Source organism: Adiantum capillus-veneris, chromosome 18, assembly GCF_014529385.1.
Source record: "Adiantum capillus-veneris isolate H3 chromosome 18, ASM1452938v2, whole genome shotgun sequence".
Lineage (NCBI taxonomy): Eukaryota > Viridiplantae > Streptophyta > Polypodiopsida > Polypodiales > Pteridaceae > Adiantum > Adiantum capillus-veneris.
The window spans coordinates 88,168,241-88,240,329 of NC_140948.1; the positions used below are offsets into that span (position 1 = coordinate 88,168,241).

The following is a 72,089-nucleotide window of genomic DNA, read 5'->3' on the forward strand; positions in this document are numbered from 1 at the left end:
AGATGCTATATGCACATAAACACCTCCAAATTCATAAACCTGATCGTTCAACAGGCATTGAACCACCATCCAGTGACCCTGCGAATCATTGAACAAGAGAGCTGGCTGAACCTCATGCCCGAATCAGCATCAATAAACCTCAATAATCTTGCAAACCAGCATATGCATTCCAATAACCAACAAAATAAGAACATTGGCTATTAAAGTCATGCTGATTGTGTTCTTGCAAAACAACTATATCTTCCCTACATGTATGTACATAGTGCCAGGTCAATCGCCATTTTTCAAGGTTACATAACCCATGCACATTGTATGTAATGCATTTAATGCAACTATCATCGAAAAATCATATGTACAATGGCAAGAAACACATGGATCAAGTCGAGATGCCCATATGGACACCTCCATCCACCACATCCATAGAGAACCCATCCGCTGAGTGAAAGCAGTAGACTTGTCCATAGAGTCTGCCTGAGAGGTGGAAGCCTCACCCAAAAGCACATCCTTATAAGAGTGCATCGCTTTTCCCAGGCATCAATCAACATGTGATTGTCATTGCAGGGAAGATGCTTAAACGATACATTCCTATTGGCGTTAATCAGAGGAACATAATTACAGGAGGAAGGTGGAGTACGAATTTTCACTGTCTTTTTAGGCACCACCCATGAGCTAACATCACTCGACCCAACATTTTTGCCTTTCCCTGCATTTATATTCCCAACATCTACAGACAACGGATTTTTGCTTTTCCCTTTATCTACATTGGGAATCACCTTCATAGTAGAAACTCCATTCAATCTAGCTTCACTAGCAGATTTGCCTATAGGGGTAGGGACAGAAGAAGGAATATCCAAAAGAGGGGGTTGTAAAACTGGTTCAGGACATTCAGATTGCATGTGACCGAATCTACCATCTCGGAAACACGCAAATTTGCCCTCTTTGAGTTTAAAAGGACGCTTGCCAACCCATGGATCCCTTGAATCCACCGGGGTATGCTTGTTCGTATCCCAAAGAATGCAAAACCTATTGGTATTCGCATCCAATTTCGGGGGGCAAATTACCTTGCCAAGCTGAGCATCCAACAACGTAAGAAAATGCCTCCACGTGCAAGGGAAATCAACAATTTCCACCCACACATGACATTTGTGACGAATAAGGCTTAGATAGTCCTTCGCAAGTGCCCACGACAGAACATGAGTCATCTGCATGCCAAAAAAGAGGGGAGACATCTCCAACAAAAGGTTTCTAGCTTCAGTGTCTGCCCAATAAAACCTCATAGAAACCCCGAGCACCAAAATAAACGCCTCGGACAGCCTGGCGTTTGAGAAGGAAATCAACCCATTGTCCGACATCCTGCGCAATTGGCATTTTGCCTGGAAAAAATATGATGACTGCATCCATGGCATATTGCGCTACCGAATCCATAAGGTCCTATACTGGAATTCGCACCTCAAGAACAGGTGCCTGACCATTACAAGCTTTTCGGGCCTCTTTGAAGTCTTCATACTGACAGTTTTTGATTTCAAAAGCACTCTCCGAAACATTGTCCATGGCTTTATGACGCTTGAAAACACACGGAACTCTAACATACAACAACCGGACCACGATCGAAAACCAAAGCAAAGACTTTGTTTCTATTTTGTGTTATTTCATCTATTCACAGAGACATCTGCCACAGAAGACATACATCTTGCAAAATATTAGAGCCTAGAAAACTGTAAACTTTCACGAACTGTAAATTGCCTGGCGTTGTTGATGCAGCAGGTCGCATAGAAGGCTTACAGGGGGCGAGCAAGCTCAAGGTAGCGAGGGCGGAACACTTGCAAGGGTTGGGACACTCGCGCAGAACAGCTAGAAGACTCGCGTGCAAACGTTAGCTTAGGCACGATGCACAAAGGACGCGCAGGGCAGAATCGCTCGACAGAAGACTCAACAACGTTCACGTGACCACACTCTCTCTCTCTCTCTCTCACACACACACACACACACACACACACACACACACACACACACACACTGTGATACTATTAAGGCTTTAGTTTTTCCCTCCTCCTATATATTTCCCTCCCCCTCCCCCTCCCCCCCCCCACCTTGAAGCACTTATGGGATACTAACTTATTACATTCAACTTATGGGACTATGCCCTTACATAACAAATCTCTCCTAGAATTGGGCGTGAGTAAAACTCTGAGCTCTCATTGTAAATGGTAGGCGGCCTGCGCATCTTGGGTATGGATCTCCCTGGCAAGGCTTTCTGTGCATCTCTTGAAGACGCTACATAGCAGGGCGGCTTGCCTCTCTCATCCATCACGCTCAGGGAAATGCAACTCAAAACTCTATAAATAAGGTGAGGGCGCACCTTGCCCCTCACTTAGCCTGTGTATGTTTTTGTTGTTCTGACTAAAGGCAATAGACTGTCTGCTTCACTGTCCGAGCTATGGAGCTCGCCGCTCAAAACACTCAGGTTTTTCTCTAAGCTTTTTTTAGAAAAAAATCTTTTAGTTATCTGTTGCTTCAAAAAGATTTAGTTAATACTACTTGCAGTAGTTCTCATAGCATAACACAGAACTGAATGACATTCATTAAGGCTTTTTTCTTAACGAAGTGGTTTGGGCAATACTCTGCGTAGACTGGTTTTTTTCATAAAAACTGCTATAGCCCTTAAAAATGGTAGCAATGTATACTAATGGGATTTAGTAGAAGGATCGGGGGATTTGCTGACTGATCTTGTTGAGAAAAATATGCATCATTGGGTATCTTGGCTTGGCTTAAGCCGCTGCAGGTCCTGCCGTTTACCAACCTAACTAAAGTTTGTTCAAAAAAATGGCTCTGTTTTTTAGCCGATACAGGCTTTTTTGCTAGGCGTTGTTTTTGCTGACACTGGTTTTTTTGGGGCTTTGTTTTAAGTCGACTCTGGTCTTTTTTTCTCTGTTCAAGCTTGACAGTAACCGAACATTACAATGTTCTCGATGATGACTAATCACTTGGATTTTGTTAAGAAAAGGAGGGGTAAGTATATAGCTAATGCACTTTTGCTCTGGCCTATAGCTAAAGCGAGTGACCGCATGAGAAGTGAATGGAACCTTGAGTTTTCGGAAAGATTATGATTGTTTTGGTAATAAAACTCTGTCTAAACACCAACAAGGAGACGTCTGGCTCTTCTGTGTTAAGAAATATGGCAACTCTTGGACTTTGGCATAATACCTTCCCTCATGATTTCATATGGGGAGAAGGTGTTAAGGTTATCTAGCACCCAGGACAATGGAGGTATCTTGGAGAAAAACAGGGCTGAAATCTGCTGAACTGTATTGAATACTTAAAACTTGAAGTTTTTGAAGGTAAGTATATACTCTCAGCAAAAAAAACTGGCCTTTGGCTCATGACATAAAGTTCCACTTGATTGGTAAGTATATGGTTGCTACTGTATAGCTACCAAGCTATGAAGAAATCTTTGGAGATTGAAGGTAAGTATATGGCTGGTACCCTCAAAACTTGGCATAAATACCGAGATATGGCTCGAGAAATGATGTTCCACTGGTAAAAAATGGTGTTTTTTACTTTAGTGCTTAGTAAGTAGATGGTTGTTATTATGGGCTCAAGCATAGCTACCAAGCTATGGCTTAACAAGTAAACCTCACTATTCTTAAAAACTTTTTTTGATGATGGACTTCACCACTCATATTAGAAAGTATATTATACCACTGATTTTGGAAGGAAATGTAAAGAGTGCTAAAAACTAAAAAGCTTGTCTAAAGTAAGTAAATTCTGTAAGATGGACATGGATAACAATTGATATAGTCCATTGATACTTGTAAAACACATCCAAAGCTAACTGAATTGTTGTCTTGCTTGGATGGATGTAGGTAAGGACTCTATCTTATCTTGGAGGGTTTTCTTTTCTTTGGCAAGCAACATTACTATGATGAAATACCCACTGAGGAACGGGGAAGTCTTTTTTACTTCCAACCCTACTGAAAGAGGACCTCTTTCCTACAATCATTGTACCTAAATAATTCTGATACTGTGTTATTTTTGTACATATCAGTTCATTGTTCCTTGGCCAACTGTCTTTTGAATGTTAAAATTCAATTATGTCTTATTAGTTAAGATTTAAACAGCTACACACACACACACACACACACGCTGGTGCAGGTGCAGAGAACTAGCAGTAAGCAAGAATCCACGAGACAGAGGAGCGCGCGTGCACACACACACACACACACGCAAGAAAACACACACACACACACACACAAATACAAAATCAATTTCTAATAAGCCTAAAAAAAAGCTTACCTTTTTGTTGCAAGAGGGTGTGTGAGTGGAAATCCAAAGTTAGGTAAGCCCTAATGTTGCAGATAAGCACTATGGCAGAGATTGGCAGCAAAGGAGCAAGGGTGAAAATGCGAAAATGAACCCACGGGTTTTGTTTTACAGGTAGACGTCGGTATAGGCGTCAGAATGCTCGTCCGTATACGCATCAGAATGCACGTCTGTATACGCGGCGTCGGTAGGAGCATCTAATAAACATCAAAATTTTTAAATTTGAGTTTTTTTAAAACATTGGATCTCCCTCCAGTTTTAGCAATGCATATACCGATGCCTAATAATCAAGCGTCGGTAATTAATTGATCTCTTGTAGTGAAGGTTGCAAAGAGACAAAGAGAGATGTATTGTGCATGTGAAGACATTCATTGTTATATTGAAAAGCTACTATGGTAGTCAGGGAGAACTACAATTATGGCATTTGAGGGAAAATCGCGTGTACTTTGGCAATGTTTGTAAGAGAGCCTCTTTGGGGTAGCCGAATTTGTCACACAAGGGTTAGAGGTTCTCCTGTAATGGAAAGGAAGAGACCTTAAGTCCTATTAGTTGTGGTTTTTTGAGTGTTTACAAGAGGCTTGAGATGGATGAGGGGTTTAGAGCATGTTCTCATGAGGGAAGAGATTCTCTTCGAATGCAAAGGAACATGCCTTGAGTCCTATCAATTGTGCTTTTTTGAGTGTTTACAAGAGGCATGAGATGGATGAGGGGTTTAGAGCACCTTCCCATAAAGCCTCTACAAATCACACCTGTGAAAAAAGCCTCTTAGCTACGTGCATGGATGACTATACTAGAGGTGCAACAATAAGAGTAAGCAGATATGTCGGGTTTTTGCTCCATTGTCCTGGTCCATTACTCAATGCAGGTGCTTACTTATCGGTTATAAGTTTGAAGGCAATTTATGAGTCTGAAAGGTGGCCCCCAATTCACTGAAGAATTCATTCTCTGACGTCTGTTTTGCGGTTCTAAGAGAAGCTCCACCTACCTGTATAAAAGAAAGTATTAAGAATATTACAATTTTTAAGGGCTTTGTCTCCTTGATACTCTTAAATAAAAAGTAACCCTTGTGTGACTAAGGATTTGTAGTTTAACATCACCGATACTATGTGGGACTCGGCAGTTATTGAAAGCCCGAAGCGAAGCAATAAACCAATTTCAACTGAACTTTTTCAACTGAACAAGCCACAGCAGCCATGGCACAAGAGGAGAAAGAGCCGTATTGCCGGCTGGAACGCAGAGGTAACTTCTTCGTTCTCACTCTGATTGGCGATGGCGAGCACCGCATCAACCCTCCTCTCGTCGATGCCATACTCGCCTGCCTCCAAACTCTTCGCTCTTTATCTTCTCCGTCGACCTGCACAGCCCTCATCACCACGGGCCACGGCAAGTTCTTCTCAAATGGACTCGATCTTGCCTTCCCCTCCCGAGATGCTGTTCGCAGAAAATTTGCAGAGCTTCTTTCTGCATACATCAATCTCCCTATGCCCACCATAGCAGCTGTATGTGGGCACGCTGCAGCTGCAGGGTTTATCTTAGCACTTGCCCATGACTATGTATACATGCGCAAAGATCGTGGATTCCTGTACATGAGCGAGATTGATGTGCGCATTCTCATTCCACCAGGCCCAATGAACATCATCAGGAGCAAGTTGACTCCGAGGGCTTTTCGAGACGCTGTGCTTTGTGGCATTAAGCATACAGCAGGAATGGCATTAGAAGCTGGGATTGTAGACTCGATGCATGGGAATGCAGAAAGCACTCGTGAAGCTGCATTCAGCAAGGCGGAGGAGCTTGTGGCAAGGAAATGGAATCCTGATTTCTACAGAGAAATGCGTGCTGCAATGTACCCGGAAGTGTTTGCTGCAATTAGTAAAACATTAGAAGATTCAGATGTATCTGCTATGTCCAAGCTTTAGAAGGAATTGAATGTGACGGACCTATATTGGTCTAATTCAAATTGTAAGCAAGCCCTTTCATTTAATTGTATCTTGATGTTTATTAGCTCAACTTACTGCAATTTTTGAAACTGCCGTTTGAAATTAAGGTGAACTCATCATTTTTAACAAAAATCTCTTAGCAAGTTTATCATTTTTTCTTATCTTTCCCTCAACCTTACAAGTAAAAAATTATTTATGATTTTGCAGATGAAGTAATCAGTACAGAAGGTACAAATGATTGCTTGAGAAGTGTACATTTTGGGAACTTTCGGTATTTGACTAATCTGACAGGTTTTTCAAATGCCAAGAAAAATATTTAGAAGGTAACTTTCTAGAACTTTGTGACATATTTTGGTGTTACTAGTAAACGTGCAACTGTTAGCTTCTAATTTTGCTTATTGTGCTTTATCATCAATTGCTGGATCTTGGGTATTTTTTTTCCGTTGTGTTGGGGATTTTTTTTTTTTTTTTTTTTTTGGGGGGGGGGGGGGGTGAGGGTAAATAAAGGAAATTGAGGAAAAGTATAGTTTTCTTAAGGAAGGGATACTTTCTTTGTAGGTTGTCACCTAGAGGAAAAGCGGTTTTTAATTATGTCTTGATTGCACATGATATCTAACATTATAGGAGTGCACTATCTCAACATTGGTTATTGCTATGATCATACCTTGATCCAACTTGCTTTCATAATTATTTGTACTGTTGCTTTGGCACTTTTTCCCTAAGGAATCAAGTTGTGCCTTTCTCCTTTTGTGCACAGGTGTTAAGATAGAGATTGTAGCTGGTTTGTCCTATTGTAGGCATGCTTGCAACACTCAATTTGGTTAATTGATTGTTTTAAAGGTTCCTTTTTGGTTTGCCATGGTGCCGTATGCATGCATGGCTTTGTGTACATGGGTTTTGTGCTACTATGACCATAAAGAATGTGTGTTTGGCACACATAGCTAGTGTGCGTGTGACGGGTTGTTTCCTGCATTTGGCTGCTCCTTGAGAGATAGAAGCTACCTTATCCATTCAATTTTCCGAAAGTATTCCTCCCTTTCTCTTGGTTAATAAATTTGGCTTTTCTAAAGACTTATCTCTGGCTCTATTCCAGTCTCTCTCTCTCTCTCTCTCTCTCTCTCTCTCTCTCTCACACACACACACACACACACACACACACAGAGGTACTGCCATAACTAATTAAACCTAGGCCCTCAGACTTTCCCTTGCAAAAACACTGTCCCTAACACCCTATGGTTTCCCTTTACTAAGTTGATACTTTCATAAACACCTAAACTGAAGAGGTGTCTTTCTCCCCGTGGGATGGCTTGTGTCTCTCTATCTTGCAACGGGTTCCACACTTAATGGTTGCTTAAAGGCCTTGTCCCTTGTGGGAAGGCACCCTTAGTGGAGCGTGACAATCCTAAAATCCTTGAACGTGGCACTTGAATATGGTTTGAACATTACGAGGTGCATTCACATCCATTACTGCCTCCCTTCCCTCTTCCCCTGTCGCATAAAACTGTCTACCGTGTGCAGGCAAATCTGCTTGGCTAAGCATACTCCTACCCCCCGTCTTTTTCGAAACCCTCATAAACACCTAAACTAAAGAGGGGTCTTTTTTCCCCCTGGGATGGCTTGTGTCTCTCTATCTTGCAGGGGTTCCACACTTAATGGTTGCTTATAGGCCTTGTCCCTTGTGGGAAGGCACCCTTAGTGGAGCGTGACAATCCTAAAATCCCTAAACGTGGCACTTAAATATGGTTTGAACATTACGAGGTGCATTCACATCCATTGCTGCCTTCCTTCCCTCTTCCCCTGTTGTGTAAAATTGTCTACCGCCTATGTACAAGAATAATTCAAAGACTAGTTGTTTTTGTGCTACCCCTTGTCACTTGTCTAAAGCCAGTTGTCTTTTAAACTATTATGCTCTTTTGTGTTTATGTATTAATTTAAAACAGCAACACACACATACACACACACACACACACACACACACATAGCAACACTTTTTTTTGTAATTCCTTGGGATTAATCTATAAGTGGGAAACCTCAAGGTGAGGAAAACCCACAGAAAGGATCATACATAAAAGAAAGAAACAGAGAAGTGTTTAGCTATGATTTGTGAAAGAGGGCTAAAAGCATTCATAGCAAAGCTGATGTATCTCTGGGGTGATATCACCAACTTCGAAGGCAAAGTGTAAAGATTGTCTAAGAGAAAGCTTGAAAAACTGAAAAGGATCCGCACTAGAGCGATGGAACATACAGCCATTGCATTGATGCCACATAAGCCCAAAATTTGACCCACATAAATAAGACTGCAAATCACTGTAAGGAAGGCGGGAGAATGCCAAAAGCTCAAAACTGTTTGTGGAAGACCATGGAGGGGAAACGGAGCTGCACCCAAGCTGATATGCGGCAAAGAAAAACTCTAGTAATGCAACAATTCCAAAGCAGATGACTGTCTCTTTTGAAGTCAAATAGCAGACACAACGAGAAGAACAGATATGGTGTGCACTGAGAAAAGTGTCCATTGGGAGAATCCCAAGCATGCATCGCTAGAGAAACAATTGCTCCCTCAGAGGTATATAGCTGTTCCAGAGGATAGAGAGTGGCTTCCTCCACTAGGTATCAGACTTGTGCATTGATCATAAGGCATTACATTGGTCAGCAAGCCAAGGTTGCGGTAGAAGAAGAGCATAAACCTGACTGGCAGAAATGGCCTCAAAAGGCGTTCCCTGGAAATTTCAATCAGACATGCGGGTATCATCAGCTGCTGCAGGTGGAATGGATGAAGAGTCAACCACCATGTGTTGAAGCTCTCTCTAGATCTGCTGGTAATGCATACCTAATCTGAAATCGTGAGCGGCAAGGGAAGCTGAAAAGTGTAGCCCACCTCATCAACCACATCACCAACTACACAAAGGCCCGACAAGAGAGAGAGTATGCCTGGCGAGGCACACGGTCAACCAAAGTAAGAGGAAATGCATGACTTCAATGAAGACTCTCCAAATGAAGCGAATCCCCTTTCCATGATAAATGAATTGTAACACCTTTCCAAGCAGAAATCAGATTGAGAAGTACATTGTGGGTCTACCTTTTCCATTGTGAGATTATTGTATAGGGAAAGTGGTCTCAAATATGCGTCAACTTATGTCACATGCAAGAGTGGGTTATCACATTATGAAGAAAGAACTAGTATTTATTGACATTACTACGCCTTCTCTGAAGAGAAACCCAAGTTCAGGATCCTCCGTCCAAGATACCTCACAACTGCGAACTAGTACAGTCTCCAGCACTTCTATTCGACGGCTGATGACACAATACCGATCAGAAGGAAGGTGTTACAAATGTGGCCTTTGCGGTCATATTTCCTTGGATTGTCTGAAAAATCCCAATAGCCAAAGATCACTCCCATATGAAAGCACAAAAAACAAGAAATCCCTGATCCTCAGTTGGATTGATTTCTGATTTCATAGGAGTTCCTACCGCCAACATTTCCAATGAACCATGCACAGCCATGGGAAAAGTTAAAGATCACGTTTTCCTTATCCTCTTCGATTCATGTTCCATGCAAAATTTAATCTTCCTTGAATTAGCTGCAAGATTAGGTATTGAGGAATATGCCAAGGGGATGTACATTGAAGCACAAATGGCTAATGGGACTTACACATCATTGACACCATTGACTGGATCACTTGGACTGCAAGTTCAGACATTTGCAGATCTAGTTGACTTCTACATTATGGATTTGGGAAGATGTGATGTTCCACTGGGCATGCCTTGGTTTTACAAGTATCATGGCCGATGTGACGCAAGAGAATGAACGATCCAATCGAAGCACAAGGACAAAGAGTTAGTGTTGGGACTTCAATATTCCAGCTACTCAAGCGATGGCAAGCTAAAAATCACAAATTGAAGGAAAGAAATATGAGTTTGGAAATTTGTTTGAATTTATTATAAATAGAGATTATGATTATGACTAAGATTAAGATTATGATCTTGGGTGTGTGCATGACATCCAAGCAAGATCCAATGATCTATTATAGGCATTGGCTAAGACTATGATCTTGGGTGTGTGAATGACATCCAAGCAAGATCCAATGACCTTTTATAGGCCTTGGCTAAGAAAATGGCCATAAGACAGATTTCGAGACGCACCTGAGGTGTCTACAACTAGCTTTTATGTGTGCACGGCCATCATGACACAAGAATGCATGATTGAATGATCAATTGTGAGATTTTAAGTTGCATGAATGTTAGAAGTGTAGACATTTTCTTGTATCTTGCAATCGAGGACGATTGCTTTCATTTTAGAAGGTGATATGTGATGGGTTTTAGGGTTAGGGTTTTTGCTTCAAGGTCATAGACGCTTGCGTTGGTTTGGCTTGCCTTAGGACTCACTTTCGCTAGAAAGGTGGTCCATGCCAATCTCTTTGTCAAAGTTAGAATCCTTTGTGTCGTGAAGAGTTCTCTCTATGTGGTATCAGTGTCGGATGATCATTTTGCATGGTACTAGGAAATCTGTGTGACCTTTGGATCCTAGGCTTGATTGTGTTTTGTAGGAACCGGCAGAAGGGTCTAAAACTTAGAAGAAGAAGAAGAAACAGAAGGAATCACGTCTTGTGAAGACTTGCCAAGTGGCCCAAAAAGGGTTAGGATATGATTTTAATCCTAATCCCACCCAACTATCGAGGGGCCAAAATTAAAGACACACACACACACACACACCCAGGAATTGTGTGAAATACTGATGATGTGGCAGCTGTATGGACGTTCGCAATTTCCGTTGATTGCCATGTGGCATCCACTGTATGGATTTCCACGTTTTTGGTTGGCTGATGAGGGTAGAATTTTACGTGAGCTTTTTGATGCAGATGCTTTTGGGATTAGGCGCTTTTGGATCTGAAGCTTTTGGGGCTCTGCTCTTGGGCAACCCTTGTAAGTTTATAAGTGCCCAAAAAGCCACTTCTTAGGGAGCATCTGGACGCAGAGTCTCGGAGAGAGGGACCTCGGGAGTTGTACTTTGTGAAAAGTAATAATAAAGAAATACCGAAAGGGACGCTAGCCTTTGGTTCTAGTACAGGTATCTCCTATCGCGTCAGTCCCCGTAGACTGACCAGTTTTGACATTGGCCGATGGTGGGATATCTTTGACTACAACTTCACCCGATTCCTCGACGACCTATCTTTTGACCTTGAGGTAGCTTGTTGTACATGTTCTCTTTCTAGCTACCAGAGGCATCGAGGCTTTGGATTCAACAGTAGGCTTTTCCTTCCTGTTGTGTGGCAGGGATATACAAAGTGGACTTTGCACACATTCCTTGATTGGCTTCAGGTGCAGGCTTTGGAGTTCTCACACCACACAGGGGACCTGGGGGTGACAGATTTGATACAGATAGGTTGGCCGCTAGCCAAGTTCAATGTGATGCAATCGAATGCAGTTGGATGTAGGCACACTGTGGTTCACTTCTTTGCCGCCACTCAGAGTGTCCCTTGCTATGTATTTGTACATGAGGATTCTTGGACAGAGGATGTAGCCTTACGGACTGCACGTTCTTCTTGGGCTTGGGTAGGACAGTCACTACAAACACGCCTATCTCGGGGTTGCTGGGATGTGGATTACTCGCCATCCAAGCCGGCCTCAAAAATAGCGAGGTTGGCTACTGTTCCAGCGTCGATCTTTTCACTGATTCCATGAGGACCGACTCATGGAATGTGCGGGGTTTAGGTGGACACGAGTTTCAACATCAAAGGGTCGCTTGCGTTAGGAGCTTTAGAGATGCCTTGTGGGTGGTATGATTGATATGCTTTAGAAGCACCATCTTTGTGAGAGCCACCTTCGGCCTTGTGGTTAGATTTTGCATGGCCACAGAGACCTTTTGGCCTACTGCTCTTGGGCCTGGAGGCATCCAGGGGTATGTATGTATGTCCATTGCGGACTCATGGCAGCATGCTATTGTGGGCATAGGCATCATTGTGCCAGGTAGGGCCTAGTCGGTTACTATGCAGGTTCATGATAGCCTCATGGGCTTCGTGAACATCTATGCGCCCAACCATGCGAGTGCATGAGCTGACTTTTGGTCACACATTGTGGAGTCTTTGCCTCATGCAGAGCAATGGTGTGTTGGGGGGGACTTCAACATGTTGGAGGACCCCTTGGATAGGATTGGAGATAGCCATGCTATTGTGCACGGGGCTGAGAGCTGGTAGCTTGGAAGCGCTTATGTATGACCTTGATGATTTCAGATGTTAGCATGCAGGCTTTGTGCGCCCCACAGACATCCTCTCTTTCTCTCGATCCGATCACAGAGCAGAGGGCGTGAATCTATCTTGTATAGATCGTTTTTACGCCAGTGACCGCATCTGTGACATGGATCTGTACGCATTTTGGTAGGGACTACCTTTTCTGATCATGCGCCAATGCTTCTTACTCTGGAACAAGGTTGCATCTGTACAACGGACGGATAGGATCCGTACAGTACAGCCATTCAGTACGGATCCGTACGTATAGATAAGAATCCGTACGGATGTTTTAAAAAAATTAAAATAAATCGTGCAGTGTGCAGTTTTATGAGACCATGACATCAGACATCTGACATCTGACACTGTTTGGCTGTAGACATTGATCAACTTTGTGTTTTCATTGTTCAGTTAGAGTTGTGGACTCTAGTCTTTATTTGAAGTCTTGGTGAATGCATAAGTAAATGTATGAAGTACTCTCAATTTAAGGCTTTGTGAAAAAAAGGACTAAATTTTACATACCTAAAAACTCAATCCCTTCTGTAGTACATACCTCACGTACTGAATTTGTATCGAACACTACGTACCTAACTGCCTTGCTGTGGGAGACAAACAGAGGAGTGGGAATGCCATGCTGCACATCAGCGAGAGGATTCTCTTGGATATAGAGCTCAGAGAGCCCTACTAGTAGAGTGGCCATTGGACTTGCTAAGCTTAGTTGCTTCTTCCTCCAGGATTCTGCAGCTCGCTTGGCTGCAACCAAGAAGAGGAGAAGCGTCTCGACTCTCCGACAAGGCATTACTTCCCTATAGCAGACCACCTTGATAGTCCTTGGTTGGAGGAGAAGATGCAGCAGGCTCGTCAGGAGGTGATCACCATTGAGGAGCGACGCCATGAGTTTGCCTTCATCGTCAGGCATCGCAGTGGACCCAGGTGGGAGACAAATTTACTAGTGACTTCTTTGAGACTGTGGGTCCTCGTCATGCATGCACCAGTGTTGGTCAGTTGAGGAGACCCGATGGCTACAGAGCTTGACGATATGCGTGCAATTGCTACTAATTTTTACCGTGAGTTGATTCTGAGCCACAGTCAAAGCACCAGGATGCATTCAGAGAGCAGGTTTGGACGCAGATGCCTTGCCTAGTTATTGAGGAGATGCGTGAGAGACTAGAGACGCCTCTTTAGTTGGAGGAGCTCCACGAGGCCCTCAACACACTCACCCAGGGTAGCTACCTAGGGGAGGATGGTTTGACTCAAAGCTTCTTCTTGGAGTACTAGGAGCTGCTTGGTCTTGATCCTTGTTGTGCTTACTAGCACATTCTGTACATTGGAGAGATTCTTGACAGCATGAGTGAGGATCTGATATACCTTATCCCCAAGGAGGGATGCTCCTTGGATGAGATTCGGCAGCGGTGGTCCATCACCATTCTCAAGTCAGCCTACAAAATCTTAGCAAAGGCTCTGAGTCTGAGAATTCAGTCACTACTCGAGAGCATTATACATCAGACCCAGACAGGTTTTGTTAAGGAGCGCACTATTCTTGACAACATCTTCACCTATTGGGAGGTGTCTGCCCTCGCATGTCATCGAGGAGAGGATCTTGTGATACTCCTCGATTTTGGGAAGGCATACAACAAAGTTGATTGGGATTTCTTGGAGGGCACTCTGCGCAGGATGGGGTTCTCATATACTTGGATGAAAGGAGTGTCAGCTCTCTACAGATGTGCGCATAACCAGGTGCTCTTGGCAGGGGGAAGAGGGGAACGCTTCATGCTCATGCGCTTGGTTAGATAGGGTTGCCCTGTTGCCCCTTTCCTGTGTCTCTTCTATGTTGAGGCAATGAGCAGATTTTTGGCTTCACAGGAGGTTGGTTTGCGTTAGAGCTCCCTATTAGTGCAAATGAGTTGTCGGGCATTGATTTTGCTGACAACTCAGGTTTGTACTTGGAGGGCCAGGAGGCCAATCTCATAGGTGTGAGCAGGCTCTTGAGGTGTTTTGTTGTGCATCTGGAGGAAGACAATGGTTTTCTGGGTTGGCAATGCTCCTACGTCCGATTGGTCGCCTGGAGAGGGCTTCGGGTGGATCCCCCCAGGTGCTCCTTTACGTTACTTGGGCTGTCAGGTTGGTTTGGATCTGTCTCCTAAACAATAGACTGCTCCTCTCCTCCTTTCCATTAGGAGGAAATTGCTACATTGGAGCTCGACACGGCTCTCTTTGGCTAGCAGGGTGGTAGTGATCAACGAGGTTCTTTTGGCTACTATGTGGTACAACACGTCTTATTGGATCTTCTCATGTCTTGCGTTAGTGAGCTGGAGAGGTTGATCAAGAACATTAGGCGTGACACCCAGTCAGCCCGGGCCAAAGTGTTCTGGCAGGTCATCACTCTTAGCTTGTTCTCATAGGGAAGGCTAGGGATCATCGATCCCGCATGGCATAGTAGAGCCCTCCTTGGGAAGCTTGTGGTCAAAGGACTTCTTTCAGGGAAGGAGCCTTGGAAGAAGTTGTTGCTACACTGAATTCGTCCCGAGTCCCTTATACGGGCAGCCCTTGGAGCTCGTCCATCAGGTGGATCTTCACAGAGATGTGTAGAGTTGGACTCAGCAGGAGTTGGGAGGACTGCTTTGCTGCTAGCTTGCTTAGGTCCTGGGATCAACTGCAGAGTGGCCTTGACTAGCACCAGCCCACGTGCAGCGAGGAGCGCTAGAGGCAGCCTCTTGTTTGGAACCCCATGGTCAGCACACAACGAGGCCACTTGGTTGGTAGCAGGCCTCATGTTTCTTGGGTTCCCATGGTAGAGGATCCAGCCCGTACTTTTGGTGACTAGCTACAGTTTTGAGGCCTTCCCTAGGAGATTCAAAGCACCTATTTACGAGGCATGAGGGGGGTGCAGAGCATGTGTCAGGATATTACAGGGGCTATACCTGCTGAGTGGCATACCCCTCTTGAGACAGCAACTCCCGGTTGGATGGGGTCTTTCACGATTGGAGGTCCTCATTGCAGTTAGGGCTTGCTCAGAGTTAGGACCCCGCATGTTTTTCAAGGTTCAGGGAGAGGGTCGTCTTCACAGAGTCTCAATAGAGGCACCACAGGTTGCAGAGTGCTGTTTTCAGAGGATCCGAGTCGTGGGCATCTGTGGAGGACTTGTCATAGATTTGGACCCAGTAGATCTTGTGTCGGTTGCAGCAGAATTGAAATGGTGAAGATCTTTAGTGTTGGGTGCATTCATTGTGTGATTACATGATATGGAATGCCTTCATCCAAACTCCAATTTATATATATATATATATATATATATATATATATATAGAGAGAGAGAGAGAGAGAGAGAGAGAGAGAGAGAGAGAGAGAGAGAGAGGGAAGAAGAAGAAGAAGAAGAGAATTTTAACGTCGTAGGAAACTATCCCAAGAGACCTTAATGATCTATCCGACGAGGAGAGTTGAACTTAAGACATGTTATTCAAGAGGGAAATGGCATAACCAATTTACCACACTTGGGTGATAGAAAGGTTATACCAATTTCCTCTTCTTATTAGCACGCGTGCACACACACACACACCCGAGAGAATTTTAACGTCGTAGGAAACCATCCCAAGAGACCTTAAAGATCTATTCGACGAGGAGAGTTGAACTCAAGATATGTTATTCAAGAGGGAAATGGCACAAAATGGTGAATCTAATACCATGTCTGGGTACAAAAGAACTAGAACAAAGATACTACTACTAGAATCCATCCTCATCTGCACTCTTGATGTCGAGAGAGTATGGCTCGAATCCTCTGTTGTAGTCTCCGTCGATGCTGTGTAGCACCTTTCCTCAATCATGGCCGTCTTGATCTCCGTAGATCCAGTGCTCGGTCGATGAGCGTGCTAGTAGTGGTCGAATAAGTGTGGGCCGAGATCTTCAATGATGGCTGCTCCTCTGGCTGTTCCATATCTAGTGAAAAGAAATCTGTAATCTGTCTCTGGGATTGTCTCTCTCTATCTCTGCCCAGTAAAGTGTCTCTATATCTGTGTAACTCAAGTAGATATAGCCCAAGACATCTCTGATCCTCATAACTCATGACCCTAGAGGAAGGACCGAAACCCTCTCTGAATAAGCAGTGGAAACCTTCCACGGCCCCGTATCTCATAGTACACCGTGCCATGCCATATGTAATGTCGCTCTGTCTCTTGCTCTAACTGGCATAAGCGGCATATCCTGCTGTCTGCTGGTATCCCTCTAAATCTACCAGTCTCAATCTCCAGCTGATGTGAGGATGTGCGTATCTGACCAATGGCACACCACAAACCATGAGACATGTCCATGTAGCTGGGCCGAATCACAAACCCATCTCCTGTGAGGTGAAGAAGATGCTCTCTATAGATAGCCATCTTCGTGCCCAACCTTTATGGCTGCTCTATCCATGTCCTCCTGGTTTCCAGCTGGATCAGGTCCTGATGAATGAGTCTAGTAATCTCCACATGTGTAAGAGACATCGAGGGTGCCTGAAGAGAGTACTAGAAAGGGGGCAGCCTGTCCATGGTGAAGCCATGCGTCTGAAACCATGATGTCATCTGTGCATATCAGCATGAAGCGTCCGCCTGAAGAATTAACTGTCTGGAAGACTCAAGGGCCAGTCTAGCATATCTGTCTCTAGTAGTATCCCGCAAGCTGTGCACAAAGGAGACTGATTTGGTAAGCGCCTCAATCTCCGTAGGAGGGGCAGCTAGCTCTGTTCGAATGATAGCGTGGGGTACGGAAGCCTTGGCTTTGATCAGTCGAGAGATCATAGATACTAAGGGCCTCTCCATACGTCTCCAACGATCCTGGCCTACAGAAGGTCCCCATGTCTGCACCCATACAACATAGCTGAGGCTACTAAAGTATCAAAGAGCCATAACCTTGTCCGAGGTTCCTGGAACTGAACCTACGAACACATCCGCTCCAAGCCTCCCAAGGCCGCAAAAGCTCTAGTCAGTCTAGTCTCTGCTGCTCTCCCCAAAGAAAACCTCGGCCTAGTGAAGACAACCCCAAGGTAAGTGTATGCATCTGTATACTCTACAATCTCTTGACCATATGTGAAAGTCGGTGCTGATCTCCTGATCCACTGTGGTGTGGTGTTAAACACCATAACCTTGGTTTTACCAAGTGTTACAGACAATCCACTATCTCTGCAAAACTGTGTAATGCAACTAACTGTTGCTGCATACCCTCTGGTGAGTCAAAGATCAACACAATATTATCAGCATATAACAACAATGGGATCCATGCCCCTGCCAGTTGGGCACCTCTATCACCCTCTCTGTCAATGTAATTAGACACCTCATGAACATACATACCAAATAGAGTAGGAGACAATGGGCAACCCTGTTTCACCCCAATGGTGGAGTGAACTAAATCAGATATTCCCTTTGGCATAATCCCCCAAATCAACACTATGGGCACCCCCATCTCCTGCAGTCTGCGCATCAATGGAGCTCTCGGTACCATGTCAAATGCCTTGTGGAAATCCACAAAGCTACAATAAATTCGTCTCCCATGTGACCTGCCCTCCTCAATGATGGCTCTGAGTGTCAGAATATGATCAAGAGTGGAGAAACCCCTCTTGAAACCGGCCTGGCCCTTTGCTCGTATACCCTCACCCTCTGCCCAATTACTCAACTGCTGCTCAAGAATGGATGCATACGACCGTGCTAATGTGTGCCCAACCATAATAGTGCGGTAATTTCCAAGCTCTGTAGGATCACCTGCTTTTAAGATAGGCACAATAGTAGACAACCTCCAAGTTCTCACACATGGCATGATTGAACAACACTGCAAGAACCTCTACCAGCATATCTCTAGCATGTGTACAGTGCTCTGCTACTAGACCATCATGATCATATGCCTTGCTGGTCCTCATCCTGTCAATGGCTCTCTTTACCATCTCAGTGGTAAAGAAGGTGGTGGTAGGTGGGCATGACTCTGTAGGATATGGAAGGGGGTCTTGTCCAAGAACCGTATATAACGATGAGGCATACTGGCTCCACACATTAATCACTGGGGGAGGGGAGTGCTCATGAAAGAATCGCCATGCCTCTCCTGAGTCTCTACTCAAGAACAACTGATACAAGTCTCGCTCCATCTGGCCAAGTAAGCTCGTTTCTTCCGTCGCACAAGCTCCATCTGGGCCAAGTAAGCTCGTTTCTTCTGTTGCACAAGGCGTCGGGAAGCAATCCGAGATTGTGTGTAAGTGATGACTCCCTAAAGAAGATCCCTCTGAAGCTGGGCTCTCATCTCTTTGCACTCCTCATCATACTAACTACTCTGGGGCATGCTCCCAGAATATCGCCTCCGACCTGGCTGAGTGTGTGGGTATGCCTCTGATGCTGCACCATGCAGTGTCTTAGTCAGTAAAGTGGTGCACTCCCCCACTGAGAGGCCAGGACCAGCTGTGCATAGACGGCTATAGATCTCCTCTGTATAAAGTTCGTCTCTGGTGTAAATGTATAGCGGGTATGTGACCTGCCTCCTGATGTCTGGGCTGTACTATACTGAAATGAAACAGAAAATGTCAAAAGTGCACGATCCACTGCTACGCCCACTGGTCTGGCTCCCACTATGAAATCCTGAATACAAGGAATAAAGCTAGGCTGTGCCATAACATAGTCCTCTGTACTGGCCCCGTGTCTGTGTGGAAAGCATGTGAAACCAGCTGCTCCAGGAAATTGCTGTAAGCCATTAAGTATGGTTAACCCATGTGCAGTCGTCATGTCCGTGAGGTATCTCCCATACTCCGTCTGCTCTATGTCATGTGAGCATCTGTTAAGCCCCAACTCACCCACATCCAGCTCTCTAAGCATCTCATCTGAAGTGTCATAGAAGACTGTCTGAGAGTTACCTGTTCGGGCATTTAAGTCCCCTAGGAGGATTATGTCACCATCCCTAGAAAACTCCCATATATCATCATCTAGTATAAAAGAGAGAGAGATGCCCCCTAGTTAGTGCCTCTCTAAAATATTCCATCAAAAGTAGGGACAAACATTGACTTTGCCATGTGACCCTATTTAATAAGCTGAATCTAATGGTCCACAATTGTTGGCAGCGAGACTCTACTAAAGCTTCATGTAGGCCAAAAACACCCCATGAAAACCTCGTTGTGTCTTCACACTGGCATTCCTGAAATGTTATTGGTTGATGCTTCTTGGTAAGCGTAATTTCTGAAGCTTTTGTGCTCTTTTTAATGTACATGCATGCAGGCTGCTGCCACAAATCTTTGAGATGCAGTAGCGTATATTGGGTTGGAGAGAGTACCACTAGAGCGATAAAAGGCTGTGAAAGATCTGCATAATCTGTCATTGCTGTAATACGGATTGTTCATTGTGGATGCTATTTAAAATGTTACTTCATGGCAATTTTTTTGTGGATTTTGGGATTCATAATCCTTGGTAATTTTTTATGCTATTTAAAATGTTGCTCCATTATTTTTTTTGAAAAAAAAATTGCGTCATTTTTTGATGTTTCTATGAAGGCTTTATGAAATTTTTTTCCTAGAGCAGGAGCCAGTAGGTTGGAGACCAAGTATAACAAGATACTTGGGTTTTGGGCCATCATTTAAATCTGCATTTTATCGACCTCAACATATAGTCAATAGTATCTAGCTACCAAAAATTTGAGAGTAAAGCTTAGGAAGTATTTGTAGCCTTTTGAAAGAAGATCGATTTTTGAACTTAACAAACAGAATCTAGTTAGCTTCAATTCAGTTGAGCTTGTGTTATTGCTCCTGTTATGTTTTAAGATAATGCACCGAGGAATTTAGAACAAGTAGTAACAATGTGTTTCTTCATGCTGAAGGCAACTTTTACAAATTAGAGATTCGCACAGTTTTGTTTCATGCAAAAAAAAAAAAAGTGTTAATGTTCATGGAGATGGTGTTGATGGTAGTTCATTGTTTTTTCCCCCGACACACCAGGGGGCCCACAGGGGAGGTGCTTATCCCTTCCAAAAATTAGCCATGTTACATGGTCGGGCAAGAGCCACGCGTAGGCATCACCATCGCCACCTAATTGATGCACCACGTGCTGGGAACAACGGAGAGAACTCGTAGCAACCAACTAGGAACCTCCTCCTCGGGTGACCCACCCCAAGAGGAGGATGCACTCGAGTGTCCCAAGGGCAAGAGCCCTAGCAACGTGAACACCAGTCGAGCACAAGGCATCCCTCTAGAGTGTGACCCAACAGGGGATTTGAACCCACAACCCAAAGGTTGAGAGGCCAAAGCCTTACTGTTAGACCAACACTTTGGGATGATGGTAGTTAATTGTAATCAAATGGATAAACAAAATAAACCATGGCATCGATACAATTTCTTGAAGGAGTCAGTTCCAATGCCACAATTTGGGAACAATATCTATCAAGACAATCAAGGTAGTAAAAGAACTATGTATTTACACTAGTAAATGTCATTTGCATAGTCTCTTAGGAATGCAAGTGAAATTGAAAAGTGACAATTTTTTCTCATGAATCTTAATAATTTATGGGTGCACACGATTTGAATCCGCAACCTATATAGGTTGTAGCCGTTTTTCCTTTTGTAACTTCTAACACCATCTACATTGATCCGACAAAGCAACATGATTTCTTAGCTTTAGCGCTTAAAAATATCAATGTTGGAATATGAGTGAGAGAGAGAGAGAGAGAGAGAGAGAGAGAGAGAGAGAGAGAGAGAGAGAGTCTGATTACTGTTTTTGGTCAAAGATATGTCTATGATATACTTATTTGGAATTGACATTTAATATCGGTACATTGTAAACAATATACACCTTGTTTTGAGCTATGGAAATGCATGGCAATGTTTTGATACTTGATGGTATAAACTAAATTTCTTTCGATTTGAAAGTCATGCAATTTGGTAGATGAATGTGAATTTGAAGGATGAAATATGTCTATAGTAGTAAAATTTACATTTAGGTTTCCCTATGCTCATATTGGGAGTTTTGTAAGCAATGCTGATACCATTAACGCTAATTTGGTAGTGAAAAAGACATAGGTTTCCTTTTTTTTTCTCTCAATTTCAAATAAAATGCCATGTGACATCACCTAAAACCGTTTAGCAAGTTTATAATATGTTATTGGAAAATAATACATAAAATTGTTTTGCAAGCTTACAATATGTCAGCCAAAGTGTCTAAAAAAATTATAATCTTTCACTCCAACACAAACTCATGTGGGACTATAGTCATGAAAAGTACTTGCACAAAATAGTAAAAATGTGTCCCGTACTCTTAGAAAAAGATGGGTTGCATGCAATAATCAATGTTCATTATTTATGTATGTCCTTTGCGATTTGTGCGAGTTTCATATAAAATAAAATTCTTTTTTAACTACAGTTAAATATGTTAAGTTGTGTGGGTTCGCTATGCAACTTTTTTGGACTTGATTGTTAACAAAGTAAACTATGTCTTTCATAGCTTCACATTTTTTAATGATACATATATACTCATTCTACCAAATTAGTACTAGAAGTAATAAGATTTGATATTTGTCCAAGTTGTCTTTGGTGAATTGTGTCCAATCCTTAAGACTATGCATGTTGAAATTCTCTCTTTAAGTTCATGAAAGATTTTAATGTACGAGGCTAATTGGTGTAGCCCCCTTAACAAATTATGGAAGAGGCACTGGATGGAAAAACGGTGGGAGAGAGTCATGGAGGACATCTGGAAGCCAAGCTGGCCTCAGTATATGAAGATATTTCTGTGGAAAGTGATGTGGGGTGCTCTGTCGACGGGCGTAAAGTCACAAGAAAGAGGAATCGGGTCCGATCGATGCTCGGGGTGCAGAATAGCTAGTGAAGACCTAGCCCACCTTTTCATGGGATGCCAGGCAATCAGTGGCATGGCTGGGAAAATATGCAAGTGGATTCAAAGGACATGGCAAATTAAGTTCTTCAAGATTGATTTGTTCTTTGGTAGTAACAGGTTGGGAAGTCCTGCTTTGCTTGTCTGCATACAAATAATTAGGGACTACTTCTTTCACCATATTTGGCAAGCAAGGAACCGTTGGGTGTTTGAGGGGGATTTGGTTGTGGCAAGCTTTTGTGAAATCATACAAGAGAGCAGAGTGACGATCCACATGATCGGAGGTAAACAAGCCTCAAAGGACTGGTCTAGAACATTACATATTATGATGACATCTTGTAATAAGTAAAGCCTAGGAGTAGTTGTGGTTTCTCTATCAAGCAGAGAACTTGTAATCCTTTGACCCTCAAGGCTCGGTCTGAGCTCGAGGTTGGTGTATATTTCTGATGTTCTTAATACTATCCACTCACAATTTTGAGTTTTGCCAAAAAAAAAAAAGTTCATGAAAGATTAAGTTTAGAATTGAGTTTAAGTTTGGAACTCTTAACTTATAGAGTGTATGTACATAAATATTTCATGTGGCTACAATCAGGGAATATATGATCACATTTTCATGGTTTTTTATCAGAATGTTGGCTTTGAAAAAAATTTATAGCACTAATTTTCTACATTGACCTTGATTTACAAGTTGTGTGTGAGTTTGAGCCCTTGACATGTTGTTTTTGACCTATAGATCAAATTTGGACTTTGAATTTTACAATATGATTTATCGTGTTCGCAAGAGAAACTTCAAAATGCCAAAATTTGTATGTTTCTTAGCCTTTTTAACATTTGACCATTTTTCTTTCTGGTTTATAGTGCATATCTAAAATAAGAACTAAGTTGTGAAGCTTAATGTCTAGTTGTAAGAAATGTATTTCTATCCATAAAACTTTATAACAATGTGTCACATTATTTTGATAAGAAAAATTAAGTATTTTATAGATTTTTTTGACAAAACAATACTAAATTTTTGTAAAATGTAAGAAATGAGAAACATTATTTTGATAAGAAGAAATAAGTATTTTATACGTATCTTGACAAAACAATACCAGATTTTTGTAAAATGTAAGAAATGTAGATCTATCCATAAAGCTTCATAGATCTACCCAAATGTTTCTTAGCCTTTTTAACATTTGACCATTTTTCTTTCTATCCATAAAACTTTATAACAATGCGTCACATTATTTTGATAAGAAAAATTAAGTATTTTATAGATTTTTTTGACAAAACAATACTAAATTTTTGTAAAATGTAAGAAATGAGAAACATTATTTTGATAAGAAGAAATAAGTATTTTATACGTATCTTGACAAAACAATACCAGATTTTTGTAAAATGTAAGAAATGTAGATCTATCCATAAAGCTTCATAGATCTATCCAAATGTTTCTTAGCCTTTTTAACATTTGACCATTTTTCTTTCTGGTTTATAGTGCATATCTAAAATAAGAACTAAGTTGTGAAGCTTAATGTCTAGTTGTAAGAAATGTATTTCTATCCATAAAACTTTATAACAATGTGTCACATTATTTTGATAAGAAAAATTAAGTATTTTGTAGATTTTTTTGACAAAACAATACTAAATTTTTGTAAAATGTAAGAAATGAGAAACATTATTTTGATAAGAAGAAATAAGTATTTTATACGTATCTTGACAAAACAATACCAGATTTTTGTAAAATGTAAGAAATGTAGATCTATCCATAAAGCTTCATAGATCTATCCAAATGTTTCTTAGCCTTTTTAACATTTGACCATTTTTCTTTCTGGTTTATAGTGCATATTTAAAATAAGAACTAAGTTGTGAAGCTTAATGTCTAGTTGTAAGAAATGTATTTCTATCCATAAAACTTTATAACAATGTGTCACATTATTTTGATAAGAAACATTAAGTATTTTATAGATTTTTTTGACAAAACAATACTAAATTTTTGTAAAATGTAAGAAATGAGAAACATTATTTTGATAAGAAGAAATAAGTATTTTATACGTATCTTGACAAAACAATACCAGATTTTTGTAATGTAAGAAATGTAGATCTATCCATAAAGCTTCATAACAACGTGAAACGTTATTTTAATAATAAAAAATAAGTATTTTATAACAATTTTGACAAAGCAATACTAAATTTTTGACCCAAAGTATAAGAATGACTTATAAATTTGATTTCTAGCTTCGCTAATTACTTGCAATAAGTTGGCAGAAAAACAAAACACTTTAATGTCTCGGCACACTTCACAAACAACTATAGTGCATAGGCCAACATTGGCATGGGACCATGGTGCATGCCACAAGTACAAACAATGGTGCAAATAACGTGGAGGTAAGGAGCAACAAAAAATAGTTATAGTGCATAGGCCTCTCTTTCTCTCACCCACCCACACACACAATCTATTAAGTATGGAGCATGATTTATCCTTTGTAAAAAACGCACAGTTGTAAGGCCCCCGTTATGAGGAGAAGCCATCGTGCATGAATAAAAAAGACTCGTCTGAAACCAAAATTTTTATGGCCATCGAAATATTATGGTCGGACGATGGTCAGAAAATGGTTGAAAAACGGTCCCTCGTTTGGCCGGTTGGCAAGTGGTCGGTAGTCAATGGCAGGTGGTTAATTTCAAAGGCAGACTTGTCTTCTCAAGCGCGGCCATACATGGGCTAATTGGAGAGTCCAATTTGGATGTCTACAGAAGGGCGGCTACACATGGCTGCCTTTCATGAGAGAGGACAACCCTTTTGGCTTATGAAAGGAGGCTATTTCTACACACATTTTGTAGTATGAAGTTGATGCAACAAGGTGGGTGTGAGGTGGTGAGAGTGAAGCAAGGCGGTAGCTCTATTAAAGTTATAATCCCTTTGTAACCTACTTCTTGTTTGAAGTACTAAAGCCATTGAGTGGTTGCTTTCTCGTGGATGTAGCGCACACATTGGGTGAACCGTGCTCTCTCTCTCTCTCTCTCTCTCTCTCTCTCTCTCTCTCTCTCTCTCTCTACTCTATAATTTCTCGTGTGTGAAAATTTGTCTCTCTCCATTAAGTAAGCTACTCAAATATCTATTTAGCTACGTCCTATTTTCTAACAACGGGTATTAGAGCAAGGTTTGCTTGTAGCTAAAGTATCTTAAGGAAAGGATTCCTTGAACTGAGTGGGTGTAATGGCTGAGGAAGGGAAGCTTAAGATCGAGGTCAACGGCAAAAAGTACCAACATTGGAAGATTCAGATTGAAAACTGCCTCTACCAGAAAGACCTTTATTTGCCACTAGGCGGTCTTGCAAAGAAGCCCGCAACAATGGCAGATGAAGCATGGATTTTCCTTGACCAAAAGGCATTAGGAATAATGCGGCTAATCTTGGCGTCAACGATGCCCTTCAACGTTTCGAAAACGAAGACCACAGAGGACTTGATGAAGTCACTTGATGACCTCTACGAGAAACCATCGGCATCCAATAAGATATATCTCATGAAGCGCTTGTTTAATCTAAAGATGACAGAGAATGGTTCACCAACATAAGTAAACTTCGATCGATGAAAATCAATTTTGATGATGAAGTGTGAGCTCTCCTTATACTATCGTCTTTAACGGATAGTTGGGACAACCTTGTAATGGTTGTAAGTAACTCTATCTCTGGCACAAATAATCTTAAGTTTGATGACGTTGTGGGTGTCCTCCTAAGCGAGGAAATGCGAAGGAGAAGCACATGTGAATCATCAAGTGCTACACTGTCAGTGAAAATAAGAGGAACGCCTAAGAAGAGGTTCAAAAATCAAAAGGGCTGTGATCGCTCAAGGTGGAGCAAGTCACACACAAAGTCAGTTCTTGAATGTTGGAACTGCGGCAAGAAGGGGCCACGTCAAAAGGATTGCTAGTCCAAGAAGAAAGAGAGTCAGAGTCTCAAGCCAACAAGCCAACATCGGAGGCCAATGTGGTAGGTAAAGTAGATCAAGGCACTCTAATTCTTTCATTAGACAATGTGTCTAATTCCTGGATAGTAGATTTCGGGGTTCATTCCATGCAACACCACACAAGCAGTATTTCCAAGATTACACTAAAGGTAAGTTTGGGTATGTATACTTGGGAGATGATGAAGCTTGTGAAATTGTCGGTAAAGATACAATTTGTGTCAAAAATGCTAACGAAAATGAATGGAAGCTTAAAGATGTTAGGCATGTTCCTTCTCTTTGCAAAAATTTAATCACTACAAGATAATTGGACGATGAAGGTCACAACATTGCATTCGGAAACAAACGATGGAAGATCTCAAAGGGATCTTTGGTGGTTGCCAAAGGAAAAAAGGTTGGTACACTTTACTTGTGTACTGTCAACACACAATCTTCAACTTGTGCAATAGCTACAGCAGTCGACAGTGCGGTGTGGCACTACCGGCTTAGGCATATGAGTGCCAAAGGAATACAAATCCTTCAATCAGAGAAGCTTCTACCAGGTTTGAAAGAAGTGGCCTTAGAGTTCTGTGAAGATTGTGTTTACAGTAAACAAAAGAGGGTAAAATTTTAAAAATCAAGAAATGAAAGAAAAAACAAAAAACTTGAGTTGGTTTATTCTGATGTTTGGGGTCCTGCAAATAAGTACACCATCACTTGGTGGCTCATTGTACTATGTAACATTCATAGACGATACGATTAGGAAAACATGGATTTATGTAATGAAGAATAAATATGATGTGTTTTTCATATTTCAAAGGTGGAAAACTTTTGTGGAGAATGAAACAGGTACCGAGCCTCATATCCAACGAGCCTCATATCCGACAATGGAGGCGAATATTGCAGCCAAGCTTTTGAAAGCATTTGTGCTAGCAATGATATTCGGAGGCAAAAGACAACGCCAAGGACACCTCAACAAAATGGGATTTCAGAAAGGATGAACATGACAATCATGGAGCGAGCACGAAGCATGCGGCTACATGCAGGCCTACCGCTTGAGCTTTGGACGGAAGCTGTAAGTACGACTGTGTACTTAATCAACTGGTCAAACTCAACGGCATTGGATGGGGGAGTTCCAAAAGAGGCATGGGCAGGTAAACCGGTGACTTTTGCATTTCTCAAAGTGTTTGGGTGTGAGGCTTTCATGCACATAGATAGAAGCTTAAGGTCAAAGCTAGATGCAAAGTCCAAAAAGTGTTTCTGTGTTGGCTATGGAGAAGGTGAGTTTGGGTATCGTCTATGGAATTCTGAAGATAGTAAAATCTTTAGAAGTAGGATGTAATTTTCAACGAATAAAATATGTACAAAGATTACTTGAAAAGAAAACACACAAAAGAAACAGGTGATGAGTACATGGAACTTGAGGACGGTGAAAAGGAGTGAAAACGGTTGCAACAACGTCAACCAAATGAGGAGCCCCAACCTATTTTCCGAAGATCCATAAGAGTAAGTAGACCTCGAGAAAGCTTTGTTCCTTCCTTCAACCATCTCTTGATCTCAAATTCTGGAGAGTAAGAATTATACAAAGATATTATGCATCAGGAATCCAAAGAAGAATGGATGAAGAGCATGCAAGTGGAGATGGAATCATTACATCGCAACCAAACATGAGAATTGGTTGAGATTCCTAAAGGTAAGTGAGCACTACAAAACAAATGGGTGTATAAGCTGAAGGAAAAAGAAGGTGGGAAGAAAAGAAACAAGTCCAGGCTTGTGGTATAATAGTTTTCTCAAAAGATTGTAAAAATGAACTCAATTAGGCTTCTCTTAAACTTTGTGACTGCTCATGATTTAAATCTTGAGCAAATGGATGTAAATACGGTATTCTCTCACGCTGACTTAGAGAAGGAAATTTACATGCTTCAACCAAAGGGATATGAAGTAAAAACTAAGGAGAAAATGGTTTGCAGATTAAAGAAGAGCTTGTATGGCTTAAAGCAAGCATAAAGACAATGGTACTTGAAGTTCGATCGATAGATATTGGATCATAGATTCAGAAGGTGCAACTCAGATCACTGCATTTACACAAAGAATTTGGGAGATGGGAAGTTCATCATCCTAATGTTGTATGTTGATGACATGATGATTGCAAGTGCTAACATGCAGGACATCAAAGACATAAAAGAAAAGCTGTCTATATCTTTTTCAATGAAATATTTAGGTGCTGCAGAGAGGATACTTGGTATGAAGATATCAAGGGACAGGACAAAGAAGACACTAAAGCTATCTCAAGAGGATTACATCAAGAAGGTACTAGAAAGGTTTGCAATGCAAGATGCAAAATTTGTTTCTACACCTTTGGCTAATCACTTTAAACTAACCAAGGATATATGTCCAAAGGCAAAAGAGGAGATAGCCTATATGTCTAAAGTTCCATATGCTGCAGATAGTCGGTTCTCTAACGTATGCTATGATCTGGACAAGGCCACATATTGCACATGCAGTGGGAGTTGTGAGTAGGTTCATGGATAATCCAGGTAAAGAGCATTGACAAGCTGTGAAGTGGATACTTAGGTATCCAAAGGCGACAACCACGAATACTTTGTACTTTGGAGGCACTAACATTTTCTTGCAAGGGTATGCTGATGCAGATCTAGCAGGTGACAAAGACACTCAAAGGAGCACTACTGGCTATGTCTTCACAATTGGAGGCACAATAGTATGTTGGGCTTCAAAGCTACATAAAGTTGTCTCTCTTTCTACCACGGAAGCAGAATATGTAGCAATGATGGAGGCAAGCAAAGAGATTCTGTGGCTTGACAGATTCTTAGAAGAGCTTGGATTCAAACAAGACAATTGTGTCTTATAGCCAAAGCGCTATCCATCTTGCGAAGAACTCAGCCTTTCATTCAAAGACAAAGCACATTGAGGTGAGATATCACTTCATATGCACTCTTTTGGAAGAGGGACTGCTAAAGCTAGGAAAGGTGCATACAGAAAATCCTACATACATGTTTACAAAGGTGGTCAACAAGGAGAAGTTGAGCTTTTGCTCATCTTCAATCGACATTCAAGGATAAGAAGCCAGGATGGAAAGCAGTCACATGTTTGGCTTGGAGATCAGTCTCCAAGGGAAAATTGTTAAGTATGGAGCCTGATTTACCCCTTGTAATTTTCTGTATTAAAAACGTACATTTATAAGGCCCCTGTTATGAGGAGAAGCCATCGTGTGTGAAGTAAAATCACTTATCGAAAACCAAAATTTTCACGGTCATCATTGGAATATACCCTTTTGCCGGAATATTATGGCCGGATTGCGACCCAAAAATAATCGAAAAACGGTCGATCGTTTGGTCGGTGGGACCGGTGGTCGAAAGTCAATGGCCGGTGGCCGATTTCAAAGGCAGACTTGTCTTCTCAAGGGCAGCCACACATGGGCAGATTGGAGAGTCCAATTTGGACTTGTCTACACAAGGGCGGCTATACATGGCTGCCTCTCATGAGAGAGAGAAACCATTTTGGCCTATCAAAGGAGGCCATTTCTGCACACATTTTATATTGTGAAGTTGATGCAACAACATGTGTGTGAGGTGGTGAAAGTGAAGCAAGGTGGGAGCTCTATAAAGGGTATAATCCCTTTGTAACCTACTTCTTGTTTGAAGTACTAAAGCCATTGAATGTGTGCTTTCCCGTGGGGATGTAGCCCACATTGGGTGAACCACGTCTATGGTGCTCTCTCTCTCTCTCTCTCTCTCTCTATAATCTCTAATGTATTAAAATTTGTCTCTCTCCATTAAGTAAGTTATTCAAATATCTATTTAGCTGCGTCATATTTCCTAACAAAATCAACCTATTGACATTCAATATATAAAGTAAAGAATATAGAATCCTTATGGGTGGATGGGCGCCAAGAAAGCACAAAAGAAATTTTGCTGGGAAATGCTAGGGTCCACATACACATCAAGTTGTTCTATTCATGATAGTACAACAAGTTCTTGATGGGATTCCTATTTGGGATGTTATATCTTTGAATTGGCTTCTTGATTGGCTTATTTTAGGATATTTCTAGTTGGGGAAGGAGTCCAAAGTATCATCTCTTAGAATGCACTTATTCAAGCGGGATATGTCCAACATTGATAGAACAAAGAATCTTTGGGCTATTTATAGAGGATGTGAAATAAGGGATTTTCTTCAACCACGATCACCCTATGCTTGCATCTTGAAGGCATATGCCAATATGTAAGAATTTTGACATCGTTCATGATATGATTATTTGCCAGGTATTCTTCAAAAGCAAGGTTGAACTGCGGAATGCTTTCTTTGATATGCACACAATGTAGTACGTGAAACCACAAACAAGTTATTGAAGGGATCATTGAAGTGTGTGTCATCCCTTGGAATGTAATTATTATTACATGATATTGTCTACATGGGGACGATGAGGAAGCTTTGAATTATTGTTAGAGGAGGCAAACGTAGGGCTTCTCTCCATATACAAATACCTTCACCTCAAACTTGAAGGCATATGGCTTTATGCATGAAGTTGACATGAGCAAAAAAATTCATGATGAGACGGTTAGCCTTGCTTGGAAATGCTTTGGTTAACTTGTATACCAAATGTAGTGTAATTTTGAAAGCACAAAAGGCTGATGACGAGCTTAGAATGTCATTTGTTGAACTACATTGCTTGCCATATATGGTCAATGGGGGTAGGGTCACAAAGTGAAATTTTAGAGACTATAAACCGAAGGTCCCTCCAATGTAGTGTCTTGTAATGCACTTATAGGGGCATATGTGACTTCTCTTGAATGTTATATGCACGTAGTCACTCAAAACTATTGGGTGATGGCCAAGCGTGTTTCAAAACCATGTGGGAATACTTATTCCATTAAGCTCAAGAAATAACACTACACTTGCATGGTTAATCTTTTTGTGGTCTAAAATGGCATCGACACTTATCGTGGGGCATGCTACAACATTGGTCATGCAAAGAATCTTTGGGCTCCATATAATGTGGATGCAAGGCCGAGGCTTCTCTCTAGAGGCATTCACCCATGCTTGTGACACTATGTAAGGAATTGACATGTGCAAACAAATTCATGATGAGATTGTTAGGCAGGGGCTCTTTTTGTGCTTGGCAGTGCTTTGGCTGACATGTACACTAAGTGTGGTATATCCATATAAAAACAACAAGTCCTTAATGAGATTTTGTACTGAATGTCATCTTTTGGAAAGTGCTTATCAATTATGGATATGCTCAACACATGGAGGGTGAGGAAGCTTTAGGTTGTTTTCAAAATTGGGAAAGCAAGGGATTCTCATATGTGTAAACACCTATGCTTACATTTTGAAGGCATGTGGCATTTGACAATAGCAAGAAAACTCATAATGAAATGGTTAGGATTGTTTGGAAGTCCTTTGATCAACTTGTATGCCAAATATGATGTAATTTTGAAAGGACAAGACATTGATGATGAATTCCCTATCTAGACAGTCATCTCGTGGAGTACATTTGTTTGCTTGATATGCTCTGTGGGGGTAGGCCTCAAAGGGTCAGGCAATTTTAGGGAATGTGGAGCAAGGATTTTCCTCCAGATGTTTTATTACAAGAGTTAAGGTGTTAAATCCACTTTTTGATAATCTTGGATACAAATGAGCAATTAGTTATAGTAAATATTATAGCTTTGTTTCATAGATTGACTTCTAGACAATGTTCAGGAAAAATCATTTTCACAAACATACAAAAATCCCTCCAACACAAATCTGAACCGGAAATTTTACAATACTAGCCAATATTTTTGCAAAATTACACTATTTTCCATGTATTTTAAGTGGAATTTTCCCTTTCTTGCCCTCCCCTCAACCGACTACTTTGATTTTGCAACCGGCTCAAGGCTAAGCTGAGGCACACTTTTCCCGAACACTGCTTCTAGACTACTCTCTTTGCTTCTCTTGTCTAACAAGCTTTACAAAACTTCTTCTAAGACAAGTTCTGTTGGTCCTTACACAACATGTACTTTTGCTAATGTAGCTTACTTTTTTGAAAACTTATTTTTTGTCAGATTTTCTTGTTATTGTACGTTCAACCTATAATGTTTTGTTAGGTACATGAGGCACCTCAACATTTTTTATTTTTTCGAGGATAGGAGCCACCAAGCAAAAACCATAGCTTTCTTATAATGACTTAGTTACAAAACTCTCTTTAAATTTCAAAGAAGTAATATGTGACAAAAAGTAAGATAATTGCTAAACTAATACATCAAGGGCTATTGAGAAGAAACAATTTTCGTTGATAGTAGCCCTTTTTATCACAAACTTTCATTAGAAACATGGTAAGATTAAAACCATTGTGGTACATCTTCTAAGCAAAAATGGTTAGATTATGAAGCTATTGAAAATTAGGCTTGATATTAAGAGATCCTTGGTGTAAATTGAATACAAGGGTTTGTCATGTATGCTACCACTGTGTAGTTCATCTTTGAAAGAATCAAAGTTATGTGAAGACTCCAAAATTACACAGCTCAAGCCTCTTACAACCACTCTTCTACTCTAAGAATAGAAGAGATTGTAGATGCACTCAAAGTAGACCTAGGTTATGGACTTCAAATGAAAAATGTAAGAGGAACATTGAGGAGCAAAGTGAAGGCAATGATGAGTGTGCTCGAGAAAAAGTAAGATAGTGAAGTAGGACTACGATTAGCAATGTTAGCTTGTGGAGGGAATGCATTTGGGGAAGGGCTAGCAATTGGACTTGGAATGATATGACTAACTTGGGATGTTTCAGTTGACGGGGCGGTGGAGCTTGAAAGTGCATGTTTTCTAACTTTAACTTCCACCTTTTGGCCATCAGTACAATGTGACGGGATCCCACATAGGAAGTAAAAGGTGCCCGATCTATCTAGTTTAACAATTGTGGCCCCATCATCGTATGTGGATATGGGGCTACTAGCCTCACAAGCTTGGTAATCTGACTTTGTGACTACCATCACATTGTGATACTCCCTGCTGTAGTTAAAGTCTGTCTCAATGATAAACAACATAGAAAAAATTGTAAGTATCAATAAAGAATTGTACTATTCAAAGATCAAGTTCAAAACAATAGTAGACATTGTTGATGAACATGATTTGAAGTTCTAAATATGATCATGACAATGAGAAAGCTAAAATGAACAGGAAGCAAGCAAGCAGTCTTTCAAAATATTCGATGTAAGGGAGGGCTAACTATGTTCTTAGCGCCGGGTCACACTGCGTGTTAATGGGGGTAAGATGGAAACTTGATTGCACCACGTCGCACCCAAACTTGAAATGGAGGAAATGGAGAATACCTAGTTTGAAGGAAAACATGGGGAGGCTTTGAATGGAGAGGAAAGGAGGAGAACGTCTCACTTCCTAAAAGATAGCTTAAACCCTTCCATTTTGAAAGTACTAGTGGGTTTAAAATAAAGCTTGGATATTTAAGGAGAAAAACATGGACTTTTTATTTTTTAGTAAGTGCTAACACTGCTAGTAGCCCATGGTGCGACTAAGCTCTTAGCCATGGTTTTAATATAAGGGATGGCATGCCAACTGCCATCCCCAAAGGCAATAACCCACTAGGTAAAGCACTGCCGACTTGCCGACTTGGGAGAAGAGAAGGGGGCGGGGCGGGGCGGGGCGGGGGGACTTGAGCAATTTCTTGCAAGTTCACCATGGGTTACTTTCACCCTATGAACTTGGGAGATTGAGCTTTGGCACCTTAAAAGATGATGTAAAAGCATTAGAGTACTCAAAAGGCTCTTATTCTAGGCACTTGAGAGACCATTGTTCCCAAAATTTCAAAGGTATCTTGGAGGTTCTTAGAGGAAAATCCTCCAAATTCTTCTAGGCCTAGTCTCTTAGGTTAGGAAAATCTTATTGATAAGCCTAACTTGAAGCTAAAGATTAAAAATGGGGTGTGGGTTAGACTAATAATAAACTAATCTTACAGAGAGTGTCGCCCACGACAAAAGTTTGAGAGTCGGCCCAGTCGGAGTAGTTGACGTTGCCGATGCTGGGCAGCGTCCAGCCAGAGGAGCCGCCCACTTCAAATTGGGCGGCCTCCTGGCCTTGGCCGCCCATCAGCACCACCCCCACCACAAGCGCCCACCATGCCATGCCTCTTCCCTGCTTCATCCTCCCTGCCTTAATCACAGGAGCCCTCGATTAAGCCCTGATTAAGGTTCAAGCACCGACTCAATTCACACCCTTGTCCGCAGCAAGCGCATATTGTAACGTTACTCACTTGCCCTTAAGAGAGAAAATGAGAGAGTGAGCGTATGTGTGTGTGGGTATCTCGTTGGCTCTCGCTTGCCTTAGTCGTTAACCCACCTCTCAACCGCTTCCACTTTCCAACCAAACAGCCCTTTCTTTTACCTATGAACCCCCTCATTGCCCCTCACTCCTTTCTTATGTACCCATTTTTCCAATTCAAGGTTGATTTTTCCCCCAAACCCCCCCCCCAAACTCACAATTGTGAGTGGATGTATTAGTTAATCCAAAATAAATCAATTCAAGGTTGTTTTATCTCTAGGGGTGACATCACAATGCTTGTGAGTGCATGGGACCCCTCGCTGCCTAGCTCTGCGGTGAGTGCCCTTCCTTTTTTAATTTACCTTTCGCTTAAATACATGAAAAAAGCTACCTCTACTTTGGCATGCCAATTTTGTGTGGACTTGTGCGTTCAACCCTTGGCTAGGAATGTCTACTTCATGTTCCTTTTAAACACTTGTGCTTTAGGTCCCCACCAAGGTTGCTTTTTGACGGGTTTTTTTTGCCTATTTTGAATGTGAGCTACCCTTTATAAAATACTTTAAAATACCTAAAAATTTATGAAATCTCTAATTTTAAATCCCCTTGCTCTAACCTAACCTTTAGGTTGGGGGGTCCAATCTCCAACACAATCCCAATCCTCAAGGTGGTCACTTATCCAAAGTTCCCAATTCGAAGCAGTTGAGAGAAATTATTATTAATGCTCCTATATACGTGCCACATATATACTATATGGGTCTCTCTTACAGAACATCACCCCCCTCCTCTAATGTATTCTTAAAATATACAATCTTGGAGTATACATAATCTTCTCTACTTAACCCACGTGATATGATACACATTATATGACTAAATATGCTCCTTCTTGTTGATTGAAAAGGGGGATGCATGACGGGTTCGAAGGATTTCAAATCTAGAAGTGAAGGGTAGAGAGTAAAAAGCTATAAAGATATCTCTCTTACAAAGTGCATGATTCAGGAAGGAGAGATAACTCCGCACAAAGTGGCTACAAAGCCTAAGAAGAGATAATATAAAGAAGTCCCAAAGCTATACCCAGTTCAAGCATTTGTAGGGGATAGCCTATATAAGAGAAATGACAAAACAAGTAATGTGATGCACGTAAGAAGATAAACCAAGCATGAAACAAACCAGTGAACCTTTAAACACAAGGTGTCTAGTATGAGTGAATGAGTCAAATTAGGGTTCGTGTTACTTGAATGTGAGTTACTTATAGACACCTTAACATTAATAGGAAGATTGAACTAAAAGAAACTTGTAAAACTAAGACTGAACAAAGACGCAACCAAGACTGAACCACGACTCTATTAGGTCTCCCCAATCTCAGAAAAATAAAAATTCTTTTAAAACATATTAAGTGCATATGTGAAGGGTGATTTTTGGAAATGAAAAGACAGATGAAGGTGGAAAGTCAAAAGGCGAATGAGGTGGAAAGTCAAAAGACAAATGAAGATGGAAAGTCAAAAGACCTTTTGTGTTCATATAAATAGGTGTTTCTATGCTCTTTCTATTTTTCGTTAGCATTTTCTTTTAAGTTCTCTTTTCTCTCTCTCTCTCTCTCTCTCGCAATGTTGTATTCATCTTTCTTAGGAAATATTGTTGCAAATCTATGTGCTTTATCATTGCTTGTTGTTACGTGCTATAGATTAATGACTCTATTAGAAGAAAGCATGAAAAAAAGGATATGTCACTATATTTTAGAGAAATGATACAAGCATTGTTGGTGTTGAAATGTGATACAAAGAAATAATTTCTCAAAACACTCATCCTTAAATGACTAACCTTTGCCTTCACTTTATTTAGGTGTCATTTTCTCACTCGTTTTACTCACCTTCTTATTAGGAGGTTTTTCAGATGGCTTTCCTTGGCTCAACAAGGGTATTACTTCCACTTTTTTGTTGGAATTAGGGTTGCAGGACAGAAACACACACAACTTGGAGAAGATGAAGAAGCTCAAGGCACTCAACAGAGAGTGTATTGATTAGTGCCCAAATGGAAAGATAAGTTAGCCCTAGAATGATGGGTGTATATACAATGCATGGGGGAAAAAACCTCTTAGTGAGGGAAAAAATGCCCCGACGATCGTAAGTGTGTTCACACACATCATCTACCATGTATATAGTAACAAATCCCCCCTGGGAGTGATGCACTAAACGAGAGCTGACACCTAGTGTATAGGGAAGTACCATGCCTTGAGGACGCGTACAATCCACAAAGGGAAGCAAGCCCAAAGCTTTACAAAAACCTTCAAACTTTTTACAAGACAATGCCTTTGTGAACAGATCTACAAGATTGTCCCGTGTCGGCACATAAGCCAAGCTAATCTCTGCTAATGAGACTCTCTTTCTTTGACATAATGATATGCACCTCAACGTGCTTGTGTGAGCATGAAAAATTGGGTTCCTTGCAACTGCCAATGCGCCCTGATTGTCAGTGTAGATGATGTTGGCCATGTCTTGTTCAACACCCAAATCAGCCATAATGCATTTGAGCCATAAACACTCAACCGTAGCTGTGAAGAGTTCCCTATACTCAACCTCACAACTAGAAGTGGTAATAGTAGGTTGCTTCTTGCTCAACCATGGTATGCATAAGCCGCCAAGTATGTAAGAAAAAAAACAACAACTTGTGGACACACGTGTGTCATAACAACCAGCCTAATTTGAGTCTAAAAAAGCACCCACTCAATTCACAGCAGCAAGCACACATTGTAACGTTACTCACTTGCCCTTAAGAGAGAAAATGAGAGAGAGCGTATGTGTGTGTGTGTGTGTGTGTGTGTGTGTGTGGGTGGGGGGTATCTCGTTGGCTCTCGCTTGCCTTAGTCGCTAACCCACCTCTCAACTGCTTCCACTTTCCAACCAAACAGCCCTTTCTTTACCTATGAACCCCCTCATTGCCCCTCACTCCTTTCTTATGTACCCATTTTTCCAATTCAAGGTTGATTTTTCCCCCACCCCCCCAAACTCACAATTGTGACTGGATGTATTAGTTAATCCAACATAAATCAATTCAAGGTTTTGTTTTATCTCTAGGGGTGACATCACAATGCTTGTGAGTGCATGGGACCCCTCGCCGCCTAGCTCTGCGGTGAGTGCCCTTCCTTTTTTAATTTACCTTTCGCTTAAATACATGAGAAAAGCTACCTCTACTTTGGCAATGCCAATTTTGTGTGAACTTGTGGGTTCAACCCTTGGCTAGGAATGTCTACTTCATGTTCCTTTACCTTGTGCCAAAGGCATAAACACTTGTGGTTTAGGTCCCCACCAAGGCTTCTTTTTGACGGGTATTTTGCCTATTTTGAATGTGACCTACCCTTTATGAAATACATTAAAATACCTAAAAATTTATGAAATCTCTAATTTTAAATCCCCTTGCTCTAACCTAACCTCTAGGTTGGGGGGTCCAATCTCCAGCACAATCCCAATCCTCAAGGTGGTCACTTATCCAAAGTTCCCAATTCAAAGCAGTTCAGAAATTATTATTAATGCTCCTATATACGTGCCATATATATACTATATGGGTCTCTCTTACAGAACATCACCCCCCTCCTCTAATGTATTCATAAAATTTACAATCTTGGAGTATACATAATCTTCTCTACTTAACCCACGTGATATGATACACATTATATGACTAAATATGCTCCTTCTTGTTGATTGAAAAGGGGGATAGCATGACGGGTTCAAAGGATTCCAAATCTAGAAGTGAAGGGTAGAGAGTACAAAGCTATAAAGATATCTCGCTTACATACATAGTGCATGATTCAGGAAGGACATATAACTCCACACAAAGTGGCTACAAAGCCTAAGAAGAGATACTATAAAGAAGTCCCAAAGCTATACCTAGTTCAAGGATTTGTAGGGGATAGCCTATATAAGAGAAATGACAAAACAAGTAATGTGATGCACGTAAGAAGATAAACCAAGCATGAAACAAACTAGTGAACCTATAAACACAAGGTGTCTAGTATGAGTCAATAAGTCAAATTAGGGTTCGTGTTACGTGAATGTGAGTTACTTATAGACACCTTAACATTAAAATGAAGATTGAACTAAAAGAAACTTGTAAAACTAAGATTGAACCAAGACGCAACCAAGATTGAACCACGACTCTATTAGGTCTCCCCAATCTCAAAAAAATAAAAATTCTTTTAAAACATATTAAGTGCATAAGTGAAGGGTGAGTTTAGGAAATGAAAAGACAGATGAAGTTGGAAAGTCAAAAGGCGAATGAGGTGGAAAGTCAAAAGACAAATGAAGATGGAAAGGCAAAAGACCTTTTGTGTCCATAGAAATAGGTGTTTCTCTGCTCTTTCATTTTTTCGTTAGCATTTTCTTCTAAGTTCTCTTCAAAGAGAAGCTATAACTCATCACTAACTCCATCCTCTCCCACAAACATCAAGATGGAGCTTAGTGTCAGTCAACCATTTCTTTGTGCCATTTAAGATCTTCCAAGGAATCTTCAAGCTCTACTATATGGTAAGAGTCCTCTCAAATTCAAGTTGTCAAGGTTGAGAAAACAAAAAGAAACTTTTGCATAGTCAAGAGTAGAGTTGAGCAGTAGAGACACCAAATGAGTAATAAGTGTTAGTCCCAAAGCTTCAATTCATATCCCCATTATATCAAATATGATTACAGCTAATAGGTTTATGCTCAAGATGGAAGAGTTTAGCTACTTTTGTGTGGCATAGAGTCACACACTCACACACAAGTGCACAATGAGATGAGAGCTCAAAGCCTTTAAAAACTCTTTGTTTTTGAGGGTCATGTGTCTTTTCTCTTCATTGAGTTAATATTTTTTTACTCGGTCTCTCATCTCTTTGGGTGTTTCAACCATGTTTTGTGTGATTGTCTTTATCTCTTTTATTATGATGCAATATCAGATTTTGGGCCATCTTCACTTGAAATTCTACTGTGTTGAATTCTTTTGCTCGGATAATGAAAATCTTGGTGTTTTTGAATCACCCATCAAGATTCTCTACTCCTTTATTGTTGTCTTCGCATGTATGCATATAGATGTTTCAACAATGGACACATGCATTGGACACACTTTTGTTTAAGGGTTTAGGGTTTAGGGCTATCTTATTTTTCATTTGCACACACATGTTGGATATGGAGAAGAAGCTCAAGGCACACAATTGAGAATGGATTTTTAAGTGTGCAAATGAAAAATAAGATAGCCCTAGAGTGATAAGCGTATGTACAAAACATTGGGGGGGGGGGGGGGGGGGGGGGGGGGGACCTCCTAGTGAGGAAAGAAAGTGTCCATGTGGCCTTAAGTGTGTTCATACATATCACTGTCATATACATGGCAACAAATTGTGATGGGAGTGATGTAGTGTACAAGACGTCTCATGTAGAGTACAAGGAAATGCCATAACCTATGGACATGATCAATCCACAAAGGAAAGTAAGCCCAAAAATTTGTAAAAGGCTTCAAACTTCTCACGAGGCAATGCCTCTATGAAAAGATTTGTAAGGTTGTTCTGTGTCGGTACATAATCCAAGATGATCTCTCCAAATGAGAGTCTCTCCTTGACATAGGGATCATACACCTCAATGTGCTGTTTGGGAGCATGAAAGACTGGGTTCCTCACAACCTTGGATGCGCTCTGACTATCAACGTAGATGAGAGTGCCAGACTCCTTGCCCTTTCAAAAACATTTTTTTCCGCCTTCAATTCTTTGCTCAATCCATTTTATGGAAGCTTGAGGACTTTCATAGACAAGCTTACACACCTTTTTGAAGAGAAGAAACCCTAATTGGAATCCTCACATGCTCAAACACGGGGTTGGAACAATGCAGACTGCTCTAGCATACAATGGACAAAGCTTGTGTATCCCTTCAAAGAGAGGCTCAATGTGTTGATATTTTTTTTCCAAGATTTTTCTTCCAGATCTCATAGTCACAGCACCATGAGTGATGTGGCATTTTGGGTCATTTTTTTTACTAATTATGGGTCATTTTTGACAATTTGTAGCTCAAAATGCCATTTCTCCTTGTAAAAAGCCCAAACGACTTGGGAGAATCCCTAAAATTGTGGAAAAATCCCCTTGGACTCAAATTACATGGTGAAATCGCCTACACTGAACTCTCTAGGAAAAATGAGTGTAATATCTTCATGCAATTGAAATATGTACATCTTTAAAACACATTGGGCATTTTTGTTTGTGATAAAACACGCCATAGTGCCACATCCGGGGCCTTGTTTCCCGGGTGAGGTATGTACATGACTGCAATCACTCTCACGTATATGACACTATGTACATTGTGGCATTTGGTCCCTCATATCAAAAGGCATAAAAATTGAGAAAAACTCTTTATTTCACATTACAAACATTCCACAATATGACAACACCACCTAAAATTATGCTTGTATGATGGGCCATGGGAAAACATCATATTGGCCCATAATTATTGATTTAGGAGTGCTGGCATGTGTGATCCATAGCTTTTTCTTTGCAAATGCAAACCATAATGTACTTTGAGAACAAGGGTTGCTCTGATTTGACCAATCATTACTTTATGGTGCTTGCTTGATGTTGTTCCTTATGGTCCATTATTAACTTGTTACTTGCACTTGTCGATATAGCATCTAAATCTATTAGAGAGTTTTTTTCCCTTGTCAAATCCGTCATGGAAATTTCCAAGCAAGCTCTACATTCATTCTAAATGAGATTTGGTTTAATTTAAACCTCTTTTTTATTTTCAATTAAATTTGTGATAGTACTTCAAAATAAAGCTTTCAGTTGTTAGATGGAAAATTTACCCTTTGACTCTTGTTGTTGGGAATAAAATAGTCGTTTGATTTCCCTTGACCCCCCTAAAGTTTCACATGGATTTTCTCTCCATACTCGGTCAATTTTGCCATTATCAACTCATTGTTCCATGACCTGGAATAAGAGAAGATCCATTGCTGTTCGTGATAGAATTTTTCTCATTGATGGTGATTTAGAAGGTGACCTTGTAGGTGAGTCTCTAAAAAAAGATCAAGGCTTTGGAATTGGCTTAAAGCTTAGGATTTGACTCGTTGTAGTTCTTAGCACCTGAGTTGGTGACCTTTTATGCTTGAATCAAAAGATCTTGTAGAAAATGAGTTGCAACATTATCCGTAGATGAGTTTCTCCACTCTAGTTTAGGGCCCTTGCCTGTAGCACAAAACATGGGATATGGATGATACTCATTGCCCATTGCATCTCTATAAGTATCAATTAGCCATGTGTCATGTAGATATTTGAACATTTAAGGACTGGCCTACTAATCTCACTTCATGTATGTCCATCATGCAATGTAGTGACCGCCCTTCTCATTCCCATATATGTATGAGCCTTTGTCCATTGAATCTATGGGTCTTAAGTGATATCCATCCATGAGCCCATGCTATAGAAGTTGCAGCTCTTTGTGGCATGTCACACCCACCTTCCTAAAATAATTCATAGGCTTCTTTACGAGAGCAACATCAACAATTTTCCACCTCATTTCAACAATTTTTCCTTTGTAGCTCCCTTGCTGTATTAACAAAGTGGTATTGTTTTTTTAATCAAGGATGTCACTTCTTGATACTTCTTTAGTTCTTGCTCCCATGGAGGAAAAACGTGTGGCCTAATTTCCCTTCCTAGAGTCATCACTATCTTTAGTAAGAGGGTTCTTGGTACCTTACAAGTCCAATCAATTTGCACCTTCATTGCAGATAAGTAAGCTTTCTAGACTTGCTTGTCTATTTTTGAGCCCATTTTGCATTGGCATGCTCATAGTAGGATCATTGTCTCTCTTAGATTCATTTGGCATGCGGGTCTCTATGCAAGTGAATATGGAAATAAAATTGCCTCCAATTTTGGTTTCTTAGGATACTACAATAGAGACTAGGTGCTAATTTAAACACTCTCTCTATATAAACCATAGATTTAGTGATTAGATTTCTTTGTTGTTTAATTTTAGACATTTTGGGAGGGTCTACCTTCTCATCAACCTCCTTACTATACCTAGAACTGGAATCCAATTTACACATGTTCTTGTGACAGATTGCTAGACACCAACTTGAGTGTGAGCATGCACTCATTGTCACTTTGGGTTTGGTTATTCTTGTGTTTCTTTGCATTCTCAGACTTTGGCAAGGGGTTTTCAAGAGCATTATCTTTAAATGATGGCATTTTTAACTCGTGGGATACTCTTTTGATGGAGTCGCACTAAGCTCTAAGATTTACAATTTCTACTGCTTTGTTGGGGGATTCTACTCAAAGATCATATAGTGGGCTATTCAGTGCTCTATCCGACTTGGAGGTATTATTCCACTATATGTCCATATCTTCTATAGAATCATATGGCATCAATGAGAAGAATTTATCAAATTTTACATGGGGTCATTTTTCCCTCGTAAGAGATGGTAGAGCAAGATTTTTTCATTAAAAAAATGTAGACAAAAATTTCAAATCCCAAGATTCACAAAAAAATCCTCCACCATTTTCCCATTTGCATGGAATGTCACTATTTGGGCATGCACATAAAGTATTGCTTTCAAATCTTTTTGGAATGGGTCCCTTTCCCAAAATTTCTCCGTCCCAAAGCACTTTTCTCTTGTTCCAAATTTCAAAATTTCCTTGCTTAGTTAGGCACATTCCTTTTTACTATATCCAATTCCGTCTCTCATTTTCCATTTTTTCCATTTCCAAGCATTGATGTGGCCATTGTAGCCATGAACATTACTAGGAGAGGTATCTATCATCTTCATGTTGAGTTGGAAGATGAATATGCATCTCTTTAAAAAATAAATAGGATTTCAAGACCCCTCTGTTTGCCATTCAAGCAATGAGAACAAAGAGAAAGAAGCACATTGACTTATGGAAAAGTGGTAGATTGTGTCTATGGGGACTTCATCACCAAAATCACCTCCCCATTATTCAATTGTTCTTCACATAGATGAGGTTTTTAGAAAAGGGAATTAAAGGGATATTAGGGTATGCAGAGAACCCTTGCAATAGAGAGGGACATTCTTAACTTGGAGAATCATTTTCTGCAATAGTTTAAGGATTCCTCAACCATCAGCTTGAAGAAAGCATGGAGAAGATAAAGAACTTGCAATCATTACTAAATACAACCAAGAAAAAGTAAATAAGGATTGGTATTAGACAAAGAGCAAGAAAATTGAAGAATATTGAGAGTCTCAAGCGAGGAGGTTGAGGTTTCTATGGAAGACTCAAAGTGGTTAGGTAAAACTAGTTTATTTTTATGTTGGTATCTCAAAACTTCTTTTTGCACTTAGAGAAACTAGTGATATACTCTCTCAACTCAAGTCCCTAGTTCAACTTCAATGTGCGCAAGGAGCTCACAAGGAAACATGAAAGGTGGATGAAAAATATTTGTCATGTTCTTGTTGGGAACATTGGATGAGAGAAGGTTAATGAATACTAGGTAGAAGTGCAATAATGGATATACTCTAGCATAATACTACCTTGAACAAGGAGGATATTCAAGGGACTATGGACAAAGTTAGGGCCAATGGTGGGCAACTTTCAAGATCATCATTACAAACTTGAGGCACTCAAAAGTGAAGGGCTCCTTACTACCAAATCCATTTCTTGTTTAAAACTCAAGTCTTAGAATTAATTCAAGGTCATAATGATGCTTTGGGAGACTTTTCACATCAATGATCTATAAATTGGTAAGAAGAAAGAGTTTAAGTTTAAATATTTTAGTAGCCTCTACTTTGACTAAGGACATTACAATAAGCAATGGTAAAAGTTTATGATCTTTAACATTTTTAAGTGACTGGGCATGCAATTTTTGATTGAGTTAAATGAAAGTGAAATTGTGAAGAATGACCTTCATGAATAAAGATCTTGATACCAGAGAGGTGAAATAAGGCAAAATAACCCTAAAAGTTTAGTGCTAAGTTAGTGAAGAATATTTGGTGATTGGGTTCTTTTTTGAGGTTTATTATGAGTATTTTAATGTTTAAAATTGGGTATTCCACTGCACCAATATCCCTGAAATAATCAAACCCCAAAAGGTAAGGGAGGAGCTACATGTTGAGGATTTTGGTAGGTAGAAGGTGGAATGGAACATGGGGGGAGATCTAAAGACACTCAAATGTATTCAAATAAGTCTACAACAAGAAACATCATAATTAGCTAGCTTGGCATGAAAAATAACTTGAAAAGAGAGAGATGACAACTGACAACAATTTAGGACCAGATTTACTTGGAGCGGATCCCCCCTCCAAAAGGACTCTATATTATAGCTTCTCCCATTGAGAGAGACTTGTTATAGTATAATGTTTGTGCTCTTCAGAGCCCAATTGATGCCATGAAGATGGAAAGCTTCATACACCAACAATTACATTTGGTGTGGCCTCAATCTCAGGATCTCAAACACCTTCAAAGGTGTAGAGAGATAGTTGGGAGTGACAAAGGAGAAGAAGAAGGAGTATTCTTACAAGAAAGAAGTACTCTTTTCACATTAGTTCACTCATAGAGCATAGCATGTAATGGAAATGGCCTATGAACTTGGAGAGTAGCGAAATTAAGAGAATTAGAGTGAGCATTTTCATGAGACTAATTTGAGAACATAGAGGGGGAACTTAATTAGTGATAGCAACACAACCGTTATACTTAATTAACTTGGCATGAACAATAATTTTGCAAGAGAGAAAGTTAGAGAACTTGACAACAGTCGAGGACCGGATTTATGTGGACCCGATCCCGCCTCCAATAGGCTATTGTATTATAGACTCTCCCATCAAGAGAGACTTGGTACAATACAATCTTTGTGTTCCTTGTGACCTAGGTGATGCAATGAAGATGGAAAGCTTCATGTATCACGAACATAACATAAACTTTGTAAAAGCATTAACCATACTCATCCTCAATCCCAAGGCCTCAAACACCTTCGAAGGTGGAGAGAGCTAGCGGGGAATGAGGGTAAGGGAAGAGAAAGTATAAACATTCATATGAGAAAGAAATAGTTCCTCACTTATCATCACTCTTCTTGCTTAGCATAGCATAATAGCATAGTAATGAAGGTGAAGAAGATGAAAAGATTAAGCATTGAATCATGGCTCTTGTTTGGATTTTCATTCCATAGCCAAGAGTGTTGGTGTAGCCTCTCAACTTCTCAACATGCTTGGAGAAGGAGATGGAGCTCTTGCACTTTGCACTTCACACAATGAGAGAGAGAGAGAGAGAGAGAGAGAGAGAGAGAGAGAGAGAGAGAGAGAGAGAGAGAGAGAGAGAGAGAGAGAGAGAGAGAGAGTACATCCTGCAAGCAGGCCCCCTCCTTGCTTGGATCGACCCCCTCTTCTAGCTCATGGTGGAACCTCATTGGACCCCTTCAAGCCTAGCCAATCACACACAGCGTGCATATCAAGCAGCCATGCTAGCCTTGGGACAAGTGTCCCCCTTTTCCCTTTGAGAGAGAGGACTTGATAAATGTATACACAATTAATTTAATTAGCTAAATTATCATTGGAACCCTTGAGAGGCCAACCAATAGGCTTTAGGCACACCATGAGGGCAACATGGAGAGGAACTTGACAAGTGTCCTTGTTGCTTCTTTAGACAAGGCTTGACTTGTGTGAGGGTGTTTGTCTTCTCTCTCTTGCCCCTACTTGTAGGGATCGACCCCTCCTAGTAGGGATCCTTTTTTACTTTTGGAACACCTTAAGGCTCCTCATGCTTGGAGAAGGTTCCCTCCTCAAGCACAACCCTATCAATCTTGGATAAGGTTCGCACCTCAAGCTCAACCCTAGCACCTCAAGCACACCAAGCACCTCAAGCACCTTAGTCATCAAGCACGACAAGCACGTCAAGCACCTTAGTCAGCAAGCATGACAAGCACCTCAAGCTTGGGCCGGGTTCCCACCTCAAGCACAACCCTAGCTTGCCTAAGGTCAAAGGACTTTTAACATAACCTTTGGAGGTCTTTAATGAAGCTAACCCTAAGGTCTTTAAGCTCCATTAGCTAGCTTTGCTCTTTGACATACCATCTCTCATTTGGACCCTTCTAACCTTGGCCCCATGTTGAGATAGATCCATAAGCACATGTCTATATTCTTATCCTAGTTCCAATTTATTCTCCCACATTAAATGATCAGTTTAATATGAGAAACTCATTTGGGTTGGTTAGATATTATTTTTTATGACATTACCTCTCATAGTCGTCCTTGACTATGAGGTAGAGGAGATAAAGCCTTAGTCATTAGTCGATGTTTCTTAGCGGATAGATGATCCCTTTTGAACCTACGACATCATTCCAAGATGGATGACTAGTCCATTTGGGGCTTGAGAGACTTAGCTACCGCAAGCATGTCTTCTCTTGAGTCCATTTCATTCTCCTAAAGTAGAGTGACAAATTCTACTTGGTGTTTGAGAGACGTCGTCATCACAAACATGATTCTAAGCATGCATACTACTTAAATTTGTGCACAATAATAAGAGAATTAGTCTTATAAGACAAAAAAATCGGTCATTTAAAAGAAACAAAATTTGCTTACTCTAATGAAGCATTGTAAGCATTGACAAGGTTCATACTACCCTTAACATGTATTCCTTGCATCCATCTAGCATCTTCAAAAGGATAATTTTTAAACTTAATGATACCATCGGATAATCTTACCATGTCGTAGTACCTTGTCCTCGTGTCCAAGGATAGCTTTGGGTTGTAGCACCTCTTCTTGGTCTTCGATTTTTGGGGGGTCTTCAATAATTTTTTCACTTCGTGGCTCTCTGGTCCTTTGTAGGGCTTAAGTAGGCTCACATAAAAAGCATTGTGTATGAGCCAATGGTTGGGCAACTTGAGTTGATAAGCCATGTCATTGATTGGCTTCAAGATTTGAAAAGGACCATAGTATCTTTTTGCTATTTTAGCATAATACTTTTGGTGGCCAGTATGATTTTTACCCGTTGTTTGCCTTAATCGAGCCCTAGGAAAAGTGAGAAAGACCCAATCATTTTCTTTGAAAATTAAGGCTCTTCTGTGCTTATCAGCAGCAGCCTTTTGCCTTTGTTGAGAGAAGGAGATAGCCTCTTTAATCTTTTGGAAAGATTCTTGTAGATCACGGCTATACTCATCGACAACGAAGATCTTCCCATGTACTTTGAGTAGCAAGGGACTTTTAGGTCTTCCCTCTATGATCTCAAAAGGTGCTTTTCTCGTAGTAGTATGGATAGTATTATTTGTACGCATACTCTACAAGGGGTAAGTAATTCTCCCATTGTGAGCGATGGTCTATTTTTGTAACATAAGTCTTTAGTAGATCGAGAATTGTAAGATTGGCTATCTCACTTTGGCCATCCATTTGTGGGTGATAGGCTGAAGAGAAATTCAATCGTGTGCCTAGAATTTCAAAGAGACCTTTCCAAAAATTAATGGCCATTCTAGGATCTCTATCTGTCATGATAAATGTTGGCAATCCATGGTGTTTGAAAATTTGAGATATGAAGAGGGTTTCCATTTGGTGTGCCTTAATAGTCTTTTTGACAGGAATAAAGTGTGCTTGCTTGCTAAACTTGTGGACTATTGTCCATATTCCAGTGTTCCAATGGATATACTTGGGTAATCCAAACATAAAATCCATGGATATACTCTCCCATGGTGAATTAGGGATTGGCAATGGCTGGAGTAATCCGGGTTGCTTCCCTCTATCATACTTTGTCTTTTGGCATACCACACATTTTGAAACATACTCCTGTATGTCTACTTTCATGGTAGGCCAATATAAGTACGTCTCTACTCCTTGAAGAGGAGGTTGAATGAGGTCGTGGGTAACATTTAGCCTATTTCCATGGAGAAGATAACCATACTATAGGGTGAATGGTTCTTCTTTCTTCCCTAATGCAAGGGCTGACATTATATCTTTAAAGTCAGGGTCAATAGCATACTTATCTATCATAGAAGATAGATCATTGTGAGTTGCTATAGACACCGCATTGACTCTTGGTTGTCGTGAAAGAGCATCGGCCACTTGATTGTGCTTACTAGCAATGTGAGCAATATGAAAATAAAGTTGCGAAATAAAATTTGCCCACCTCATATGTTTGTCAAAAAGTACTTGAGACTTTGGTGGCCCGTTCAAAAAATAAATGGAGTCCCCAATAAATAGTGCTTCCATGTGTCTAGGGCATGTAGAACATCTAAAAGCTCTTTTTCGTTTATGTCCAAGACTTGTTCATTGGCATTGAGCCTTCGGCTCTCATATGCTATGGCATGTGCTTCTTGAAGCAAAACTGCTCCAAGGAAATCATCACAAGCATCACATTGGACCTCAAATGACTTTGAGAGATCCAAAAGCATAAGGACTGGTTGGGAGGTAAGCTTCTCTTTGAGCTTGTCAAAAGCATTTTTCTCTTTAGCAGTCCATAAGTACTTAACGTTCTTCTTTGTTAGGTCATGCAATCATCCCTCTATTTGAGATAATTTGGCTACGAAGCGTCTATAGTATGCACACATACCAATAGAGCTTCTTAGCTCATGTAGATTCCTTGGATTAGGCCATGCTTTTATTACCTCCAACTTTGATGGATCCATACGGATACCAATGAGATACCATCTTGAGAGATAATATGACCTAAGTAAAAGATCTCTTGAAGAGAAAATTCACTCTTTTAATTAATTAGAAGCTTGTTCTCCCTCAAAGCTTGAAAAATCACTTGGAGATGTTGCTTGTGCTCCTCCAAGGACTTGGAGTAGATGATGATATCATCAAAGAACACTCCAGTGAATTTGATGTAGGGTCTAAAGATTTTCTCCATCAAACGATTGAAGCTATCTGGTGCATTAGTCAAGCCAAAAGGCATGACTAGATATTCACAAAGATCAAACATTGTACAAAACGCGGTCTTTACGATATCTTCATTCACTATCCTTATTTGATGATAGTCACTTTTGAGGTCAATCCTATTGAAGTAGGTTGAACCTTGTAGCTTATCAAATAGATCTTCTACCCGTGGTACGTGAAATTTGTTTTTGATCATGATATGGCTTAGCGCTCGATAGTCCACACACATGCGGTATGTACCATCTTTCTTTTGTACTAAAAGGACTTGAGAACAAAAGGAAGAGGATCCAGGCCTCACCATCCCTTTGTCTACCAGTTCTTGTACTTGCCTCATGATCTCCTCTTGTTGACATAATAGGTCCCTTACGGTCTTCTACGGTTTGTGCTATATAGCACGTGTTGTTCCCACTTTCCTTCTCCTCTTTTTGGGTAGTTTTCACATCAGGTGCAACATTTACCATGGCTGAAAACAACACAGATGTGTTCAAGATGTTTGCTGTTGAGGACAGATTGGAAGGGGAAAATTACCCTATGTGGGCTTATATGATGCAACATGTTCTTGTGTCGAAGGGCGTTTGGAACATTGTGTAGGAAATTGATGTACATCGTGATTCTGAGGATACATGCGATGTTAAGGATGTTGCAGGTCTTGCTGCTGTTAAAGCTGTTTTGCCTACGATTGAGCAAGCTCATTGGGATGTAAAAGATGCACATGATCATGCATTGGTTGTGTTGTCTGTGAAGCACATATTACTCCCCACATTCGTTTAGCAAAATTTGCAAACCATGCTTGGGATATTCTGGATGTTCTTTATGCAAGTCACAGTGAGGTAAAAATTGCATTGCTGCGTAAAGAGCTAGAGTCTAAGATGAGTCTTAACGTATGGTGAGCAAGATTTTTCGAGCGAAGGAAAATCCGAGCAAATGAAATAAAGAAATCAAATGGGCTTTGATAAGAAAGATGACTGAAGATCCTACTTTAATAATAGTAGGATCTTGAATCCCTAAGTAATCGTAGCAATATAATTGTTCAAAAGTAGACTCTAGATTCTTTTGCGCATTTGATACTTGATGTCGAGCAATGAGAAACCCAAGCTAGTAGCAAAGCTATTACAAACCATGCAATGATCCACAACTACATTCAACACCATAATTTTTATTTTAACTTTAATTTTACGGAGCAATCTAATGCAAATCAACAATGCTCATACATTTACAAAGTTTCTAAACTATACTAAGAGAGAATTGCCATATCTTATACAAAAAAAAGAGAGATTTCTTTAGAGTTTTAAGATAACAAGCAGAATATTTAGTGGAATATAGAGAACAACATGTCGTGCCTCTGCACTCTAATAACAACAAGAAATGCTATGGTTCTATCTCGTGACTATGAAGAGTCACATTCGTCATCAATAAAGACATTGCGTCTCTGACACTTCTTGTGGGTGTCAAAATCGTATCGTATATCAGCAGCCATGGTTTTTGCAATCCCCTCAGCATAAACTGGCAACACACTTCCATACAAAAAGAAAAAGATAAGTCTCACAATCCACATGCAAGCAATACAAAATATACATCATAAAAGCGTAAGAAATCTCAAATTGTTGTTTGAATCATTATCCATAATTTTCAAATACTAAACAATGATACAAAAAAGTGTCAAAATAGCATAAAAGTATGATGGAAACAAATAGGTGGGGGAAATGAAGTGTAAGGTGGACTCTCACTAGTCATCAAAGGGGTTGACACGCGAAGGCATGTCACCCACATCATCAACATCAAGAGAGGTGGAGGCTCCCTCTCTGCTTCGCTTTTTAGGGCGAAATAATGGTTGCACATAATCTGAAATCAAAGTGTCATCAATGTCGACTGCTCCACACACCCGCCCTGTGCCTAAGCATGCTGCCAATATGGGCGCTGTACCACATCCCAACTCCAAACAAAGACCTCCAGGCCTACAAAGAAGCTCCACAAGACATGCAATAAAAGAGTGACTTTGTTGCAAGCCACCATGCCATGGCTCCCCTCATGATGATCTGGTTAGAGAAGACTCTGGAAGATGGTGCATCATGTAAGAATCCAAAGGCTGCATGCCAAGCCGATTGAATAGTGGGGTGCTCTCAACCACAAAGCAAGGTGGTTGCATGCCAATCCTATGCACCATAAGTAAGAGAGAACAATGACACTACACCACCACATAGACAATTAGAGGGCAATCACATAATAATAACACACCAAAATGAGAAACAAACAAGTTAATATGTAGAAGAGCATTACCTCAATCCGACCACCAAAGCTATTACCATAACCATAAGCTCCATGATGGAGGACCACAATGCGATGATGAATAGCCATCTCTGATGCACGACAAAATCTCTCAACCCAGCCAATGGTATCTCCTGCAAGAGGTTTCAAAAGTCACAATAGAAAACACACAACAAAAATTGACAAGTATTGTACAAAATTATGATTGAAGCAAAAACTTGCCATAGAGACCATGATCAACAACCACCCCGAGTTTGACAAACTCGAATATGCAAGTTGCATGCCTGCACAAACATGATTCTCACTACAAATATCCCAAAGGGGTACAACAGGGGAGGCTAATGGGGAACCACCAAAGGGAAGATCCAAAAAAATAAAATCAGCAGCCCATGCGACTGTTCTCCCACCACACACACACAAGGTCCCATCGAGGCGTGCACATCCCATGTGCTCATGAACACGAATCCATGCCGGATGTCGAACACCGGCCCTAAAATCAGCAGCAATGGCTATGTAGTCCCCAGAAATGGCCATGCATCATGAGTCAGGCAATGAGGACAGAGAAGACAAGGGAGTATCAACGATGTAGACAAAAGAAATGGTTTTCTTTGCAACAATCTCCCCAAGAGGTACAACGATACAAGAAGCTAAACAAAGTGACTTAACTCCAATAAATGAACGAAACAAACGATTGCATCGCAAGTGAAAGCTCACCATGCTCTCGCTCCATGTTTGCATCCACCCTAGTCTCAACAATCACCTCCTTTCCCTTGCGAGAAGTATTTGTAGCTTGAAAATAGCAAAAAAACACAATATTACCGGTATGTAAACAAATATTAGGAAAAAGAGAATTTAAAGCTCTTAGACAAATTATGTTTGAGACCGTTTTGAGTAACCATTTATTCGATATCACCTCATCCACTCTAAGAGGGAGAGGCACATCGATGGATGTGCCACCAACTCTCATAGTATCGTGAAGCTCTCTCTCTCTCTCTCTCGCCAATACATGCCCATAAGCCATGTCTATCCACCATGGACATGCTTCCATCTCCCAAGTAGTGAGCTTATGCATGGAAGGGGAGTACATGTATCCTTCCCAAGTAGATAGTTGTGCCCATTGCGTAGCTAAGAATGGAATCCCTGGTAGAAAGCCTTTTCCAACCAAGAATAATAGAAATCTAAAACAAAATAACAAAATAACATCACTACACACTTCGTAATTATGAAAAGCTTGAAATAAAAGTATGATGAGCTTGACCTGTAGGCTAGCCGCTGAGATGCCATGAGTATCGTGTCCACTTTCTTCATAGCTTGCTTGTCAACATCTTTTCTCTTAGCTTCAAGAGAGGTCTCCAAAGGATAAAGATAGGGTCGTGCTTCAAACTTGAGCTCCTCAAAGTAAGAGGCAAGAGAGCAATCATGAGGCAACAAAATACCACTAGCAATGTTGCTCAAGTCCTCCACAAACTTTGTGGCCCTATCAAAAATCCTTTGTAGAAGGCCCTCTCTACGGATCCAACTACATAACAAGGAAGATGAGAAAAAACTAAAATAATCACAAAAAACTAGCAAATCTACATCAAAGATTCTTGAAAGTCAAAAGAAACTTTACTCACATGCGATACACATGATTTCCTTTCTTTAAACCATAAGAGGATCTAGTAATCTTATCTGCCTCAAGCAAGGAAACCCATAACACTTTGCTCAAGACAGGAGCATCATGCATAGCAATCAAGTTTAGTTTCTCAAGCGTAGCCCAACTATCAGGACCCCATTTGAGTGCAAGAACTCGAACCATCCAATCTGGTCCAAAATTCAGATCAACAATATTTAGCAACTGCAGTTTTTGAGCAACGAATAGAAAACCAAGTTTAAACAGCTATTACACTATGTGTAAAACACCCAAAACAAAAATAACTCAACCACCTTCCCAACACGCTCTCCATATTTGAGTGCTAAATCATTGAATGTTTTCTCCTCCTCTTTTATAAGTTCTTCATTTGTCATCGTGTGCCTAACTTGCTCTATTCTTTGGCTCAATTCCTTGGACATTTGAACCTTAAACACATACTTAAAAATAAATAATAATTGAACCTCTTTGGCTCAATTAATTGGATATTTTATCCTTCAATACACGATTTAATATATGTAATTTTCACAAAAAGAAAATATAAGATCGTTCCAAAAAAGCAAGCCAAAGACACTCACATCGTATAAGAGCTTTCCCAAGTATCGACGAGTAAGTGGGTACCAAGGCTCCACACCCTTCGAGTATTTCTTACGGACTGCAGCAATCAACTTTTGATCTTTTTCTGGTAGCCCTGTTACATAGGCTTCATGATCTGCTGCACAAATGTGGGAGCAGTTGACAAGCTCATCCCTAAGATGCGTGACTACAAGAGCATGTGTATTCATGCTATTCCAAGTTCATATACAATATATACAAAGTCACAAACACAACATAGAAATTTTCAGCTAAAATATATAGAAAGTCATGAAGCTTACAAATTCATTCTTTGCAAGCTACTAAGCAAAGCTATCTCTGGCACTCGAGTAGGATCAATAACTGTACAAAGCACACTACAATGTTTCTCTCGATCAATGGAGAATCTCTCTTTGATAGCAGCCATCCAAGCGACTGTTCTATGATTACCCTCCCACACATAGAACATTTTATTAGAGAGAACTTGAAGATTTGGTCTTTTAGAAAGCTCAATTTCAAACTCTTTATGTATATCAACCCATATTGGGTCCCATGAAGTAACCAGGTCCTCTGCAAAAAAGGTAATCATAGGCAGAAAAGCACACTCAACTACTATTTATGAGAACAACAAAAAACACCATAGAAACATACAGTAGGAAAGACCAAAGCAGAGAAATGAAATATCTGTCACATAAGCTTCCTCCTTCTTGCAATTCCAAACTGAAACAATAAAAGCTCATTTTTCTTGCATGTAGCCGTCTTTTGCAAAAGCAGCTTTCAATCCACTAACATCATCTCGTAAGCCTCTCACCCTTGCATAAGGGATCAATCGACATAAAGGAATTGGTGGACTATCAAAACAACTAAACATGCGAGTACATTGAAGAATATCTTGTCCTCTATGCATGTAAAGTTTGTGCTCTTCCCCTATCTCAGGCTGTACTGCTACTTCATCTCTTACGACATAAGGCACTATTTGAAAACATGCCTCTTCTGGGGCAAGAGATTCATCAACTTCATTTATGGAGCCAAGCCCCAAGTCCTGACTTTGCATCTCCTCCTTCTATGTCTCCAAACCATCTGTCATATCTGTGACAGAGAGTGCACTTATTTGATCACTGCTCTCTAAGATACTGGAAGCTTGAGTTGAAGAAAGCCGTCTCCCTCTGCAACCTCGTCCACGAATTGAAGGACTTGCAAAACAAAACCAAAAACAATTTATTTACTTCACTAAAATTCCCTCTAGACGTCCATGCCGACGCGGATGCCTAGAGGCAATTCAAAAAATCAAAACTTTATCTTATTGATCTCCATCTAAGCATCCTTGTCGGCTTGGATTGCTAGAGCGGAGCTAACAATTTTAAAAAAAGCATGATAAATTATAAAATTTAATCTTGAGAAATTCCCTCTAGACATCCATGTCCGCGTGGATAGCTTAATGAGCTTCATAAAACATGATTAAATTCAATGCGAGAATGAATCACTACCCCTAAACCAATGTCGCAATAAACTCCTTCTAGCCATCCACACCGGCGTGGATGGCTTCAGGTAGTTTTAAGAGAAGCTATGCAGCTCTGAAGATTTCTAGAGAGAGCTTACAAATAGGTAGATTTTCACATTCAAAACTCCTCATCCACGCCAGCGTGGATGGCTACATGTAGTTTAGGCTTAGAATCATAATGATAAGAAAGCCATACAAAGTTTAGTTAATCCTAGCAGAGCTTTGGCAACTTATCCCAACACAAGTAGTTGCTAGAAGAGTTGGAGATCCGACTTTGGAAAGCAAGTGGAAGGCCATGGACTACCTTGCCTTGATTGAAAGATTGTCCCTGAGACTCTATGTCTCTCTCTCTCTCTCTCTCTCTCTCTCTCTCTCTCTCTCTCTCTCTCTCTCTCTCTCTCTCTCTTTGCGGGGGGTGCACTACCCCTCCAACATCTCTCTCGGGTTGTGCAGGGCACGCTCCCAAGGCTCTAGGTTGTGGGAGGGATATATAAGCCCAGGTTCAACTCCAATTCAAGATTTACAGAGAGCCTTACAACAGAGAGTGTTACTTTACAGAAGGCTTCTAATTTTAATTTAAACATAAGCTTTACAAATGTTATCTAAAGCATTGAAAAAAAAAACTACCTGTAGCTATCCACGCCGGCGTGGATTTCTACAGGTAGTTTGCAAATGTACCTGGCAGGAGGTTTCCGGACCGAGGTAGACTCCCTTCTCCCCATGGCTGAGGTAGACTCCCTTCTCCCTTCTCCCTTCTCCGAGCCTGGTTCGAGTTGCTCCCGAGTCTCGAGATTCAAGAACGGCGAGGCAGTAGAGGTAGTTGTGATGGGCTAGGCTTGAGAGATTACCTTGAAAGGGCGCACACAAGAAGGCTTGAAAGGGCACATGCAAGAAGGCGCGGGAAATTTGTTGAGGCAATAGCGCAGGCAAGAAGGCGCAGAAAACAGGAAGAGGCAATAGCGCATAAAATTTGCCAAGGGTTGAGAGTGTGAAAGGGTGCAGAAGCTTTGCGAAGGCTATTGCCCACAAAACGCAGAGAGAGAGATGCCTGTGAGAGAGGCGAGCAGATAGATGCATTAAAAAATTATATTAAGGACCTGCTAGCTTTAAAAAAATATAGTAGGGGCCTACAGACCCCTTTCACATAATGAAACCATGACCCTTGCATCTATGTCGATTGGATTGTTCAAGATTTTCTAGCTTTAATTCTTTTTGAAAATTTAGATCTGTTTTTGAGTTCTTAGCATATAATTTGTCACAAATTACCATGCAAAAAGTGCAGTTATATCTAAAAATAAAGACGAAATTCATCTCCAAAGCCTATGTAACATACCTAAACTCTATTTTTTAGCATCTTTTATTGATAGACAGTCAGTCTTCTTATGAAAAGCTACAATTTGTTTTGCCATTCAAGAAAATTTAATCTCGCGAATAGTGGTACTTTGGGAATTTTGGAAAACTTCAAGGGCATTTTAGGAATTTGGGAAATTTGAGGGGTATTTTGGGAATTCCGCAAATTAGAGGGGTAAATGTGCAATTTTTCCTTTTATTAACGAAGAGTAGCCATGAACTGACACACCCCCATCCTTTAAACCTAAGCTATTGTCGCATGCTCTATCTATCGATCCCCCATAGTACTGTGGTATAGCTCCTTCTAATTACATTGGTGGCCTCTCTAATAAACTCAATATGCAACCACTCTTTTCAGCACGCAAAAACTTGTCTTAGAATTTAATAAACGAAAAACACTCAGCAGTGTGTAAACACCCTTAACTTCGGCATGGGATATTGTGCATGGGACATTTAACTGGGTAGGTGAAGCTCGAAAAATCATTATTGTGCTCGATTGACTGAAAATCGTAAAACTCAAAGAACTAGAAGTAGGCTCGTTTTTTCAGTGTTTTGAAAATTAAAAGCAGGCTCGTTTTTTTAGTGTTTTTAAAACTAAAATAGGTTCTTTTTTAGTGTTTTTAAAACTAAAAGCAGGCTCGTTTTTAAGCACTTTATATTTCATGTTGTGACTATATCGTATAGTGAGTTGTTTTATATAATAGTAATTGTTTTTCATGGGAACAAGAACGTCCAATATTCCAGGCGGCTTGTGGTTATGGATAGAATTTTAAGGATATCAATCTATTCTATTTACACCCTCTGTATCAATCAAAACCATGCCACTTCTATTTGATATTCTTACCTTCTGCTAAACACACTATTAACCCATGGGGAGATGCATTACAGTTTTTGGTCCAGGGCGTGGACAGAAGCTAGTTCTTATGTTTGATACCAGAATTTATTCTTTGACAGTTGCTTCTTTGCAAGAACATTTTGAACTTCATGATGCTAATTTTTGTCTTCGTCCACTAACATTATCTGGACCGCAAGTCAAGGTAGAAGCTACTATATCATCAGATGGTGAGCAAACTTTTATGCTTGATCATGAACAATACCAGTTCTACAAGGTGGATATGAGAACTGAGGATCAGATTGATGCTGGCATTGACAGAGTTTCTCAAGACATGAAAGACAAGAAAGTACCTCTCTCTGAGATCAATCTGAGTGTCATTGACATGATTAAGTGCATGCCATTGCAAAGCAATTTATATATTGCCCTCCATCAAGCCAAGAAAGTGGTCTGTACTGATGAGCTCCCAGCTCATTATGATGGGTATATTGCTTTTGAGTTACCGCCATCTGGTAATTCTTTAGGTATGAGTGGTATGGAGCAAAGACATGATAGTCACATGTGGACAGAGTATGTCACTTGTAGTAGTGATAATTTTAATGGCATTGTCAGATTTAGTAGATGCTCTAGGCATTTGCGCTGCATCAACATTGATTGTCCCTTTTATTTGCGCTCAAATGTGTTCAATGAGTCTCAATGGCGAGGTTGGCTTGTTAAATCTAGTCCTAAAGGATTGATCTCTTCTCAGTATGTCACACTGGTATGCACTCATTGTGGACAAATTTCCGAATGTGTATCTATATGTCCTGCAGTTATTTACTATTGTTTGCCTAGAGATAAGCATAATTGTACTAGGTGTGCTTTGCACCTTGGAGAACATAATCATCCATGTGCAAAAGGGAGGAGTCCGATGGTGGAAAGTCACACAGATGAAATGTTGCTTGATCGAGCAAGTCGGGACCCTTTGGTGACTGCGAAACAATTGGAGCGGGCCACCATTAATGATCTTATCATGGAAAAGCTTATTGGAGCAGGTTCAACTGCAAGTGCTATGATTGAAGATTTGGAATTTGCTGAATTCCTTGACAGTATGACTCCCCTGTCAAATAAAAGGAGAGTCAAACGAAGTTTGGAGTCTGCAAAAAGATCAAAGAATATCACTTCAAAAGGTCTTGAGGCAATGCTTGACTTGAAAAGCAAGTGCAGATATCCTTTTATCCATAGTATCCTTTTTCTAGGCCAATTGGGTGATAAAGTACAACCTCATGTATTTAAAATGTCAATTAAGGGACCGGGCAGTGGAGTTGATTTGGTGAATCACATGCGTTTTGGAGGTAATTTGGAGCAAATGTGGGTGCACTTTGATCATGTTCACCATGTTCAAGGATGGCCGACTATGTCAGCGCATGTCTATGACCCTTATGTACGAGAGCTACTCACCATTGCAACTGCTGAGTTTAGCGTGGAAAATAAATATGCTCAGATTGAATTTTGGAAGATGCTGAATAATGTGGTTAAGCAACAGGGTTTTGATAAACCAGAGCTCAGGGGATTTATGGCAGATGAAGCCAGTGCCAATTGGATTGTTGTGCGTACTGTTTATTTTGGAGGAGCAAAGAAGTCTACTCCAAACAAAGAGAAATCATGTTTGTTTCATTGGGAGCAAAGTATGGTTCGACATACTGTCAAGTGCATCCGTCCAGCATTTCAAGAGGAGCACAAGCTTTTGTGTCGCAAGTGGAGAACTGCACCTACAGAGAATGCGGCTGAGCAATGTAAGGGAGAGCTTAGAAGATTTTGAAAAACAGGAATGGCCATTGAAGGGGAGATTGCTTCATTGGAGACATGGTTGGCTTGGTTGGGGGGAAAGATTTGTATCACAAGATGCTGCAGTATCTTTGTCCCTAACACAAACTTGTCTGAGTCCAAACATGCTAGTATGCGTGCCTCGATTGGTTACAAGGATCACATAAGTTTGTATGAGGCAGCATGTGCAGATATGGCTTTAGCTGTGCTTTAAAGTGTGAAATATAATGCTTATTTGAAAGGTGTTGGGAGCTCCACCGGTCCCGGCATTAAAGATTTGGCAAATCGCTTCATGACCCAACCTTCATCTACTTCCGCGGAAGCTGGAAAGAAACTAGTTGACCTCACACATTCTTCAATACATGAAATAAGTGTCAATAGTCCTGAAATGAATAGAAATATACTCCAACAAAAGAGTATTAGAAAAAAGAGGCCAATTTTTGTTGATGCAAATATTGTCTTGGAGGAGGATAGCCACAGGCCAGAGTATGTTACAATGACAACTTCAATTGGTGGGCTTCAGCACAAAAAAACAACTTCAAAAGATGTCCCATATCCCGAAGTAAATGTAGCAAAGTTATTTTGGGCAATAAGGAGAACAAAACCTGGGTGAAAGATGACTTGTTTCGGTGTGGTGTCAAAAGATGGAGATCTATGTGGGCGGTTCATTAATACCTGTTCAACGGATGCCAAAATAGGGGTGCCAGCTCCTTGTTTTTGGGGTCGCAGGAAGTATCCTCCATCTGGTTCACAATTGGGAGGCCTTGTGGAAGGGTTCATTTGGTTTTGTAACTCCAATAACATGCACACCTGGAAGGTTCACAACATAGTCGAAGGGCCACCAAGTCTAGCTCCCGGTGTTTGGGTGGTCACAGAGGGCACATATTTGCAACCTCAAGAGGTAACGCAACTGCAAGCCAATGGTTTTGTTTTGCAAGCAGGAGTTACATCAGCATCAAGAATGCATGAAACAGTTCCATTGAACCAAAGAGTTGCTAGCAACATCCGTCCCAAATTTAGAGATGGAAAGATTGTGAAATGGAGATCACGATTAACAAAGGAGTTTCATGGCAAGATTGAAGTGGGTAGAACCATGGCAGTAGAGTTGGTACGAGAGGGTGGTTTGCAATGAAACACATGTTTTCTATGTTAATACTGTGGGGTCAAGTGCAAAGGGAGTGACATACTCTGTGACAATGTCAGATTTTCCTAGATGTACTTGCGAGGATTTTCAAAATCGGGAAAGCAAGCACCTTGTGTATATGCCATGGAAGCACATTTACTTCATATAGCTGCAAGTACTTGGCCTTGACCCTCATGCTCATGAGTTCATGCATCAGGCGGCTTTAACAAAATTGGAGTTAGTCCAAGCACTTGGAGGTTCACGGGTGCTGATGCAGCCTTAAAGGCTTGTGAACCTTGCTATGGATTTATAGAAGTAGTTTTTTCGGTGATATGTGCTTATGGCTATTAACTTTTGCCCCAAATATTCTACTGCGGCAGTATTTTTTTTGTTGCACTGTCCATTTTGATTTGTAGATGCAATACACCTTCTTTGTTAATTTCAATGTTGATGGAAGGTTTTTGGCATGTGTTAGAGATAGAACAATTTAAAGTTATTTTTATAGGTTAAGAAACTAAGTAGGGAGTGTTTCTAACCAACAAAAATCCAAGATATTGTGGTGTGTGGTCGACTCTTTCTACACGACCACCCATCAAGAAGTTACAACCATAACATGTCTGACCACACTAGGTGGCCGGCCTCTACCTACACAACCACACACCACAATATATACAACTAATATATTGCACAAGGATATAAAAAAACATTGTAAGTTTTGCAAATTTTATGGTTTGCGTAATTTTGTATTGCAAGGATATTAAAAAAAAGTTTGCGGATTGCGTAATTTTGTATTACAAGGATATCAAAAAAAAGTTTATGGTTTGCGTAATTTTGTATTACAACTAATATATTGCACAAGGATATCAAAAATTTTTGTATTGCAAGGATATAAAAAAAAAGTCTATGGTTTGGGTAATTTTGTATTACAACTAATATATTGCACAAGGATATTAAAAAAAATTGTTAGTTTTGCTCGGCTTATGGTTTGCTCGCTTTTATTGGCTCGGATTTTGGGATTCCTCGTCTAAGATGATGCATGAGGAAGATGATATGGACACTTTCATTGCTGGTTTCAAGGATATCAATGAGAAACTTATTTATGTAGGTGAAGTCATTTCAGACAGCTCCCTTGTGCAGACTGTTGTTGATGCCTTGCGAGATTCTTACCAGAATTTTGCACGTACTTGGAGACTTATGACCCAAGGAAATCCCGAAGTTGTCTAGTTTGATGCATTGTGCACATTGCTGCTGCACCCTAGACAGAGTATAGTTGAACATACCTTTATTGATGCTCAAAGAAAAGGTGGTAATAGCAAAGTAGCCACTTATCATGATTCTTCTGTGAGTGAAAAATCACATGTTCCTTATGCTTCTGACAGAAATTCGTATGAGAATTCTAGTGATAATGGTAAAAAGAAGATGCTTTGCCATTATTGTAAAGCTAATGATCACTTGATCAAGCATTGTCCTAAGTTGAAGGCCAAAGAGGCTAAGAAGAAAGAGGGTGGTTTCACTGCAAATGTTGGTACCACTACAAATGCATCTATTGTTGAGTCTTATGTGAAAGGAAACTGTGATGTTGATGTTGATGCAGAATGGGATTTTAGTGCAGAGTGCACTTATAATCCTGCTGTCCATGATGCATGCATGTTAGTTGTTTGATGTGGATTCACATGTGTGGTATTTTGACAGTGGTGCTACAAAGCACATTACCTCACATGGTGGTTTGTTTACCTCTCTTGAGTCTGTCCCTCATGAGAATTCAGTTACTTGTGTCAACAATGCCTCTTATCCGGTTCAGGAGCTGGAAAGATTGTGCTTACTGCTACAATGGTAGTTCTTTCGCACTTTGATACATTGTATGTACCTGGGATCAATAAGAATTTTTTGTTTGTATCTGCACTTGCTAGACTTGGACTTGTTGTTAAGTTTATGGATGATAGATGTATAGTACAAGATCTCAGTTTAGGTGATGAAATTGTTACATCTGGCATTTTATGACGTGGGTTGTATAAGCTCACTTTGTATGACAAGTGTGGGCAAAGTTTTGCAAATGCAATTGTGGATTCTAAGGCTATTCAGATGCAAAACTCTGGCATGCACGTTTTGGACATTTGAATTTTGCCAGTTTGATGCGCTTGCAGAAATCCGATATGGTTGCTTCTTTGCAGCCTCTTGAGGCACCTATTAAACATATTTATGAATAAATTTTTTTGGGTAAGATGCAGCGTTTGAAGTTTTCAAAGGATGGTTCAATTAGGGCCATATGCAGATTGCAGCTTGTGCATAGTGATGTTTGTGGGCCCATGCAAACTCCATTCTTGGGCAATTACCTTTAATTCGTGACTTTCATTGATGATTCTCCAGGCATGCATGGGTATATCCACTTAAAGCAAAGTACAAAGTGTTTATGTGCTTCAAACAATTTTTGGCTATGGCTAAAAATGTATCGAAATGTACTATGGGCACCTTCCTTTCCGATCGAGGGTGGGAGTATATGTCTCATGAATTTAATGCATTTCTGGCTACTCGTGGGATAAAACACCAATGTACAATGCCTTATACGTCTCAACAAAATGGTGTTGTTGAGAGGAAAAATAGGTCACTTACGAAAATGGCACAATGTATGGTCAAAAGTCAAGCTTCGTTGCATTCGTTTTGGCTTGGGGCCATCATGTGTGCCACTTATGTATTAAACAGGTGTCTTACAAAAGCTTTGCAGTCTATGACTCTATATGAAGCATGGCATGACAGAAAGCCTTCTATTGAGCACATGGCTGTTTGGCATATGCTTTGGTGCCACAAACACAATGCAAAAAATTGGATGATAAAGTTGTCAAATGTATTTTTGTTGGTTATAGTGCTGAAAGCAAAGGTTTCAGGTTGTATCATCCACAAACAGAGTGTATCTTGGTCACACTGGATGTTGCGTTTGTGGAAAATTCTATTCGGCCCTTGTTGTCATGTACTAGAGACAAGAATGTAAGCTCACATGACATTTATGACACTTTATTGCCTCTTTTCAGTGATGGAAGTTTGAATGTGAATTCCAATGAGGCAAATATACAGCATATGGGGTTTTTCAAAATGTTATAGATCAACCTATGACTCAGTCTATGGGGGTTTTTGAAAATGTTATAGATCAACCTATTACTAATGCAGATATACATGATGTACTTGATGAGGAAAGGGCTGAGAATGAGCAAGCTAGAGGTATGCCTAAATGGCTGGTGCATACTTTGCGTGACAGTAAATTGGATGCACCTTTGTCTAAATGTACTTGTTCAGGTTCTCTCCATGCATCTTATGCATCCGATTGTTATACTTTGGCTGTGTCTAACTTACATGATGTTGAGGAACCTCTATCTTTTGATGAAGCACATAATTTAGAAAATTGGATGGCTGCCATGCAATCAGAATATGATGCACTTATAGAAAATGACACATGGACTTTATGTGATTTGCCTCCTGGAAAAAAAGACCATTGGTACAAAGTGGGTTTACAAGTTGAAACGTAACCCGGATGGTGAGATTGATCGCAATAAGGCTCAACTTGTTGCAAAAGGTTATGCACACAACAAAGGCATAGATTATAAAGAGACTTTTGCTCCCTCTTGTTGTATGACTACTGTGCGTTTTCTATGTGCATTGGCAGCTCATTTTGGTTGAGATGTACATCAATCTGACATTGTTACTGATTTCTTGAACGGTGACATATTTGAGGAAGTTTATGTAACGCAGCCTCGCGGTTTTGTCAAGAAAGGACAAGAGGATAAAGTGTGCAGATGTAAGAAAGCTTTGTATGGGCTGAAGCAATCTCCTCGTGCTTGGTATGAGAAGGTTGACACTCATTTGGTCAAATGAGGCTTTTGTAATAGTCCAACAGAAAACACATTGTATGTCAAGCATGGGTGATGTACTTCTCATTGTGGTTCTTTATGTGGATGATTTTTTGATCACTGGACCAAATGAGAGGCATATTTCTAAATTTAAGGCTGATTTGAATGCTAATTTTAATATGAAAGATTTGAGGCTATTGCATCATTACTTGGGTAGAAAATTTAGGCAGTGTGATGGTGGTATTGCCTTGTGTCAAACAAGTTACAAAGAGACATTTCTATGTCAAACTGCTATATGTAGGCAAGAGCTCGATGGGCATGTTTAAAACCTGAAAAGGTGTTGAACCGTAAGGCTTGGCGTACATCCTTCAACTCTTTGGACTTGAGGATTGCAAACCTATTGCCACTCCCATGGAAACAGGTTTGAAACTGAGTCTTCATGATGTTGGTAATCTTGCTGGTGTCACTCTTTACCAAACTATTGTTGGTTGCCTCATTTATGTATACAACACAAGGCCGGATACTTAGTTTGGACTCTTACAAGGCCGGATACTTAGTTGAGCAAATTTATGCATAGCCTAGGGTCTAAGCACTGGCAGGCTGTCCAAAGGATTTTCCGCTACTTGAGTGGCACTTTGCATCTTTGCTTGTTTTATCCCAAGGGAGGATCATTGCCGCCAGACTTACATGCTTTTTTGGACTCTGATTGGGCTTTTTGTTTTTACACGCGAGTGTCAAGTGCTTTTTGGTTCATGCTTGGCAGTTCATGTATATCATGGTTGAGCAAGAAGCAACCTACTGTGGCCACTTCTAGTTGTGAGACTAAGTACATGGAAGACTTTACAGCTACGATTGAGTGTATGGCTCAGATGCCTTATGGTTAATTTGGGTGTTGGACAACACACTGCCAACACTATCTACACTGGCATTCAAAGCGCATTGGCAGTTGCGAGGAACCTAGTTTTTCATGCTCGCACAAAGCACATTGAAGTGCATCACAAATATGTCACGGAGAGGCTCTCAGTAGGAGAGATCAGCTTGGCTTATGTGCCAACGCAGGATAACCTTGCAGATCTTTTCACAAAGGCATTATCTCATGAGAAAGTTGAAGCTTTCCAAAAAGGTTTGGGCTTACTCCCCTTTGTGGATTGATCATGTCATCAGGGCATGGCACTTCCCTTTACTCTATGTGCGAGCTCTCGTTCATTGCATCACTCCACGGGGGATTTGTTACCATATACATGTGGTAGTGATGTGTGTGAACACACTTAGGACCACCGAGGCATTTTTCCCCTCACTAGGAGGTTTTTTGCCCCGTGCATTGTATATACGTCCATCATTCTAGGGCTATCTATCTTTCCAATTCACATTAAGTAATAGACTTTCTGTTGTGTACCTTGAGCTTCCTTTGTCTTCTCTAAGCTGTGTGTATTTTCTTGCAACCCTAATTCCAACACTTGCTTGAGACTCTCAATATTCTTCAGCTTCCTTTGTCTTTGTCTAAGTCCAAGCTCTGTCCTCTTTCTTCTGACTTTGTTCAACAATGATTGGAGGTTCTCTACCTTCTCCTTGATTTCTTGAAGCTGATGAGAAAGAGAATCCTTGAACTATAGTAGAAAATGGTTTTCCAGGTTAAGAATTTTCCTCTCTGCGGCAAGGTTTTGTGTATAGCCTAATAGCCCTTTCATACCATCTCCTACAAATCTCATCAATGAAGAACAATTGAAGAATGTTGAGGTGCATTTAGTGACAGGGTCTATGGGATACAATCTACCATATGTTCATAGATCAATGTGCTTATTTTTTTCTAATCTCAATGCTTCTATGGCAGAAGGAGGAGTTTCACAAAGCCTATTTCTTGTTTGGAGAGGGGAATATTCATCTTCCAACTCGACATGGAGACGATAGATACCTCTTTTAGCAGGATTCATGGAAATGATTTGGGGAAGATAATGATTTGGATATGGTGCAGAGAAAGGTGTAGTGTGTGAGTGATTGAGGGGTACACTTTGTAATGGAATTGGCCTATTTAACTTGAGAGTAGCGGAAATTAATGAGAGTACTTTTGAGAAATGACTTTGTGAGCATAGCGGGTGAACATAGTTGAAGATAGCAACATAATCATAGCAATCAGTTAACTTGGCATGAACAATAATTTTGCAAGAGAGAGAATTTAGAGAACATGACAACAATTGAGGACCGGATTTAAGTGGAGTCGGTCCCCCCTCCAATAGGCATTTGTACTATGATTTCTCCCATTAAGAGAGACTTGTTACAATACAATATTTGTGTTCCTTGTGACCTAGGTGATGCAATGAAGATGGAAAGCTTCATGCATCACAAACATAACATAAACTTGAAGAAAGGTTTAACTATCCCAAGCCTCAATCCCAAGACCTCAAACACCTTCGAAGGTGGAGAGAGCTAGCAGGGAATGAGGATAGGGAAGAGGAAGAAGAAACATTTCGTAGGAGAAAGAATTAGTTCCTCACTTATCATAACTCTTGTTGCTAGCATACATAATAGCATAGTAATGAAGAAGAAGGAGATGGCAAGCTTAAGCATTGAAGCATGGCTCTTGGTTGGATTTGCACTCCATAGCCAAGAGTGTTGGTGTAGGCTCTCAACCTCTACTTGCTTGGAGAAGGAGAGGGAGCTCTTGCACTTTGCATAGCACACAATGAGAGTGTTTGTGAGTGTGTGTGCGTGAGTATACCCCCTAAGCAACCCCCTAGCTTGCTTGGGTCGACCCCCCCTTGTAGCTCATGCTTGACGCTCATTGGACCCCTCCAGGCCTAGCCAATCATAAGCAGGAGGCATTACAAGCAACAAGGGTAGCCTTGAGACAAGTGTCCCCCTTTCCCCTTTGAGAGAGAGGGCTAGATAAATGCTAAATCAATTAATTAAATCTCCTAATTTATTATTGGACCCCTTGGGTGGACAACCAATAGGCTTCAGGCACACCATGAGGGCAACATGAGGAGGAACTTGACAAGTGTCCCTTTTGCTTTCTTTGTACCATGCATGCCTTGTGTGAGTGTGTGGGTGTTCTCTCTCATCCCCCCTCATGTAGGGCTCGCCCCCTCCTTGTAGGGATTGAATCTTTGACTTTTTGACACCTCAAGCCCCTCATGCATAGGCCCAGTTCCCACCACAAGCTTGGCTCTTAAGCACTTTAAGCTTGGGCTGGGTTCTCACCTCAAGTGCAACCCTAGCATCTCAAGCATGTCAAGCACCTCAAGCATCTCAATAATTAAGCACCTCAAGCATCTCAAGCACCTCAATCATCAAGCATGACAAGCAGGACAAGCACCTCGAGCTGGGTCGGGTTCCCGCGCCTCAAGGTCAGCCCTAGCTTACCTAAGGTCAAAGGACTTTTACACACGTTATTGGAGGTCTTCAATAAAGATAACCCTAAGGTCTTATGCTCCATTGGTTAGCCTTGCTCTTTGATATACCATCTCTCATTTGGGTCCCTTTACCATTTGCCCCATGTTGAGATAGATCTATAAGCACATATCTATATCTTAACCCTTGTTCCCGTTTATTCTCCCACTGTATTTTCACCAAGAACTGGAGAATGTGGAGACAAAGATTGATGCAAGTTTAATAAATAGCAGTAGCAATGAGCCAAAGCCATCTCTCATTTGGGCCCCTTTACCATTTGCCCCATGTTGAGATAGATCTATAAGCACATGTCTATATCTTAACCCTTGTTCCTGTTTATTCTCCCACTGTATTTTCACTAAGAATTGGAGAATGTGGAGAAAAAGATTGATACAAGTTTAATAAATAGCAGTAGCAATGAGCCAAAGCCGATAACACAAGAAGTTTTGGACAAATTCTCACAATATTTCCCACATTGTGACTTAACCTCAACATCATGAGCTTCTGTGAGGGAGGCGCCGCATACCTAGCTAGGTATGCGGTGCCTCTCAAGCAGAAGCTCATGATGTTATGCATTTTATGAAAAACAATGGGAATGACTCCGTTTTCCTACATGAGAAAATTTCTAAATCTTCTTGTGTAAGATGGGATCTAGAATTACAAGCATTGCCAGATCCAGATATTAATTTGGAGAATAAAGAGAGAAAACCGGTGTAGAAGGAGCTTCAACAGCACCCTTTGAAGATGACTTTTCAAATGCCACAAGCAATTTGGATACCCAATCCGACATCAATAAATCCACCCCAAGCTAGAGGTAAGTGCTTTGTCAAAGGGACTATCACAACAACAAATCTGGATTATCCCTATGATCTCGTCATCAATAAATTCACCCAAGCTAGAGATAAGTGCTTTGCAGGGACTATCACAACTACAAATTTTGATTATGCTTGTGGTCTCATCATGTCCCTTTTACTGTGATTGGGACACACACACACACACACACACACGCACACACGCACACACACAACCTTTTACATGAGTTGATTTCTTTGCATCGCAAATGTATGCAGCACGTAAATATTTTGTTGATCCTTTGTGGACCTCGAAGCAAGAAAAGAAAGATATTCTAGCTTCATTGAATGGAACTTTAACTTGACATTGGTGGTCTAGAAAAGAATTTAGCTGATTGGAAAAGTGATCATTGTATTTTGTTCAATAATAGTGGTGCCTCTAAAATAGATATTTTTGTCACATCTCTTGAAATTACTAAGAGGTGCATTAGCACGTACCTACTCGAAAGTTCATTGAGAGTTCAACAATTTCACATTTTTTTCAAGTCTTAGTGTTTCAAATGTTGTACATTGAGCTCTTGATATCTTTAGTGTCATCAACGATAGGCACATGTCGCATCTTGAGCTCTCAATATAGAACTCATTGATAACTTGTCATGCTGTGGTAAGTGCCCCACATATACAAAAAAGAACACCTTGGAGCAGCTTTCCCTTATCCATGTTGGCCATACCCTGCAATAAGCACAATCTAGAAGACAATGTGTCAACAAAGACATGCTCTTTCAAACAGCCTAGAGCTTTTTTTGCACTGCGTATGTTGGACACAACGTATAGTCTAAGAGATGACATCCCATCCAGAAGCTCATCAATGACTTGCTCTTACTATTTTACTGCACTTAGCATACATAGTGAATAGTTTCTCAAATAATCCAACATGTGCGCATGTTAGCTTCAAAAAGTGCATTGAAAAAGACTACACTTGGATAGGAAGCTCGTAAATAATTTGTTGATTTAAAAGTACACCAGACTTGGCATACACAGTGTGGCATACATGTCTAATATTGTTGCCAAAGCAAGACGATGTTTTTCAACAGCCCTTGACTACAGATCTCATCAACATGCCTTAAGAATGCAAGTATAGTTAATTGCATTTGGAGAGTTGCCCTAGCTCCCGTTTGCTAAAAATAGCCAAGAGCTTCTTAAATCGTTTAAATCACAATCATAGGTTAATGCAAGTCAATGGCTTGCATGATGCCACATGCCTAGTACATATTTGGACAGAAGCCTTGGCTATATTTATTGCTTGCCACACATGAAGACGTTTTTCAACAGCCCTAGATTTATTGTTATCATGAATTTGTTTACCCTTATCAATTTGCAAGCATAGGCGGTCGCACTCGGAGAGAAACTCTGCCTTCATGTTTGCTAAAAACAGCCCCTAGTAGGCATATTTGGAGAGAAGCCTCGGCTGCATTTTTTGCTTTCCACACACGACGTTTTTCAACAGCCCCATATTTTTTGTTCTCATCATGAGTTTATATGCCCATGTCAATGTCTTGAAAACCGCAAGCATAGGTGGTCGCACTCGGAGAGAAACACTGCCTTCATGTTTGCTAAAACCAGCCCCTATTTGGCATATTTGGAGAGAAGCCTCGGCTGCATTCTTTGCTTTCCACACACGACGTTTTTCAACAGCCCCATAATTTTTGTTCTCATCATGAGTTTATTTGCCCATGTCAATGTCTTGAAAACCGCACACTGGGAGAGAAGCACTGGCTTCATGTTTGCTAAATACAGCCTAGGACTTCCTTGCCCTGCTCTTATTCGACATATCCTGCAATCAAGGCAGTGGAAGAAATGCATGTTGACCAAGCTTTGTGAAACATGACCTTGTTTTTTCCAATAGTCTGTTACAATTAATCTCATCATGGATTTGTCTACCATGTCAAATTCTTCCATTTGTGACAGATAACTGCAAGTGTAAATGATCGCACTTGAAGAGAAACCATGGCTTCATATTCATTGAAAACAACCTAGAGCTTCCAACCCTATCACATGCCTACAGAATGCAAGCTTGGGTGGCTGCATTAAGAGCGAAGACCTTGCTTGGCATTGTTGAAAATAATTGAGAGCATCGTGGCCCTGCCCATGTTGGAAAATCCTTACAAAAAGTGCACTCCAAAAGGTTATATCCCAGAGAGGAAGCTCGCTAAGAACTTGTATAATAAAAAACACACAATAGTTGGCATACATGTTTATCAGAGCATTGCCAAGCAAGACAATATTTTTCAAAAGCCCCTGCCTACACATCTCATCATTGAATTTGTATCCAAGTCTACATCTTGTATGATAAACATGCCTTCATAACTCAAAGTGGCTTGTAACTGGCTGCCCTACTGCTAGGCGGTGCAAGACAGCAAAACAGTAATTTTGAGCTTTGAAAACCAGAATTTTAGCACGTGCTAATGTATATATTAGACAGAGTAATTAGAAGACAGAGAGACTACATAGTAGAGATGGAATCAAGAGAGATGGAGAGGCAGAATTCCTCCCCTACGCGTTACTAGCCCTTGAATAGGCACCCCTTTTGGTCCCTTTTTTTGTTTATGTAAAGAGTTACAAAAGAGAGATGGCGCCCTCTTGTGTGTGTGTGTGTGTGTGTGTGTGTGAGAGAGAGAGAGAGAGAGAGAGAGAGAGAGAGAGAGAGAGAGAGCTAGCATTAACCTTTACAATTGGCTAAATCACCCTCTTAAATAGAGATGTGTGTGTGTGTGTGTATCATAGACCAAGTGCCAAGTGTTTGCTTTTTCCTCTTCTGTTTGAGCCTCTAATGGGTTGTTTTGGACGAGTGGCCAATTCTTCACCTATGTTTGTGGTCGCCTGGTGCCTGCCGTGCTTGAATTGCAACCTCTCATGGAAGCACTCTAATTGCTTTGCATGATCTCCTACCTGCCATGCATGGACTCTAGTTAACCTGGATACAATGCTACCTGACTCCAGTTGACTTGCATCCATGCATGGGCCTTCCAAGTGTCTACCTGCCTTGCATGTTTGCCAATTCCTAGGCGCCAATAGCTTGCTCCTCTCTCTGCATCCTTTGCTAGGGTATGGTCCCTGTGCATCCCCTTGCTAGTTCTCTTCTCTTGGCCACCTTGCACAAGTTGGTATTCAATGTCCTGCAAGAACTTCAATCTCTTGCAAGAACTTAGCTATGGAGTTGCAATTGCAGATAGGCAATGTGCAATGGCCAAAATCGGTGACATTCCTTTATCGTCCCCGATTACATCCGTAAATTTTAGTAACCATGGCTGAAAATGTCACAAACTGGTGATGTGGCACCCTTCTGACCACAGGACGAGGGGCCCCTGATGAAATGCACCGGCAGGCTGAAATGCTGATGTGGCAGCCCGGAAATTCTGCTGGAAATTGTGCTCGACTGTCCGTACAGTTCTTTCGTATATTACTCTGATGATGTGGCAGTCCGTACACTTTGCATAAATTGCATTGGCTGTTTTTAGAAGCTTTTGGAAAGACCAATTGCTTTTGAGTTAAAAGATTTTGGGGCTCTGCTTTTGGGCATCCCTTGTACCAATAAATTAGTCGGTTGGGCCTCATTACTCAAAGCATCTGAACGCAGAGTCTGAGAGTGAGCGCGTGCTGACTCTCTTGTACTTTGAACACAGATTAATATAAAAAGAAATACCG

General features: G+C 40.6%; 2 protein-coding genes and 1 pseudogene across 3 annotated transcripts; 1 reads left to right on the forward strand and 2 right to left on the reverse strand.

Moving 5' to 3' along the window:
- The first annotated feature begins 5,465 nt into the window (after window positions 1-5,465).
- LOC147435994 (enoyl-CoA delta isomerase 1, peroxisomal-like) lies at window positions 5,466-22,752 on the forward strand. 2 transcript variants are annotated; one of them, XM_086488903.1, is made up of 3 exons: window positions 5,466-6,279; window positions 6,465-6,580; window positions 22,087-22,752. In XM_086488903.1, exon 1 carries the CDS (start codon window positions 5,514-5,516, stop codon window positions 6,234-6,236), a length of 723 nt encoding a protein of 240 aa, XP_086345029.1. In that variant the 5' UTR covers window positions 5,466-5,513; the 3' UTR covers window positions 6,237-6,279; window positions 6,465-6,580; window positions 22,087-22,752. The 2 variants fall into 2 exon arrangements, with proteins under 2 accessions (XP_086345029.1, XP_086345028.1); XM_086488902.1 differs by lacking the exon at window positions 22,087-22,752 and adding an exon at window positions 19,696-19,851.
- Window positions 22,753-32,600: 9,848 nt separating this feature from the next.
- Window positions 32,601-34,633, reverse strand: LOC147435995 (chemocyanin-like). Its single transcript, XM_086488904.1, has 3 exons — window positions 34,558-34,633; window positions 34,176-34,367; window positions 32,601-33,229 (listed from the first exon to the last, which is right to left on the reverse strand). Exons 1-3 carry the CDS (start codon window positions 34,616-34,618, stop codon window positions 32,814-32,816), a joined length of 669 nt encoding a protein of 222 aa, XP_086345030.1. The 5' UTR covers window positions 34,619-34,633; the 3' UTR covers window positions 32,601-32,813.
- An 18,044-nt stretch (window positions 34,634-52,677) lies between these two features.
- On the reverse strand, window positions 52,678-55,978 carry LOC147435996 (uncharacterized; annotated as a pseudogene).
- Window positions 55,979-72,089: the final 16,111 nt, after the last annotated feature.

Bases quoted from the DNA above. Each gene is read 5' to 3' on its own strand.
- LOC147435994 (XM_086488903.1), top strand. From the start codon at position 5,514: ATGGCACAAGAGGAGAAAGAGCCGTATTGCCGGCTGGAACGCAGAGGT.
- LOC147435995 (XM_086488904.1), bottom strand. From the start codon at position 34,618: ATGAGGGGGTTCATAGGTAAAAGAAAGGGCTGTTTGGTTGGAAAGTGG. The intron at 34,368-34,557 runs GTGGGTTAACGA...TGATTAAGGCAG, and splicing joins AAAGTGGAAGCGGTTGAGAG to GGAGGATGAAGCAGGGAAGA. The intron at 33,230-34,175 runs GTAAGATTAGTT...TCATTGAGACAG, and splicing joins TGTCGTGGGCGACACTCTCT to ACTTTAACTACAGCAGGGAG.